General features: G+C 51.2%; 5 protein-coding genes and 1 long non-coding RNA gene across 9 annotated transcripts; 4 read left to right on the top strand and 2 right to left on the bottom strand.

The window, feature by feature from the left end:
* Positions 1-6,582: 6,582 nt before the first annotated feature.
* On the top strand, positions 6,583-12,310 carry LOC132536484 (apoptosis regulator BAX-like). The gene is made up of 5 exons (XM_060184410.1): positions 6,583-6,634; positions 7,555-7,606; positions 8,107-8,245; positions 11,124-11,219; positions 12,085-12,310. The coding sequence occupies exons 1-5, from the start codon at positions 6,598-6,600 to the stop codon at positions 12,187-12,189; spliced, it is 429 nt and encodes a 142-aa protein (XP_060040393.1). The 5' UTR covers positions 6,583-6,597; the 3' UTR covers positions 12,190-12,310.
* A 2,902-nt stretch (positions 12,311-15,212) lies between these two features.
* LOC103125212 (apoptosis regulator BAX-like) lies at positions 15,213-22,006 on the top strand. Of its 2 annotated transcripts, none has more exons than XM_060184409.1 (6): positions 15,213-15,277; positions 16,103-16,154; positions 16,246-16,392; positions 18,255-18,393; positions 20,611-20,715; positions 21,868-22,006. In XM_060184409.1, the coding sequence occupies exons 1-6, from the start codon at positions 15,247-15,249 to the stop codon at positions 21,973-21,975; spliced, it is 582 nt and encodes a 193-aa protein (XP_060040392.1). In that variant the 5' UTR covers positions 15,213-15,246; the 3' UTR covers positions 21,976-22,006. The 2 variants fall into 2 exon arrangements, with proteins under 2 accessions (XP_060040392.1, XP_060040390.1); XM_060184407.1 differs by having other exon boundaries at positions 15,216-15,358.
* A 17,269-nt stretch (positions 22,007-39,275) lies between these two features.
* Positions 39,276-46,862, top strand: LOC103125199 (apoptosis regulator BAX). 2 transcript variants are annotated; one of them, XM_060184405.1, is made up of 6 exons: positions 39,277-39,408; positions 40,065-40,116; positions 40,234-40,380; positions 41,945-42,080; positions 44,507-44,611; positions 46,607-46,862. In XM_060184405.1, the coding sequence occupies exons 1-6, from the start codon at positions 39,375-39,377 to the stop codon at positions 46,709-46,711; spliced, it is 579 nt and encodes a 192-aa protein (XP_060040388.1). In that variant the 5' UTR covers positions 39,277-39,374; the 3' UTR covers positions 46,712-46,862. The 2 variants fall into 2 exon arrangements, with proteins under 2 accessions (XP_060040389.1, XP_060040388.1); XM_060184406.1 differs by lacking the exon at positions 44,507-44,611 and having other exon boundaries at positions 39,276-39,408.
* Positions 42,080-55,661, bottom strand: LOC107523321 (uncharacterized). Of its 2 annotated transcripts, XR_001601789.2 has the most exons (4): positions 55,578-55,661; positions 54,230-54,326; positions 52,458-52,673; positions 42,080-42,992 (listed from the first exon to the last, which is right to left on the bottom strand). It is a non-coding gene; the product is annotated as an uncharacterized LOC107523321 (long non-coding RNA). The 2 variants fall into 2 exon arrangements; XR_009548041.1 differs by lacking the exon at positions 55,578-55,661 and having other exon boundaries at positions 54,230-55,257.
* A 2,827-nt stretch (positions 55,662-58,488) lies between these two features.
* Positions 58,489-60,024, top strand: FTL (ferritin light chain). Its single transcript, XM_016193825.2, has 4 exons — positions 58,489-58,804; positions 58,967-59,113; positions 59,466-59,591; positions 59,738-60,024. The coding sequence occupies exons 1-4, from the start codon at positions 58,703-58,705 to the stop codon at positions 59,888-59,890; spliced, it is 528 nt and encodes a 175-aa protein (XP_016049311.1). The 5' UTR covers positions 58,489-58,702; the 3' UTR covers positions 59,891-60,024.
* Positions 60,025-61,179: 1,155 nt separating this feature from the next.
* Positions 61,180-67,478, bottom strand: LOC132536483 (glycogen [starch] synthase, muscle-like; the record flags this gene model as incomplete). Its single annotated transcript, XM_060184404.1, has 5 exons — positions 61,180-63,228; positions 63,428-63,508; positions 64,644-64,807; positions 65,042-65,137; positions 67,288-67,478. Coding segments are annotated over 5 exons (853 nt in total), but the record flags the coding sequence as incomplete, so codon positions are not given.
* Positions 67,479-67,856: the final 378 nt, after the last annotated feature.

Raw genomic sequence — 67,856 nt, 5'->3', positions numbered from 1 at the left:
TCCCTCTCTTTCCCCCTCTGCTCTAAATTTCTCTCTATATTTAATAAATAAATAAAATATCTTATGGGCGCCCTCTTTGTAGTCACCCAGGTGTTGTCTCTTTGGCCCAGAATTGCTCTTCACACACACCACACACAGCAGACATCCATCCATCCATCCATCCATCCATCCATCTTTCCTTCCTTCCTTCCTTTTTTTTTTTGCCCCCAGTCTCTGGGTCTTGATGCCAGCACAAAGCTGCTGCTTCTGATGACCTTTCTTTCCCTTTTTTTTTTTCTATTATTAGATAAGACTGAGATAAATTCAGAGGGGATGGGGAGACAGAGAGAGGGAGAGAAAGATAGACAGCTGCAGCCTCGTGAAGCCTTCCCCTTACAAACAGGGAACAGGAGCTTGAGCTCTGCTCCATGACTTTATCTTAAGTTGGACTATGTGCATTTAACCCGGTGCTCCTGCCTGCCTCTCTCTCTCTCTCTCTCTCTTTCTTTCTCTCTCCCTTCCTTCCTTTCTTTCTTTTTATTTCTTTATTGAGAAGGGATAAAAAGAGGAGAGAGACACCTGCAGCCCTGCTCCACTGCTTAGGAAACTTTCTACCCCTGCCCCCGCAGGTGGAGATGGGCTTTGAACCCGGGTCCTTGTGCGTGGTGACCTGGAGAGCAGCTGGGCAGCACCACCAGCTCTATGTGTCAGGGATCCTGCTCTCAGGTCATTTCACTGTGACTCAGCATCACCTCCTCCCCTGACACGTCTTGCCCACCTGGCGGGTTCCTCCTCCTCTCAGCTGTCACCCTCTGAGGGGACTTGCTGGGGGGCAGGGAGCAAACTCCCACCTTGAAGACCAGCTTGGTGATGAAGCAGAACAGGGCGATGATCCGGCCCCAGCTGAGCCCGTGATGACCCTGCGGGGAGAGGGGGGCAGGCGCTGGGGGCGGGGGGGGGGGGGGGGGGGGGGGGGCGGGGGCCGCCACTGGGCCAGCCCAGGCTGAGCAAAGACAAGGACACAACCTGGAGGCGGAGGAGAGCAATGGGGCTAGAAAGGAGGCTCTGAGGGGCCGGCTGGGGGCGCACCGCCTAGAGCACACACGTTGCGGTGCGCAAGGACCAGGGTTCAAGCCCCTGCTCCCCACCTGCAGGGGCGAAGCTTCCTGAGCAGTGAGGCAGGGCTGCAGTCTCTCTCTCTCTCTCTCTCATAAATGAAATATTTAAAAATAAAGGCTCTGGATCATGCTCTTTTATACTTTTTTCACTAAATCTTTTTTTTTTCACTAAATCTTTTTTAAAAGTACTTTTATTTAATATTGGATCTAGACCAAAAAATTGAGAGGAGAGGAGGAGATAGGGAGAGAGAGAGAGAGAGAGACACCTGTGAGACAATAGGGCAGGCGGGAGTTGGGCGGTGGCGCAGCGGGTTAAGCGCAGATGGCGCAAAGCGCAAGGACCGGACAAAGGATCCCGGTTCGAGCCCCCAGCTCCCCACCTGCAGGGGAGTCGCTTCCCAGGCGGTGAAGCAGGTTTTCAAGTGTCTGTCTTTCTCTCCCCCTCTCTGTCTTCCCCTCCTCTCTCCATTTCTCTCTGTCCTGTCCAACAACAAGGATGTCAATAATAACTACAACAATAAAACAACAAGGCCCACTAAAGGGAATAAATAAATAAATAAATATAAAAATTTTATTAAAAAAAAAGAAAATAGGGCAGGGGTAGATAGCATAATGGTTATGCAAACTGACTCATGCCTGAGGCTCCAAAGTTCCAGGTTCAGTCCCCTGCACCACCTTATAAGTCAGAGCTGAGTAGTGCTCTGGTAAAATAAAAAAATAAATAAAAAGAAAATAGAATCATGTCCTTTGCTTTAAGAAATTATTTATGGGTGAGTCGGCCGATAATGCAGCAGGTTAAGCGCACGTGGCACAAAGCACAAGGACTGGCATAAAGATCCGGGTTCGAGCCCCCTGCTCTCTACCTGCAGGGGAGTCCCTTCACAGGTGGTGAAGCAGGTCTGCAGGTGACTCTCTTTCTCTTCCCCTCCTCTCTCCATTTCTCTCTGTCCAATTCAACAACAATGGCATCAATAACAACAATAATAATAACTACAACAATAAAACAGCAAGGGCAACAACAGGGAATAAATTTTTAAAAATTAATTATTTATAGACGTCGAGTGGTAGTGTAGCGGGTTAAGTGCAAGTGGTTCGAAGCGCAAGGACCAGCATAAGGATCCCTGTTCGAGCCCCCAGCTCCTCACATGCAGGGGAGTCGCTTCACAAGCAGTGAAGCAGGTCTACAGGTATCTTTCTCTCCCCCTCTCTGTCTTCCCCTCCTCTCTCCATTTCTCTCTGTCCTATCCAACAAGGACGACATCAACAACAACTACAACAATAAAACAACTTGGGCAACAAAAGTAAATAAATATTTTAAAAAAGAAATCATTTATGGGAGGATGGGGGTGGATAGCGTGATGGGTATGCATAGAGACTCTCATGCCTGAGACTCCAAAGTCCTAGATTCAATCCCCCGCACCACCATAAGCTGGAGTTGAGCAGTGCTCTGGTTAGAAAAAAAAATTTAAAAGAAATTATTCATGGGTTGGGAAGACAGCATAATGGTTCTGCAAAAGACTTTCATGCCTGAGTCTCTGATGTCTAAGGTTCAATCCCCAACACCATCATAAGCAGTGCTCTGGTCTACCTATCATCTTTCATTAAGATTTCATTAAAATGTGCACAAATTTACTAAAAAAATATTTGTTTATGGGAGTCCGGTGGTAGCATACATACACTCCCAGGAGAATCCGTGAAGATATGAGTTCAAGCAGGCGGAAGCTTCATGAGCAGTGGAGCAGAGCTGCAGGTGTCTGTCTCTCCTTTCTTTTTTCTCCCCCTCTCTATCTCTGTCTCTCATCCTGTATAAAAAGTAAAAATAGCATTCATTTTCATGAGTGTGGTGGGAAGGAAGGCTAGCAAACAATTCAGCTCTGGTATGTGCAGAAACAGCCAGGAGATCAAACCTGGGGCCTCAGGTTACCACGTCCTGTGCTTTCCTGCCCAGCTCCATCTGGGGCTACTCTTTGCCCTTTAAGGGCATAACTGAGATGCTGCCCTCATGCTTTGCCCAGAACCTTAGGCACACAGCAAAGTTTAGTTGCAGGGGAGCCTGGGAAATGTAGTCTCTATTGTGCAGCCATGTACTCAGTGAAAACCTCCCCATTCATGGGCAAGTGGCCATTCCTGTGACATCTAACTATCTGTGCACACTATTTGGAGCTTGAAATCAAGCCAGCAGAGGACTGGAATCGGTCTCATGATACTTGACAGACAGTTTGTCTCTCCTTATCCTGAAATCTCTACCACATTGTTTATTTGCTAAAAGTTTTTTTGTTGTTTTTAATATTGTCTTTATTCATTGGGTAGAGACAGAGAGAAATCAAGAGGGAAGGAGAAATAAAAAGGGAGGGAGGGAGGGAGAGAGAGAGAGAGAGAGGAGTCCTGCAGCACTGATCCACTGCTCGTGAAGCTTCTCCTGTGCAGGGAGGGACCAGGGGCTTGAACCTGGATCCTTGAGCACTGTAACATATGTGGTCTACAGGACACACCACTGTCTAACCCTAAGTGAGCATTCTCAGTATCATGAAGAGCCATCTCCACTGTCTGCAGCCTGGCAGAACTCAACTTCCTGCCCCTCTGTGGGCCATTGAGGCTGTGTGAGTAGCTCTGGCCAATGAAGTGTGAGAGGCTGTATGTGTCATTTCTGAGTAAACTGTGGTCCGTATACACAGTGGAATACTACTCAGCTATTAAAAATGGTGGTGTTGCCTTCTTCGCCTCATCTTGGATGCAGCTTGAAGGAATTATGTTAAGTAAGATAAGCCAGAAAGAGCAGGATGAGTATGGGATGATCCCACTCATAGACAGAAGTTGAAAAATGGGGGTCGGGCGGTAGCGCAGCGGGTTAAGCGCAGGCGGCGCAAAGCACAAGGACCGGCATAAGGATCCCCTCTCTGTCTTCCTCTCCTCTCTCAATTTCTCTGTCCTATCCAACAACAATGACATCAATAACAACAATAATAATAACCTCAACAAGGCTAAAACAACCAGGGCAACAAAACGGAAGAAAATAGCCTCAGGAGAAGTGGTTTCATGGTGCAGGCACTGAGCCCCAGTGAAGACAATAAATAAATAAATAAGTATTTAAAAATTAAAATAAATAAAATATACGAAAAAAGTCAAGAGGGAGACGGGCGGTAGTGCAGCGGGTTAAGCGCATGTGCCACAAAGCACAAGGACTGGCAGAAGGATCCCGGTTCGAGCCCCCGGCTCCCCACCTGCAGGGGAGTCGCTTCCCAGGCGGTGAAGCAGGTCTGCAGGTGTCTGTCTTTCTCTCCCCCTCTCTGTCTTCCCCTCCTATCTCCATTTCTCTCTGTCCTGTTCAACAATGACGACATCAATAACAACAACAATTACTACAACAATAAAAAAGGGCAACAAAAGGGAATAAATATTTTTTTTTAAGTTGAAAAATAAGAACAACAACAGATGAGTGGCTGACCAGGTTGTGGTCTATATACACAATGGAATACTACTCAGCTGTAAAAAATGGTGACTTCACCGTTTTCAGCCGATCTTGGATGGACCTTGAAAAAATCATGTGGAGTGAAATAAGTCAGAAACAGAAGGATGAATACGGGATGATCTCACTCTCAGGCCGAAGTTGAAAAACAAGATTAGAAAAGAAAACACAAGTCGAACCTGAAATGGAATTGGAGTATTACACCAAAGTAAAAGACTCTGGGGTGGGTGGGTGTGTGGGGAGAATACAGGTCCATGAAAAATGATGAATGAAATAGTGGGGGTTGTATTGTTAAATGGGAATCTGGGGAATGTTACGCATGTAAAAAAAAAAAAAGAAGAAGAAGTAGAAACGCAAAGCAGAAATTGACTGAGTTTGGAGTATGGCACCAAAGTAAGAAAGCAGAAGTACACTAGAGTTTGCAGTGAGTACCTCCCTAATACTTCCTCTCCACTTTTCCAAGCTTTGGGTCCATGATTGCTCAACAATTTGTTTGGCTTTGTATGTTAACTCTCTTTTCAGTCACCAGGTTCCAGGTGTCATCAGGATGCCGGCCAGACTTCCCTGGATTGAAGACCCCACCAATATGTCCTGGAGCTCAGCTTCCCCAGAGACCCACCCTACTAGGGAAAGAGAGAGGCAGACTGGGAGTATGGACCGACCAGTCAACGCCCATGTTCAGCGGGGAAGCAATTACAGAAGCCAGACCTTCCACCTTCTGCAACCCACAATGACCCTGTGTCCATGCTCCCAGAGGGATAGAGAATGGGAAAGCTATCGGGGGGGAGGGGGTGGGTTATGGAGATTGGGCGGTGGGAATTGTGTGGAGTTGTACCCCTCCTACCCTATGGTTTTGTTAATTAATCCTTTCTTAAATAAAAAAAAAAAAAAGAAAAAAAAAAAGAAAAAGAAGAGAAAACACAAAGCAGAACTTGGACTGAAGTTGGCAAATTGCACCAAAGTAAAAGACTCCGGGGTGTGGGGGGAGGGTTCAGGTCCTGGAACAGGATGGCAGAGGAGGACCCAGTGAGGGCTGAATTGTTACGTGAAAACTGAGAAATGTTACACAGGTACAAACTACTGTATCTTACTGTTGACTGTAAACATTAATCCTTCAGATAAAGAAAAAAAAATAGGGGGTCCCATATCTATTCATATTTCGCACAGGAGCCTGTGGGACCTCTTCATCCCTGTCAGTCAGAGCTCACAGTCCCGTGGTCACAGCTGGGAACATTCCAGGCTGCTCTCACTTCAGGTCCAGTCTTCCCCGAGTGGCAGAGCAGGCTGCCCAGCCTCCCTTTGGAGAGTGGAGCCGTCCCTGCCATTGCAGCTCTGCTGGAGGGCAAGGTCCTGGAGAGGCCCACAGGAGGGCTTATGATGATATGGTCCTGATGGAAGTGACCAGTGATGCTCATATAAACACACATCAATTTGGGGAGTAGCGCAGCGGGTTAAACGCATGTGGCGCAAAGCGCAAGGACCGGTGTGAGGATCCCGGTTCGAGCCCCCGGCTCCCCACCTGCAGGGGAGTCGCTTCCCAGGCGGTGAAGCAGGTCTGCAGGTGTCTGTCTTTCTCTCCCCCTCTCTGTCTTCCCCTCCTCTCTCCATTTCTCTCTGTCCTATCCAACAACGACGACAGCCATAACAATAATAACTACAACAATAACACAACAAGGGCAACAGAAGGGAATAAATAAATAAAATTTAAAAAAAAAAAACAACCCACATCCATTCGTCTTTCTATGTCCTTCTGCCTCGTGGTCACTGATCTTTCCTTTTCGCTGCGCACTGTCTGTCCTGCCTGTCTGCCCTGAGGTGGCGCTGGGATCCCAAGGGCAACTTCTGGAAACCTTTGTGGAAAAGAGCGGGAGAGTAGGAAAAGGAGGAGAAGGCGAAAGAGAAAAAGGAGCAGGAGAAGGCGGGGCCAGGCGGAGCTTCTGCAGGGCGCGCTGATTGGCTGCGGGTCACGTGGCGGGGAGGTTTTGAAGGGCCCGGGCTGCAGTTTCGGTTTCCGAGTTGGGAGAAGCCGCAGCTATGGACGGATCAGCCCCGCGTCGGCTCCCGGAGACAGGTGAGGCTGCGGGCACAGGTGTCTGGGCAGAATCTGCGGGATGGCGGGCACTGCTGTCCCGCTCCCTCCCCAGATCCCTTCCTGCCCGGCTGGCTCTGCACCCGGGGAATCTGGAGACCCCGAAATTTAGGTCTGTACCTCCTCTCCCACCAGTACAACTTCCTCCCTCCATCTTCATTGATTGATTGATAAGAGAGAGAGAGAGACCTGCAGTCCTGCTTCACCTCTTGTAAAGCGTACCTGCAGGAGGGGAGCCAGGGTTCAAATCTGGGTACTTGCGCTTAGTACCATGTGTGCTTCACTGGGTGTACCACCTTCCCCCCCCCCCCATTTTTTTTAATACAGTGCCAGAAAGAACCCAGGGCCTTGCTTATGCCCCAGCACTACTGAGTCCCGTCTCTGGCCCATCTCCACATATGATTTATGTCCTTAATTTTGAGGGCCAGCCAGAGCATCCCTCCTGCACATGCAGTACTGAGAGTAGAACTCGGGACCTTATGCTTGAGAGCCCAGCCCTTTATCTGCTGCACCATTTCCTGGGAAAATCATATACTTTTTTTTTTAATGAGGTTCCAGAGATCAAACCCAGGGTTCACAGATGCTAAGCGGGCACCCTACCACTTAGCCACCCCGCCCTGTTTCCGGCAGTGACTGGTTCTGTCCAGTGCTGACTGGAAGGGCAGACCTCCCTGTTCACCCCTCAAACCACAACCTGAACACTTGCAGTTCCTCTTCGGCTTGGCTCCTCTTGAAGCCAAAAAGATGAAGCCATCTTCTCCATCCTGGGACTCACTTCCTCTCCCGGCCTCCCAGAAGACCAGGAACCTCCCTTGAGGCTCCTGAGCCTCCCCAGACCCCTCCCTCCCCCAGTCACTTAGGACCCCGAGCTCAGCCCTCAACCTCCCTCCTCTCTCCTCCAGAACCCATCAGCTCTGAGCAGATCGTGAGGATGGCGGCCCATCTGCTCCGGTGGTGAGTCCAAGACTGTGTTTGCAGGGCACATGGAAGAGTCAGCCCGCCTTGGAGGTCTGAGGTCTGCACCCTGACCGCCTCCACACCCTCTTGGTTTCATCCATGGCTGAACACAAAGGTGTGAGGGCAGATGATGTCCCCAGTCCTGGAGCAGGAGTTTCAGGATGTCACCATTAAGATCGGATGCTATGGAGATGCTTTGGCGAATGACAGAGAGATCCAGACGTGGGACCCCGGGGCTCAGGGACCTTAGCACAGGCCCCCTTCGCCCTCAACCTACAAGTCCCAGCTTCGGGAAGCTTATGGTCCAGTCCCCCCCACCCCCAATTTCCCTCAGACCCAGAGGTCCGGGGCCTCACCCGTCAGCTCAGCACTCTGGATGCCTTTCTCTACCCCCACGCTGGCCCCTTACCCGTCATTTCGTCCCGGGGTGGGGGGAGTGGATCCAGGGTTTTCTGCTCCTCCCTCGCCAACACCAAATTCTGTCTGTTTTCCTGCAGGACCATCAGCATGGCCATGGACAGAGAGTGCCCTTGGGGATCCATCTTCCGAGTGGCGGCAGAGATGTTTTCTGACGGCAATATCGGCTGGGGTCAAATCGCGGCCCTTTGCGGCTCTGCCAGCAACCTGGTCTTGCAGGTGGGCCCATTGAGGGTCCTGAGCCCAAGGAAGAACCCCACACACCTCCAAGGACCTAGGAGTCTTATCAACCCAGTGTCCACTGAGGGCACTGAGAGCCAGCCGTGGGCCTTTTCACAGTCCTCTCTCCATTCAGTCCTTCGCTCTTTGATTCAGCAAACACTGATCTGTGCCTGTTATTGCCTGATTCCCCTTCCCAGCACTGGACCTCCCTTCCTGCAAGAGAAAGCGCATCTCAGAGACCCTGGGAGTCAGCGAGCGGGCTGAACCCCTTTGGCAGCTCAGTGTCAACGCAGGGAACTAAGAGACAGCTGTGGGTCGTGGTCTGCTTCATCTCTCGCTTCATTCATTCACTTACTCATCAAGGGCTGATCGCGCCTGCTTGGTGCCCAGCCTGCTCTTGGCCTGAGTGGTGTGGACAGTGTGGGCTAGGTCCTGGCGTCCCCAGAGATGACATGGAATGAGGAGTGCTGAGAGGAGGAGACTAGGGAGAGGTGATGGCACTGAAGGTCAGGGAAGACTTCTCAGAGGAGGTGACCTTGAGCCAAAGGCGGAATGGCAGAGCGATGCAGTGACGTAGAAGGACCGGGAAGAGGCTTCTGGTAGAGAACCCAGCAAGTGCAAAGGCCCTGGGACAGGTCCAGACCTGTCTGTGAGGGCTCAGAGGAGGAGGCCTTGTGGTTAGAACTGAGGTATGTGGGGGAAAGGGTGGGCGTCGAGGGCGGCTCAGAAGGGAGACAGGAGTGGCCCGCTGGTTCTCAGCAGGAGTGAGGTAAGTGGGTGATGGGCTGCCCAGTGCTTTTCTCCCCAAGGCCCCGTAGAGCTCACGCTTTGCCGTGAATGGGGCCCAGGCTTTGGTGGCGAGGATTTTCCATCTCTTTCTCTCTATCTCTCAAAATGCAAAAGAGAAATTGGTTCTGGTGACACCTTTGTGATCCTGTGCACACGCAGAAGTCTGAACTTACCCCTGGTGCCACATTAAGAGAAAAAAAAGGGAGGGGGGAGTCGGGCTGTAGCGCAGCGGGTTAAGCACAGGTGGCGCAAAGCACAAGGACCGGCATAAGGATCCTGGTTCGAACCCCGGCTCCCCACCTGCAGGGGAGTCGCTTCACAGGCGGTGAAGCAGGTCTGCAGGTGTCTGTCTTTCTCTCCCCCTTTCTATCTTCCCCTCCTCTCTCCATTTCTCTCTGTCCTATCCAACAACAACAACAATAATAACTACAACAATAAAACAACAAGGGCAACAAAAGGGAATAAATAAATAAATAAAATAATAAATTAAATAATAAATAATAAAATTTATAAAATAATAAAATTAATTTATAAAATTAAAATAATAAATTAAATTTAAAAATGTTTAAAAAAGGGGAGGGTGGCAGGGGCAGACAGTGGTGCACCTGGTTAAGTGAACACATTACAGTGCACAAGGACCTGGGTTCAAGCCCCTGCTCCCCACCTGCAGGGGGAAAGCTGATTCACGAGTGGTGAAGCAGGGCTGCAGGTGTCTCTCTGTCTCTCTCCCTCTCCATTCCCTTTTCCTCTCAATTTCTCTCTGTCCTATCATATAAAATAAATAAAGTTATATATTTTTAAAAAGGGAGAAAAAGAAAAGATTATTCTAATAAGTATAGCAAAATTGTAGACTTTGCGTGGTGTGATCAGAGCTAGATCACCCAATAGAACTATGGTTATCTCTCCCTTACTCTCTGTCTCCTCTTTTTATCTAAAGCAAACAGAGAAACAAAAAGAGTGAAAAGTCAGCCTGGCCAAGGTGAAATTGTACAAGCATTAGGCTACAGTGCTCCAAAAGAGAGAGAGGGAGAGAAATAAAGAAAGGAAATAAGAAAAGAAAAAGAAAGAAAAAAAAGAATCAGGTTCAGGAGAAAAAAAAAATTAGGTTCAGGAGACAGCATAGTGCTTTGCAAAAACAACTCTGACGCCCGAGGCTCCGAGGTCCCAGCACCCCCATCAGCCGAGCTGAATAGTGCGGTGGAGAAAGGGGGCTTCCACAGATGACTCTGGCCACAAGCTGGGAAGCTGGGGAGGCTTTGCAGTCATGGTCCCTGTGAACAGTGAGTCAGCTGGACTCTGGTGGGCAGAGGAAGGGAGTTGCTGTCCTGATGCATTTGTAGTTTGGGGTCTGAGGGGTTGTGGGGGGCTGTATGTAGAACCAGGAGAAGCAGCCAGATATAAAGGGGGATGCAAAAGTGACATTAGATCTGAGTTGAGGAGGGAGTCGGGCGGTAGCGCAGCAGGTTAAGCGCAGGTGGCGCAAAGCGCAAGGACCAGCAGAAGGATCCCGGTTTGAGCCCCCGGCTCCCCACCTGCAGGGGAGTCGCTTCACAGGCGGTGAAGCAGGTCTGCAGGTGTCTGTCTTTCTCTCCCCCTCTCTGTCTTCCCCTCCTCTCTCCATTTCTCTCTGTCTTATCCAACGACAACAACAAAAAACAACAAGGGCAACAAGGGAATAAATATTTTTTAAAAACAATAATAATAATAATAAAAAGATCTGAGATGAGGGGGAACTCCTCGGCTGAAACAGAGGAATCAGCATGTGCAAAGGTCCTGAGGCGGGAGCAGGGTTTGGTGGGAATGAAGTTTTGGAAGAAGTTCAGTGTTCAAACCAGAGTCCTCCCACAGGGTCCTGTGGGCTGAGCTGTGCCTTTTGGCCTTTTCCCTGGGGGTGCTGGGGAGCTGGGGAAGGCTGCCGAATTGGCAGTAGAGGGTGATGATTAATTTTGCAATCTGTGAAGTTCAGTGTGAGCACGTGAGACTTGAGTGTCAGGAGGTTAAAACGGCTGACACGGGAGGCTCGGGGTTGCTGTCTGTTTGCCGTAGACTCAAGCCTCTGTGTGTAAAGCAGCTCCGCTCCCCACAGACCCTGTGCACCAGGCTGACCAGGACCATTGTGGGCTGGGTGCTGGACTTCATTCAAGAGCGTCTGCTGGGCTGGATCCAGGAGCAGAGTGGCTGGGTGAGGCCCCTCTCCACACCCCCCACACACACACATAATGCTCTGTATCTTTCTGGAATAGACCCCCCCAACTTCCCAACCACACACACATACACTGAAATATTCTCTGTTTTCAGATCATCAGGTATGGTCTGGATCGTGTATCTTTTTATTTTTTCATTTGGTAGGACAGGGAGAATTCTTTTCTTAATTTTATTTTATTTTATTTAAGTATTTATTTATTCCCTTTTGTTGCCCTTGTTTTTTTGTTGTAGTTGTTGATGTCGTCGTTGATGGATAGGACAGAGAGAAATGGAGAGAGGAGGGGAAGACAGAGAGGGGGAGAGAAAGACAGACACCTGCAGACCTGCTTCACCGCCTGTGAGGCGACCCCCTGTAGGTGGGGAGCCGGGGGCTCGAACCAGGATCCTTATGCTGGTCCTTTGTGCCACCTGCGCTTAACCCGCTGCGCTCCCGCCCGACTCCCTTTTTTTTTTTTTTTTTTTTTTTTTTTAACCAGAGCACTGCTCAGCTCTGGTTTATGGTGGTGCAGGGGATTGAATCTGGGACTTCAGAGCCTCAGGCATTAGAGTCCGTTCGCATAGCCATTATGCTATCTCCCCCGCCCACTTTTTTGTTCTATACCTGAGCAACCACTGGCTCATCTGGCACAGATATCTCTCTGTGACCCCTGATGACCTCTGACCAGAGGCTGATCTCTGACCGCTGCCCTCCCAGGGATGTCTACATCCTCTGGACCCCTCCAAGTCTCCAGTACCCTTTCATCTGTGGCCCCCTCGGACCCCTCCCTGCCTCCCGTCCTCCCCACTCCCTCGAGCCTTGTCCCCGGCCAGGCTGCTGGACTGACCTCTGTCCCCGTCCCCAGGATGGCCTCCTCTCCTACTTCTCGACCGCGTGGCAGGTGGTGGCCATCCTCTCCGCCACTGTGCTCATGGCATCATTCATCGTCCAGAGGAGGATGGCTGAATGAGACTTCAATGAGTCCTTTGGACTTTCTTTTCTACATAACTTATTGTTTTCATATCTTTTATAATTATTTTCTAATTATTTGGGGAGTTGGGGGGAGGCAATAAATCTCTTCTGGCCCCACATTTGGAGCAGGTGTCATGGGGTACACTCCCTGACTGTGGCAGGAGGGAGGCCTGGCTTTTTCTGGGGGCCAGGTGATCTCTTTGGGGGGGCGGCTGCCAGGAGGGACCCTGGCCGGGCTGCCCACGGAGGAGAGAGTCGCTGGGACCTGCAAGTTCTCGTAAACAACAGAAGGATCGCTGAGAGCATGTGACCTGAGCCCGGGAGGACTGTGCACTTGACTATGCTGGAGCCCGGGGACTGAGCACACGACCAGAGCAGCACCAGCCCCCGCAGGATGGGAGGACCCAAGCATGCGGTGCAGCCAAACCTGCACGGCAGACTGGGCTGGAGAATGAGCAATGCTCAGAGATCTTTCTGGAGTCTGGCTGTTCCCTACTCTAAGTGTCCTTTCTGTCTTGGATTTGGAACTTTCCCTCTGCCCCTTGGTACTTTCCCTTTAAGAAAGCTTTCTTGGTAGTGTAGCAGGTTAAGCGCATGTCACAAGGACCTGATTTGAGCCACCACCCCAACTCCCCACCTGCAGGGGAGTCGCTTCACAGGCAGTGAAGCAGGTCTGCAGGTGTCTATCTTTCTCTCCCCGTCTCTGTCTTCCCCTCCTCTCTCCATTTCTCTGTCCTATCCAACAACGACAACATCAATAATAACTACAAGAACAATAAAAAACAAAGGCAATAAAAAAAGGAAAATAAATCAATTTTTTTAAAAAAGCTTTCTTGGCCCAACCTCCCTTCTGAGAATTGCCAACGCCCATGTTCAGCAGAGAAGCAATTACAGAAGCCAGACCTTCCACCTTCTGCACCCCATAATGACCTTGGGTCCATGTTCCCAGAGGGATAGAGACTATGGAAGCTTCCAGTGGAGGGATGGGATGTGTGGAGTTTTACCCTTTGTATTCTATAGTTCTGTTGATATTTTCTATTTTATAAATAAATTTAAAAATGTCAAATTAAAAAAAAGTTTCCTTAACTTTCTTGGTTCACTTTTTTTTTAAATATTTATTTATTTATCCCCTTTTGTTGCCCTTGTTGTTTTATTGTTGTAGTTATTATTGTTGTTGATGTTGTCAATGTTGGATAGGACAGAGAGAAATGGAGAGAGGAGGGGAAGACAGAGGGGGAGAGAAAGACAGACACCTGCAGATCTGTTTCACCACCTGTGAAGTGACTCCCCTGCAGGTGGGGAGCCGGGGCTCAAACCAGGATCCTTAAGCCTGTCCTGGATGCGCTTTGCGCCACGTGCGCTTAACCCGCTGCACTACCGCCCAGCTCCCAGTTCACTTTCTTTCTAATAAGCTGTTCCTGGGCATGGTGGTCTGGGGTTCATTCTTGGGAGACTCACGAACTCAACTTTCCACTTCCCCCCAGGACACCCCAGCCAAGAGCAGGGCTGTGACCTCAGGAGCCTTCTGTCTAAAGGACAGTTTTTCCTATTTTGTTTTGTTTGTTTTTGCACTCCTGAGACCTACAGATAGATCAAGATAGAAGGGCCCTGAGGCCAGGGGAAATCCTCAGCCGCTGAAGCGCAGGCCTTGCATGCCTGAGGCTCCTGGTTTGATCTCTGGCACTGCATGTAGCACAGTGATGCTCTAGCTTCCCGAGTTCGTGAAATTACATATGTGAAATTCTCTCATATGTAATAAATCTTTTCCAAATATGTCAAAGAGGAGGCCTGATGTTTGCTCTGACAGAAAGAGCTGATCTGGAGCTGGGCGGTGGCCCAGGTGGTAAAGGCCATGTTAGTTACCATGTGCAATATCGCAGGTGCAAGCCCTGTGCAGGGGGAAGCTTCACAAGCAGGGCTGCACGTGTCTCCGGTCTAGCTCTGTCTCTCACCCTCTATAAAAGTCGGTATCCGGAGTCGGGCGGTAGCGCAGCGGGTTGAGTACACGTGGCACAAAGCACAAGGACCGGCGCAAGGATCCCGGTCCGAGCCCCCGGCTCCCCACATGCAGGGGAGTCGCTTCACAGGCGGTGAAGCAGGTCTGCAGGTGTCTTTCTCTCCCCCTCTCTGCCTCTCCTCTATTCATCTCTCTCTGTCCTATCCAACAATGATGACATCAAATAACAATAACTACAATAATAAAACAACAAGGGCAACAAAAAGGGAATACATTTTTTTTTTTTTTAAAGTCAGTATCACTGGCAGGGATGAAGTCGTGCAGACACTGAGTTTCAACAACGCAGGTGGGAAAATAAATAAGAAGGGAAGATGTACATAGCATAATGATTATGCAAAGGGACTCTCAAGCCTGAGCCTCCAAGGTTCAATCCCCACACCACCGTAAGCTGGAGCTAAGCCTTGCTCTGAAAAAATAATATAAGGCAAAATATTTTTAAATACTTATTTATTCCCTTTTGTTGCCCTTGTAGTTATTTTTTAAAGTTTTTAAAATATTTATTTATTTTCCCTTTTGTTGCCCTTGTTGTTTTATTGTTGTAGTTATTATTGTTGTTCTTGATGTCATCGTTGTTGGTTGGATAGGACAGAGAGAAATGGAGAGAGGAGGGGAAGACAGAGAGGGGGAGAGAAAGACAGACACCTGCAGACCTGCTTGTGAAGCGACTCCCCTGCAGGTGGGGAGCCGGGGGCTCGAACCGCGATCCTGACGCCGGTCCTTGTGCTTTGCGCGCCCGCCTGCGCTTAACCCGCTGCGCTACCTACCGCTTGACTCCCAAGGCACAATCTTTTTAAAGCAAATGAAAAGGGATGGTGCCACTAAGCGTTCTTAAAGGGAAGTGTTGATGAGTCCTTGGGGTGAGATAGGCCACGCCCCCGCGGTGCAGGTGCGGCAGGTGCGGGTGCGGCGGGTGCACACACCTGAGTGGGCGGGGCCGGATGGGCGGGGCGCTCCCCCGAGCTGAGCCGGGCTGTGCGGCGCCACTCACCCAGTCCAGCCCAAGGCGGCCAGGCCAGCGCGGCGGAGGCGGTGGTGGCGATGGGGGGCTTCCGGATGCAGCACGAAGAGGGTGAGGGGTTGGGGGGACCCTATTCCCTCCTGCGAAGCGGTGGGAGGGGGCACCGCCACTGTCCTGGGCAGAATCTTCCAGGTCAGTAGCTGCTAGGGAAGTAAGTTGAGGAGGGTTCCCCTCTTCTCTGGCCTCCACACCCCATCCTTCCCTGCCTGGGCCCTCAGGAGCCTGGGGAAGCTGGACACCCCAAATTCAGGTGCCTGGGCTTGTGACCTCCAGCGTGTCCTCCATCTGGCCCTGGTGGGAGGGGCGGGTCAGAGTGTGGGTGCTTTCAGTTTTCACTCCCCTTTGCCATCAGACCCTCAGGAAAGGTTTCTTTTTTTTTCTTTTCTTTTCTTTTTTTTTTTTTTAATATTTATTTATTTCCTTTTGTTACCCTTGTTGTTTTATTGTTGATGTCCTTGTTGGATAGGACAGAGAGAAATGGAGAGAGGAGGGGAAGACAGAGAGGGGGAGAGAAAGACAGACACCTGCAGACCTGCTTCACCGCCTGGGAAGCGACTCCCCTGCGGGTGGGGAGCCGGGGCTTGAACCGGATTTTTAAACTGGTCCTTGCACTTTGCACCGCGCGCGCTTAAGCCAGTAGGCCACCGCCTGACTCCCTCCCTTCCTCTTTCTTTCTCTCTCTCTTTCTTCCTTTCTTTGTTTTTCATACTTATTTTATTTATAACCTCTGAGATAGTCACACGAGACAGAGGAGCAGAAGAGAGGAGCCCGGGCACCGCGCTGTTACATGCAGCCTCAGGCCTGACAGTCCTGCACTCCACCAGCTGAGCTGTGCCCCCTCCCCGCTGCATCTCTCCCCCCTCCTCTCTCCTCCAGGGCCCACCAGCTCTGAACAGATCATGAGGACGGGGTCCCTGCTGCTCCAGGGGTGAGTCTGAGGCTGTGTGATTGCGGGCTGCAGTTGAGCAGGGAACCCCCTGCTCCATCTCTGCCTCCCGACTCCCTCTGTGTCCTCTCAGTTTCATCCAGGACCGAATCCAGAGCATGGGGTGGCAGACGTCCCAGCTGGCCCTGGATTGGGAGCCCCAGGATCCCGCCATCAAGAGGATGAGCGAAGTCCTCAGACGCATCGGAGACGAGCTTGACAATGACGTCAACATGAAGCGGTGAGCCTGCTGGCCCAGGACCCTGCAGATACTCAGCACTCTGGACGCCGGGCCTGCTGGCTTCCAAGATCTAGAACCAGGAGTCTGCGGTAGCGCAGCAGGTTAAGCGCATGTAACACAAAGCGCAAGGACCAGAATAAGGATCCTGGTTTGGGCCCCTGGCTCCCCACCCGCAGGGGAGTCACTTCACAAGCGGTGAAGCAGGTCTGCAGGTGTCTGTCTTTCTCTCCCCCTCTCTGTCTTTCCCTTCTCTCTCCATGTCTCTCTGTCCTATCCAACAACGATGACATCAACAACAATAATAAGTACAACAACAATGACAACAAAAGGAGAAATAAATAAATATAAAAATTAAAATTAAAAATTAAAAAAAAAAACAATCTAGAACCTTCCTGAGGCCAGGAATAGGTGTCAAGACCTCAGTCTCAAGCCTTGGGGAGTACAAGGGGCGTCTCTGGGGGAAGCTTAGTGGGTGGTGAAGCCGTGCTGTGGTGTCTCTCCTCTCTCTCTTGTTCAGTTTTTCTTGTCTTTATTCATTTATTGGATAGAATTAGCCAGAAATTTAGAGGAAAGGGGAGATAGAGAGGGAGAGAAGCAGAGACTCCTGTCGCTCTGATTCACCACTTAGGAAGCTTGCAGGTGGGGGCTGGAGGTTTGGGGGTTTGAACTGGGGTCTGTGTGCATTGTAACATGTGCACTCAACCAGGTGCATTAGCATCTGGCCCCTCTCCTCTCTCTCTCTCTCTCTCCCACCTCTTGCTCTCTTTTTAGCTGTTTTTGTTTTTTTCCCCAGAACACTGTTCAGCTCTAGCTTGTGGTATGGGTGGCAGATTGAACCTAGGACTTTGAAGCCTCAGGCATGAGAGTCTCTTTACAGAACCATTATGCTATCTGATCCTGCCCTCTTTTAAGATATTAATTGTTTTTTCTTTTTAAAGTATTTTATTCACAAGTGCAAGGACTGGAGTAAGGATCCCAGTTCAAGCCCTTGGCTCCCCACCGGCAGGGGAGTCGCTTCACAGGCAGTGAAGTAGGTCTGCAGGTGTCTATCTTTCTCTCCCCCCTCTCTGTCTTCCCCATCTCTCTCCATTTCTCTCTGTCCTATCCAACAACAACAGCAGCAATGGCAACAATAACAGCAACCAGGTTAACAGCATAAAAAATAATGGTGGTGTAAGGGATGGAACCTGGGACCTCAGAGCCTCAGTTATGAGAATCTTTTTGCATAACCATTATGCTGTCTCCCCTGCCCCTTTATTTTATTTTATTTTAAGTTTTTTTTATTGTTGTTGTTATTGATGTCATCGTTGCTGGACAGGACAGAGAGAAATGGAGAGAGGAGGGGAAGACAGAGAGGGGGAGAGAAAGACAGACACCTGCAGACCTGCTTCACCACCTGTGAAGTGACTCTCCTGCAGGTGGGGAGCGGGGGGCTCGAACTGGGATCCTTCCACTGGTCCTTGCGCTCAGCACCACGTGCATTTAACCCACTGTGTTACCGCCCGACTCCCTCCCCTTTATTTTTTTAAATATTTAATTTATATATTATTTACTGGATAGGAACAGAGAGAAATCTAGAGGAAAGGGGAAGACAGAGAGAGAGAGAGAGACTGCAGCCCTGCCTCACTGCTCATGAAGCTTCGCCCCTGCAGGTGGGGAGCAGGGGCTTGAACCCTGGTCCTTGCTCACCGCAACGTGTGCGCTCTAGGCGGTGCGCCCCCAGCCGGCCCCTCAGAGCCTCCTTTCTAGCCCCACTGCTCTCCTCCGCCTCCAGGTTGTGTCCTTGTCTTTGCTCAGCCTGGGCTGGCCCAGTGGCGGCCCCCGCCCCCCCGCCCCCAGCACCTGCCCCCCTCTCCCCGCAGGGTCATCACGGTGGCCGTGGAGACAGAAACCACCTGGCAGCTCTTCTCCAAAGTGGCCGCGGGCGTGTTTGCCGATGGCAGGCTCAGCTGGGGCCGGATCGTCGCCCTGTTCTGCTTCACCACCAAGCTGGTCTTCAAGGTGGGAGTTTGCAGGGCTCTGCACCTGGGGGCACCCCACACACACCCTGGAGGGCCCGGGAGAGACACAGAGGGAATCCCTGGGCCGGCCCAGGCAGCCACTGAGGGGCAGCGGTGCCCTGACCTGACCGGCTGCCTCTCCCCTCACTGACTCACAGGGCCAAGGGGCACCGGGCCCACTGGCTGCGGCAGGCTCGCTCCCTGCCCCCCAGCAAGTCCCCTCAGAGGGTGACAGCTGAGAGGAGGAGGAACCCGCCAGGCGGGCAAGACGTGTCAGGGGAGGAGGTGATGCTGAGTCACAGTGAAATGGCCTAAGAGCAGGATCCCTGACACATAGAGCTGATGGTGCTGCCCAGCTGCTCTCCCAGGTCACCACGCACAAGGACCCGGGTTCAAACCCCAGTCTCCACCTGGGGGGGCAGGGGTAGAAAGCTTCCTAAACAGAGTGAAGCAGGGCTGCAGGTGTTTCTCTTTTTCTCTTCCCCTAACTCCCCCTTTCTCTATAAGGCGGGGGCGGGGGGGTTGCGGTGCACCTGTTTGAGCGCACATGTTACAATACACAAGGACCCGGGTTCAAGCAACCAGTCCCCACTTGTAGTGGGGAAAGCTCTGCAAGTGAAGCAGGGTTGTCGGTGTCTCTCTGTCTCCCCCTTCCTTCTCAATTTCCGACAAGTTCCTATCCAACAAATAGAGAAAGATCATTTAAGGGAGAAGGAGCTAGGACTTGGAGCAGTGGATCAGCCTACAGGCGCTGAGCCCGGCGATTACTCTGGGGACAATTTAAAAAGGGAAGAATGAGGCTGGGCAGTGGCGCACCCAGTTGAGCACACACAGAATCCCCAGGTTTAAGCCCCTGGGAAGCTTCACGAGTGCTGAAGCAGGGCTGCAGGTGTCTCTCTCTCTCTCCTCTCGCTTCCTATTCCCTCTCCATTTCTCTCTGTCTTTACCGAATAATAAATAAATAAAGAATTTAAAGTTGGGGTACGGCTGGGGAAATAGCGTAACGTTTCTGCAAAAGACTCTCATGCCTGAGACTCTGAGAGACCCCAGGTTTAATCCCCTGAACCACCATAAGCCAGAACTGAACAGTGCTCTGGTCTTGGAATCTCTCTCTCTCTCTCTCTCTCTCTCTCTCTCTCTCACACACACACACACATATTCATTAATTTAAAATAAATAAAAATATTTGAAAAAGAAAGGTGGGAGTCGGGCGGTAGCACAGCGGGTTAAGCACAGGTGCCGCAAAGCCCAAGGACCAGTGTAAGGATCCCAGTTCGAACCCCGGCTCCCCACCTGCAGGGGAGTCGCTTCACAGGCGGTGAAGCAGGTCTGCAGGTGTCTATCTTTCTCTCCCCCTCTCTGTCTTCCCCTCTTCTTTCCATTTCTCTCTGTCCTATCCAATCACAACAACAATAATAACTACAACAATAAAACAACAAAGGCAACAAAAGGGAATAAATAAATATTTTAAAATTTTAAAAAAGAAAAAGAAAGGTGGGGGAAGCCTCTGATGTCACTGAGGCCACATGGGTGAAGAGTGAGTCTAGACCAAAGAGGCAACTCCTTGGGAGACTACCAAGAGGACACCCACAGTTAACCCCATGATACAAGGACCAGTCTCAGTGGGAGGGGCAGGAAATCTGGGGTTGAGGGACCAGGGAGTGGGGGGCTGTATTTGGAGAAGCCATCAGACACAGAGGGAGAGGAATCGAGAGTTGACCCTGCATATAGGGTGCAGGGGTGGGGTCAGGTCTTAACCTGGACTGCAGTCAGGGACGCCCTCTCTGGGGAGGTGACGGGAGACCCCAGTGGAGGGAAGGGGGAGAGGACTCTGGCAGAGGCAGAAGAATCAGCCAGTGCAAAGGGTCCGAGGCAGCGGCAGGGTTTGGTGGAAATGAGGATTTGGAAGGAGCCGGATCAGGGATCCCAAAATGGAGAGGAAAACTGGACTGTGGGCAAGGCAGTCTTCCCACAAGGCCTCCAGGGTGGAGCTGTGCCTTTTGGCACAGAGGGGAGAGTACTGGGGAGCCACGGCAGGCCGGGGAGCAGGGCCATAGACGGGATTTCACGTGTACAGTTGGCGAAGCTGACTCTGTGCAGCGAGGGAGACCGCAGGGGCCAGGAGCTGAGAAAGGAGGCCTGGGGAGCCCGCATCCCCACCAGTGGGTGGGCCGGGGACCAGACTTGATCCCTGCGCTCCCCCCTGCTCCCCCCGCAGGCCCTGTGCTCCAACTTACCCGAGATGATCAGGACCATCATGGACTGGATGATGAAATTCCTTAAAGAACGGCTACTGAACTGGATCCAGCAGCAGGGCGGCTGGGTGAGACTTCCCCGGCTACCCCCACCCACGGGGACCCCTTCCTGAACCCCCCTTCCCTGCCTTGGGATCCTCAGAGATGGTTTAGAATCTATCTCCTCACTTGTGGAATCAAGTACTGTTTCATCTGGCACTCCCCCCACCGCGCCCTCTCCGTGACCCCCCTGACCCCTGACCTCTGTGTGACCCCTGACCTAATTAGTGTCTTCTGTCCTCCTTGGAGCCTCCACTTCCTCCAGGATCCCTTAAGTTCTTTAAAATTCTACTTATTTGCTTCATTAATTGTTTTAAATATTTTTCTGTAGTTATGATGGATAGAGACAGAGAGAAATTGAGAGGGGAGGTGGAGGCAGAGAGGGAGAGAGACAGAGGGACACCTGCAGCCCTGCTTCATCACTCACGAAGCTTTCCCCCTGCAGGTGGGGACCAGGGGCTTGAACCTGGGTCCTTACGCATTGTAATGTGTGCACTTAACCAGGTGTGCCACTGCCTGGCCCCCTTAATTAATTAATTATGAGTGGAGAAAGAGAGAGAGAGAGAGAGGAAGAACCAGACCATCACTCAAACTTGTGTGATGGTGAGGATCAAACTGAGAACCTCATACTTAAGAGCCCAACACTTTATCCACTGCACCACCTCCTAGGCCATGTAAAAAGTTATTTTGTTAATTTTTAATTTTTATTTAGTATTATTATTTTCTTTATTATTGGATAGAGGCAGAGAGAAACCAAGAGGGAGGGAGGGGGAGATAGAGAGGGAGAGAGACAGAGAGACACCTGCAGCCCTGCTTCACCACTTGTGAAGCTTTCCCACCCACCCCCACCCCCAGGTGGGGACCCAGGTGCTTGAACCCGGATCCTTGCACACTGTAATGGGTGTGTTCAGCCAGGTGTGCCACCGCCTGACCCCAATAAAATATATTTTAAAATAACAATAAAGGGAGGACGGAGAGACTCCACTGGTTAGTGTGGGCGGTGCAGACTCCGTAATTCTGCCAGAACATGGGGGCCTGAAGGTGACTCAGTACCCCTTTATCTGAGTCCCGCCCCCCACACCCTCTGATCTCTCCCCAGCACCCCAGCACCCCAGCCCCCCAGCCCCTCACCCCCTGCCCCCGACCAGGCTGCCCGGAGTGACAGCTGTCCCTGTCCCCAGGACGGCCTCCTCTCCTACTACCAGCCTCCCCTGTGGCAGACGGTGACCTTCCTCGTGGCCGGAGCACTCATCCTGTCCTCTGCCTTCTGGAAGAAGAAGCTGGGCTGAGGGGACTCTGGTCTCTCTGCATAAGTCGGATGTAAGGGAGGCGTTTCTCTTGTGCTTGTGATTATTGGGGGGGGGGGGATGGGAAGCGGACAGTAAGCCTCGTGCACTGGCTGTAGTCAAAGGCTGGGTTTTCAAGGGGATGCTGGGTGCTTTCTGTGGGGAGGTGGGTTGGGGTCCTAATGTGTTTATTTTGTGATCACTGAGGTTTCACTGCTATGGGTGGACTCTTTCAGAGAGACAGACAGACAGACAATAGTACTGAGGTTTCTTCCTGTGAGGTGACAGCCAGACTCAAACCTGAACCACATGCAGAGCAAAGCAGGCGCACTATCTCAGTGAGTTATTTTGCTAGCCCACATTTTTTTCTGTTTTTTTCCCCTTTTTATTTTTCATTGTTGTTGTAGTTATTATTGTTATTGATATCGTCGTTGTTAGGACAGAGAGACATGGAGAGAGGAGGGGAAGACAGAGAGGAGGAGAGAAAGACAGACACCTGCAGACCTGCTTCACCGCCTGTGAAGCGACTCCCCTGCAGGTGGGGAGCCAGGGGCTCGAACTGGGATCCTTATCTGGCCCTTGTGTTTCTCGCCACGTGTGTTTAACCTGCTGCGCTACCGCCCGACTCCCTGTGTTTCTGTTTTGCCCCAGTCACTGGGGCTCAGTGCCAGCACGATCCACTGCTCTTCTGGTGACCACCCCTTTTTTTTTCTCTCTTTTCATTCCATAGGATAGAAATTGAGAGGGAGGGGGAGATAGAGAGAGGGAGAGAAAGACACCTGCAGACCTGCTTCACTGGATGAAGCAGAATCCATGCAGGTAGGGAACGGGGGCTCGAACCCAGATCCTTGTGCATAGTCCTATGTGCACTTAACCGGTGCGGCATCACTGCCAGGTCCCTGCCCACATTTTTCCCCCCAGAACACTGCTCAGCTCTTGCTTATGATGGTGCCGGGGACTGAACCTAGGAACTCAGAGTCTCAGACATGAAAATCTTTTGTAGAACCACTGTGCTGTCACCCAACACCGGGGGAAGCATCATTGCTGTGTTGTCTCCCCCTCTCTCCCTCTGTTTCACTCTCTCTCTCTCTCTCTCTCTCTCTTTCTTTCCAGAGCCCTACCCAGCTCTGGCTTCTGGTACTGCTGGGGATTAAATTTAGGACCTCGGAGCCTTTTGCATAATCATGCTGTCTCCCCCACCCCCTGCCACTCTATCTTTCTGAAAAAGTTGGCTCTAAACAAGGAAGCCCCAAGGATGGGGAGAGAAATTAACTGTCTAATGGGAAACCTGACCAAATGGGAACCTGACAGAAGCAGGAAGCAGCTTCTCCAGGCTTTGTCTCCTGCTATGTGTATGGGGGTGGGGTGGGGGTGGGGGACGGTTCACACACGGAACAGTGGGTGCTGGGTGCTGGGTGCTGGGTGCTCACCCACCCTGCAGTCACACCTGCTCCTCTGTCCTAATCGTCCACACATCTTGGCGGGTGCAGAGAACCAGCCCCAGAGCTCAAAGTCCGCTGGCCTTTCACATCCTTTCCCGGAAAAGTTTCTCGCCTGCTGGTCAGCTGGCTAAACTCTTATCTGTGTTGTGTCTTTCAAATGCAAGCAGGGCTGGGCTGGGCTGGGCTCAATCCTCAGCAGAACTAGCAAAATGCTAGAGGGATGCCCTGGCTTCAGTCCCTCCTCTCTGTCTCATGGGAAACTCTCTCATATGGAATGAACACAGACACACGCGCGCACACACACACACACACACACACACACATCAGGGGCCAAGATTGTAGCTCTGTGAAGGAGTATGCTTGTCAGAAGCCAAGGGTTCAAGTACAGCCCCCCCCCCATTACACACGGAGACATATACTAAAAAAAGAAAAGAACAGTGGCCAGGAGGTGGCGCAGTGGATAAAGCACTGGATTCTCAAGCAGGAGGTCCTGAGTTCAATCCCCGGCAGCACATGTACCAGAGTGATGTCTGGTTCTTTCTCGCCTCCTATCATTTCTCATGAATAAATAAATAAAAACTTTCTTAAAAATAAAATAAAATAAAGAAAGAAAAAAGAGTAAAGAGCCGATAGTCACGCCTTCATTTATTTATTTATACATACTGTCAGGTCAAGCAAACATAGTATTAGCACAAAGACCCAGTTCAAGCCCCTCCTGCCCCCCCAGCTGCGGGGGGGTTGCTTCATAGGCGGTGAAGCGGGTCTGTAGGTGTCTCTCTCTCTTCCTCTCTATCTCCCCCTCCTCTCTCAATTTTTCTCTGTCTTATCCAATACAATGAGGGGAAATGGCCTCCAGGAGCTGTGGATTCTTAGTGTTGGCGCCAAGCCCCAGAAATAACCCTGGAGGAAAAAAAAAAACAAGCATCACTCAGGCACAGTAGACACCTGACCTCAAGTCCAGTGTTCCAGCCACTTCATTGCCTCCCAAGTCGCCTCTCTCTGCATCCTTCTGTGTCTCACCCCTTCCCACCATGCCTCATCTCTGTGTCTCCCCCAGACTCCTCTTTCCATCCATCCTTCCATCCATCCTCCTTGGGATCCTCTCTAGCCTCCCTCCCCCTCGGGCAGCCTGAGAGTCACCTCTCCACAGGTGTGTCCTGCCCGAGGCTAAAGGTCTGTGACCAAGACATAAAATGTGGTGAATGAGTAACTCAGGCCCCGCTGTGACCCTGCCACTGGGGACAGCCGCCCCTCCCCGAAGGCTTGCCCCCGACACACTAAGTCTGGAGAGAAGTCAGAGATTAGAGAGGTGGGAAGGTAGGGTCTCACCAGACCCTGGGTGAGAGTTCCCAGCACGGCGGAACTTCAGAGCGTGGCAGCGCTGTGCTCTCTCTCCCTCCTTGTCTCTATCTGAAATACAAAGAACAGAAGAGTGTGGAAGGCCCCAGTGTCACAACGAGAGAGAGAGAGAGAGAGAGAGAGAGAGACAGAGACCGAGAGAGTTATGAGGAGAGACTGTCTCCCTAAAAAGGGACAAAATGGGGAGTCGGGCAGTAACACAGCGGATTAAGCGCACGTGGCGCAAAGCGCAAGGACAGAGTAAGGATCCCGGTTCGAGCCCCCGGCTCCCCACCTGCAGGGGAGTCGCTTCACAAGCCGTGAAGCAGGTCTGCGGGTGTCTTTCTCCCCCTCTCTGTCTTCCCCTCCTCTCTCCATTTCTCTGTCCTATCCATCAATAACAACAGTAACTACAACAACAACAAAACAACCAGGGCAACAAAAGGGAAAATGAAAAAAAAAAAAAAAAAAGGACAAAATGGCCACAGACAGGAGCCCGGGTGAAAAGTCAAGAGAACTAGACCTGAGCGAGTTATGGGGCAGATAGCAAAAGAGACTCTTGTGCCTGAGGCTTCGAAGTTCCAGGTTCAATCCCCTGCACCACCATCAGCCAGAGCTGCTCTGTGCTCTGATTAAAAAAAAAAAAGAAGAACTTCCGGAGGCGGAGCTACAAGCAGCAGATCGCTTTCTCTCCTCTCCTCTCCTCTCCTCTCCTCTCCTCTCCCGGATCAACTAGGAATACCAAAGGAGACCACCCGGACTGAAACAAGACAGGACTAGAATGACCACAGAAACCCAGTAAATCACCCGTGAGTATAACACGCGTGGCTGGTGACAGAGAGGAGAGAGGGGCCTAAGGAGAGATTAAGTGACTGCTAACAGTTTGTCAGTTTGACAGTTTGTCAGTGGAGACACCACCTCCAGTCTGCTCCGCCAACAAGGGGACAGCTGAAGGGAGGAAAGGACTCCCCAGAGACTCACCAAGTGCAACTCTGAGTCTCCATTGCTACTACCCTCAGAATCTGGAGCAGCAACAGGGAGGGACACCAGGGCACAGAGATCTAACCGGAAAACTCAGGAGAAGACCTATACCGCGGTGACATAGCTGAAGGGCTGTGAAAGTCTCTTTGCATAACCACTGGATTATCTCTGCCACACCCTGCTTTATATCTTGGTCAGGAGTCATTGATTAAGCCAAGAAGCCTATTGATAGTTTAAAACCCCTCAGGCTACCATAGCCTACAGGGGGAAAAAAAAAAGGCTTTTACACCACTGAACTCCAACTCAGGGATTGAAAAAAATGTTAACTTATATAAAATGGTTAAAACAACAAGAAAAAATAATGGAGACTCGAACCAGGACAAGAGTCCAGCTAAAAGTCCTCCAGAGGGCGAAGCACAAAACAACGAGTTCAACATCCAAACATTAGCTAAGGAAATAATAACAGGAGTGAGTAAAGAATTTGAAAAAATTGTAATCAGAACTGCAGGAACAACAAATGAGAATATGGAAGAAAATTCTAATAATCTCATGGTTATTAGAGAGCTGAAAGCTGAAATTGCTGAGCTAAGAAGGCAACTAGCTGAACAAGCTAAAACAGTATCAGAGCAGGGCAACAAAATAGATGAACTCCAGAAAGCAGTAGAGGGCAGAGAGAATAGAATCAATGAGGCTGAAGACAGAATTAGCAAGATTGAGGATGAATTAGAGACAACTAAAAAAGAAGTAAGAGATCTCAAAAAGAGATTAAGAGATGCTGAAAACAACAACAGAGTCCTATGGGATGACTTCAAAAGAAACAATATACGCATTATTGGCTTACCAGAGGAAGAAAGAGAAGGGGAGGAAGAAAGCATTTTCCAGGCCATAATAGCTGAAAATTTCTCTAGTCTAGACAACACCAAAGACATAAAGATTCAAGAAGCCCAGAGGGTCCCAAACAGAATTAACGCAGACCTAAAGACACCAAGACATGTCATACTTAGATTGGAAAGGAATAAGGATAAAGAAAGGATCCTCAAGGCTGCAAGAGAAAAACAAAGAGTCACCTACAAAGGAAAACCCATAAGATTAGCAGCAGACTTCTCCATACAAACACTACAGGCCAGAAGAGAATGGCAAGATATCTATCGAGTGCTCAATGAGAAAGGCTTTCAGCCAAGAATACTATATCCTGCTAGATTGTCATTCAGACTAGATGGAAGCATCAAAACCTTCTCAGACAAGCAACAGTTGAAGGAAGCAACCATCACCAAGCCTGCCTTGAAAGAAGTTCTGAAAGGTTTCCTATAAACAACCAGACCACCACAAATAGAACATATATCAAAACACTCTAAAACTCTACAAGAATGGCGTTAAAATATCTTCAATCTTTGATATCAATAAATGTGAATGGCCTGAATTCACCTATTAAAAGACACAGAGTAGGAAGATGGATCAGAAAACACAACCCAACAATATGTTGTCTACAGGAAACTCACCTAACGCAACAAGACAAACACAGACTTAAAGTGAAAGGATGGAAAACTATCATTCAAGCCAATGGCCCACAAAAAAAGGGCAGGAACAGCTATTCTCATATCTGACATGATAGACTTTAAAATACATAAGATTAAAAAAGATAGGAATGGACACTACTTAATGCTCAGAGGATCAGTCAATCAAGAGGACTTAACAATTATTAATATCTATGCACCCAATGAGAAGCCATCTAAATACATCAAACTTCTACTGAAAGAGCTACAGCAATATATTAACAGTAACACAATCATGGTAGGGGACTTCAACACCCCACTCTCTCAACTTGACAGATCATCCAGGAAGAAAATCAGTAAAGACATAAGGGAGCTAAATGAAGAGATAGATAAACTAGAACTATTGGACATTTTCAGAGTCATTCATCCCAAGAAACTGGAATACACATTTTACTCAAATCCACATGGATCATTCTCAAGGATAGACCATATGTTAGGACACAAAGACAGCATCAGCCTATTCAAGAGCACTGAAATCATCCCAAGCATCTTCTCAGACCACAGTGGAATTAAACTAACACTTAACAATCAACAAAAGATTAGTAACAGTCCAAAAATGTGGAAGCTCAACAGTACACTTCTTAACAACTTCTGGGTCAAAGAGGAAATCAAGGAAGAAATCGAAATGTTTCGAGAGTTCAATGAAAATGAAGACACAAGCTATCAAAATATTTGGGACACAGCTAAAGCAGTCCTAAGAGGGAAGTTCATAGCTATACAAGCACACATTAGGAAACAAGAAAAGGCACAAATAAACAGCCTGATTGCACATCTTAAAGACCTAGAAGAAGAACAACAAAGGAACCCTAAAGCAAACAGAAGGACAGAAATTACTAAAGTTAGGGCAGAAATAAATAACATTGAGAATAGGAAAACCATACAAAAGATCAATGAAAGTAAATGTTGGTTCTTCGAAAGAGTAAACAAAATCGACAAACCTTTAGCCAGACTCACAAAACAAAAAAGGGAGAAGACCCAAATAAATCGGATAGTAAATGAAAGAGGAGATATCACAACAGACACTGCAGAAATTCAACATATCATGCGAGGCTTCTATGAACAACTATATGCCACCAAGTTAGAGAACCTGGAAGAAATGAATGATTTCCTAGATACCTACCAACTTCCAAAACTAAGTAAAGAGGAAGTGGATAACATGAACAGGCCCATCACAGCTAATGAAATTGAAACAGTTATCAAAAATCTTCCCAAAAATAAAAGTCCTGGACCAGATGGTTTTACAAATGAATTCTACAAAACTTTCAAAGAAGAACTAATACCTCTACTTTTAAAAGTCTTCCAGAAGATTGAAGACACTGGAATACTCCCTGCCAGCTTCTATGAAGCCAACATCACCCTGATACCAAAAGCAGACAGGGACACAACCAAAAAAGAAAACTACAGACCAATATCTCTGATGAACATATATGCAAAAATATTAAACAAAATTCTAGCCAACCGGATACAGCAGTATATCAAAAAGATTGTTCATCATGACCAAGTGGGGTTTATCCCAGGCATGCAAGGTTGGTTTAATATACGTAAATCAATCAGTGTGATCCACCACATCAACAAAAGCAAGACCAAAAACCACATGGTCATATCAATAGATGCAGAGAAAGCCTTTGACAAAATACAACATCCCTTTATGATCAAAACACTACAAAAAATAGGAATAGATGGAAAATTCCTGAAGATAGTGGAATCTATATATAGCAAACCTACAGCCAACATCATACTCAATGGTGAAAAACTGGAAGCATTTCCCCTCAGATCAGGTACTAGACAGGGCTGCCCACTATCACCATTACTATTCAACATAGTGTTGGAAGTTCTTGCCATAGCAATCAGGCAGGAGCAAGGAATTAAAGGCATACAGATTGGAAGAGAAGAAGTCAAACTCTCCTTATTTGCAGATGACATGATAGTATACATGGAAAAACCTAAGGAATCTAGCAAGAAGCTTTTGGAAATCATCAGGCAATACAGTAATGTGTCAGGCTATAAAATTAACATTCAAAAGTCAGTGGCATTCCTCTATGCAAACACTAAGTTAGAAGAAATTGAAATCCAGAAATCAGTTCCTTTTTCTATAGCAACAAAAACAATAAAATATCTAGGAATAAACCTAACCAAAGAAGTGAAAGACTTGTATACTGAAAATTATGAGTCACTACTCAAAGAAATTGAAAAAGACACAAAGAAGTGGAAAGATATTCCATGCTCATGGGTTGGAAGAATTAACATCATCAAAATGAATATATTACCCAGAGCCATCTACAAATTTAATGCTATCCCCATCAAGATCCCAAGCACATTTTTTAGGAGAATAGAACAAATGCTACAAATGTTTATCTGGAACCAGAAAAGACCTAGAATTGCCAAAACAATCTTGAGAAAAAAGAACAGAACCGGAGGCATCACAGTGCCAGATCTCAAACTATATTATAGGGCCATTGTCATCAAAACTGCTTGGTACTGGAACATGAACAGACACACTGACCAGTGGAATAGAATTGAGAGCCCAGAAATGAGGCCCCACACGTATGGACATCTAATCTTTGACAAAGGGGCCCAGACTATTACATGGGGAAAGCAGAGTCTCTTCAACAAATGGTGTTGGAAACAATGGGTTGAAACATGCAGAAGAATGAAGCTGAATCACTGTATTTCACCAAATACAAAAGTAAATTCCAAGTGGATCAAGGACTTGGATGTTAGACCAGAAACTATCAGATACTTAGAGGAAAATATTGGAAGAACTTTTTTCCGCATAAATTTTAAAGACATTTTCAATGAAACGAATCCAATTACAAGGAAGACTAAGGCAAGTATAAACCTATGGGACTACATCAAATTAAAAAGCTTCTTCACAGCAAAAGAAACCACTACCCAAACCAAGAGACCCCTCACAGAATGGGAGAAGATCTTTACATGCCATACATCAGATAAGAGTTTAATAACCAACATACATAAAGAGCTTACCAGACTCAACAAGACAACAAATAACCCCATCCAAAAATGGGGGGAGGAATTGGACAGAATATTCACCACAGAAGAGATCCAAAAGGCTGAGAAACACATGAAAAAATGCTCCAAGTCTCTGATTGTCAGAGAAATGCAAATCAAGACAACAATGAGATATCACTTCACTCCTGTGAGAATGTCACACATTAGAAAAGGTAACAGCAGCAAATGCTGGAGAGGGTGTGGGGTCAAAGGAACCCTCCTGCACTGCTGGTGGGAATGTCAATGGGTCCAACCTCTGTGGAGAACAGTCTGGAGAACTCTCAGAAGGCTAGAAATGGACCTACCCTATGACCCTGCAATTCCCCTCCTGGGGATATATCCTAAGGAACCCAACACATCCATCCAAAAAGATCTGTGTACACATATACATCAGAAAAGGTAGCAGCAACAGATGCTGGAGAGTGTGTGGGGACAAAGGAACCCTTCTACACTGCTGGTAAGAATGTCCATTAGTCCAACCTCTGTGGAGAGCAGTCTGGAGAACTCTCAGAAGGCTAGAAATGGACCTACCCTATGACCCTGCAATTCCTCTCCTGGGGATATAGCCTAAGGAACCCAACACATCCATCCAGAAAGATTTCTGTACACTGATGTTCATAGCAACACACGGATGGTGGTGCACCTGGTTGAGTGCACATGTTAAAATGCACAAGAACTTGGGTTCGAGCCCCCGGTCCCCACCTGCTGGGGGAAAGCTTCACGAGTGGTGAAGCTGCGTCGCAGGTGTCTCTGTCTCTCTCTCCCTCTCTATCACCCCCTTCCCTTTCAATTTCTGGCTGTCTCTATCCAATACATAAATAACGATATATTGTTTTAATTTATATTAAAAAAAAGAAGAAGAAAGAAAGCTTAGTATATTGACCCAAGCTCACACAACGAAAAAGAAAGGAAGGAGAGTCGGGCGGTAGCGCAGCGGGTTAAGCGCAAGTGGCGCAAAGCGTGAGGACCGGTGTAAGGATCCCGGTTCGAGCCCCCGGCTCCCCACCTGCAGGGGAGTCGCTTCCCAGGCAGTGAAGCAGGTCTGCAGGTGTCTGTCTTTCTCTCCCCCTCTCTGTGTCTTCCCCTCCTCTCTCCATTTCTCTCTGTCCTATCTAACAATGACGACATCAATAACAACAATAATAATTACAACAACAATAAAAAAAAAGGGCAGCAAAAGGGAAAATAAATAAACAAATATAAAAAAAATCAGGGGAGTCGGGCAGTAGCGCAGCGGGTTAAGCGCACGTGGCGCGAAATGCAAGAACCAGCGTAAGGATCCCGGTTCGAGCCCCCGGCTCCCCACCTGCAGGGGAGTCGCTTCCCAGGCGGTGAAGCAGGTCTGCAGGTGTCTGTCTTTCTCTCCTCCTCTCTGTCTTCCCCTCCTCTCTCCATTCTCTCTGTCCTATCCAACAACAACGACATCAACAATAAAAACAACAAGGGCAACAAAAGGGAAAATAAATAAATAAAATTCAAAAAAAAAATCCAAGTTCACGTTCCCCAGCCCCACCTCATAAGTTCTTTCTTTTTTTTTTGTCTTTTAAAAAAATTTTAATTGATGTAAGAGAGAGAAATTGAAAGGAGAGGGAAAGATTGCAAGATAGAGAGAAAGAGAGACACCTGCAGACCTGCTTCACCACTTGTGAAGCTTCCTCTCTGTGAGGACCAGAGACTTGAACCTGGGTCCTAGAGCATGGTAACATGTGCCAACAGGGTGTGCCACCGCCCAGTCCAGAACCTTTGGTTACTTATAATCTCCCCCAGAATTCCAAGCCCATTCACAATTCCCCCATTTCATCTTCTACACTCAGTTGCTATCACTAATCATGTTTAGTTTTCCTTCCAGCCCCTCAGCTTTCGGAATCACATTTTCTTTCTTTGCCTCAAAGGGGATAATTACATGAACCCACAAACCTCAAGGATAGTCCGAATCTCCTTCAGTGTTTTCCCAATTTCTTTGAAGTTTATTTGTTTACCAATAATGGATAGAGACAGAGAGAAATTGAGAGGGGAATGAGAGATAGAGAAGAAGACAGAGACGCCTGCAGTCCTGCTTCACCACTCAAGAAGCTTTCCCCCTGCGGGTGGGGACCAGGGACTTGCACGTGTGTCCTTGTGCACTGTAATATGTCCACTTAACTAGGTGTACCACTGCCTGGCTCCTACATTTTTATTATTAAATTTTATTTATTTATTTATTTATTTTACCAGAGCACTCACTGCTCAGATCTGGCTTATGGTGGTGTAGGGATTGAACCTGGGAATTTAGAGCCTCAGGCATGAAAGTCTCTTTACATAACCACTATGCTATACCCCCACCCTCCTATTTCTTTTTTATAATATTCTTATTTTTTAAATATTTTTATATTTATTTATTTCCTTTTGTTGCCCTTGTTGTTTTATTGTTGTAGTTATTATTGTTGTTATTGATTCGTTGTTGTTGTTGGATAGGACAGAGAGAAATGGAGAGAGGAAGGGGAAGACAGAGAGGGGGAGAGAAAGACAGACACCTGCAGACCTGCTTCACCACTTGTGAAGTGACTCCCCTGCAGGTGGGGAGCCGGGGCTGGAACCAGGATCCTTACGCAGGTCCTTGTGCTTTGTGCCACGTGCGCTTAGGTCGCTGCGCTACCACCCGACTCCCTAATATTCTTATTTTTATTTTACTTTTTTTTTAATTTTTTTTTTATTAAAGAAAGGATTAATTAACAAAACCATAGGGTAGGAGGGGTACAACTCCACATAATTCCCACCGCCCAATCTCCATATCCCACCCCCTCCCCCGATAGCTTTCCCATTCTCTATCCCTCTGGGAGCATGGACCCAGGGTCATTGTGGGTTGCAGAAGGTAGAAGGTCTGGCTTCTGTAATTGCTTCCCCGCTGAACATGGGCGTTGACTGGTCGGTCCATACTCCCAGTCTGTCTCTCTCTTTCCCTAGTAGGGTGGGTCTCTGGGGAAGCTGAGCTCCAGGACATATTGGTGGTGTCTTCAATCCAGGGAAGTCTGGCCGGCATCCTGATGACACCTGGAACCTGGTGACTGAAAAGAGAGTTAACATACAAAGCCAAACAAATTGTTGAGCAATCATGGACCCAAAGCTTGGAAAAGTGGAGAGGAAGTATTAGGGAGGTACTCACTGCAAACTCTAGTGTACTTCTGCTTTCTTACATTGGTGCCATACTCCAAACTCAGTCAATTTCTGCTTTGCGTTTCTACTTCTTTTTTTTTTTTACAAGCATAACATTCCCCAGATTCCCATTTAGCAATTTTATTTTACTTTTACCAGGGATCTGCTCAGCTCTGGCTTAAGTGGTGCAAAAGATTGAACCTGGGACTTCAGAGCCTCAGGCATGAAAGCCTTTTTTTCATAACCATTATGCTGTCTCTTCCACTCTATAATATTATTTATTTATGTAGTATAAATGCAGAGAGAAGTTGAGAGGGATGGGTAGATAGAGAGGAAGACACTTGCAGCCTTGCTTCAACTCTTGCGAAGCTTCCCTCCTGAAGGTGGGGTCTAGGGACTAGAACCCAGGTCTTTATGCGCAGGAACACGTGTGTTTAACCGAAGGTGGGGTCTAGGGACTTGAACCCAGATCCTTATGCGCTGGAACACGTGTGTTTAACCTGGTGCGCCAACGCCCAGCCCACTTTGCTCCTTCTCAAATTCTTAAATAAACGTGGATTCTGTAGTCTGGAGCTGTGCTCACCTTGTACTTCATAATCTCTTCTGGCAGGGGGCGCGCATAGACTGCCTTGGCCTTAGTTTACAGCGGGTGGAGGAGCTCTTAATGCCTTAGAAGGAGGCTGTTCCTTGCAACCAGAGCTGTCCCAGACCATTCCAGAATACCTTGCGTTCAGCAGTCTGTATCGGAGAGCACAGGACCTGCAAGCATGGCGTTTTGAGTTTGATCCCAGCATCACATTTACCAGCGTGGATCCAAGCTCAAACCTGAGTCAGGTTTCATTCATTCATTCATTCATTCATTCATTCATTCATTATCTTAAGAGCACTGCTCAGCTCTGGTTTGTGGTGGTGTGGAGGATCGAACCTGGGACGTTAGAGCCTCAGTCATGAATGTCCCTTTGCATAACCATTGTGCTATCTACCCCCACCTAATTTAAAAATTTTTTATTTATTTATTGGACAGAGACAGAGAGAAACCAAGAGAGGGTGAAGACAGAGAGGAACAGAGACAGAGAGATACCTCCAGCTCTACTTCACCACTCGTGATGCTTTTCCCCTGCAGGTTGGGATTGGATTTGAACCTGGGTCCTTATGCAATGTGAGATGTGAGCTTAATCGGGTCCCCAATTATTTTTTAATTTTTAAAAATTTATTTCCCCTTTTGTTGCCCTTGTTGTTTTATTGTTGTAGTTATTTTTGTTGTTGTTATTGATGTTGTTCGTTGTTGGCTAGGACAGAGAGAAATGGAGAGAGGAGGGGAAGACAGAGAGGAGGAGAGAAAGACAGACACCTGCAGACCTGCTTCACCACCTGTGAAGCAACTCCCCTGCAGGTGGGGAGCCGGGGTCTCGAACCGGGATCCTTACTCCAGTCCGTGCGCTCTGCACCATGTGCGGTTAACCTGCTGCGCTACCACCCGACCCAATTTTTTTTTAATATTTATTTTATTTATTCCCTTTTGTTGCCCTTGTTGTTTTATTGTTGTAGTTATTATTGTTGTTGTCGTTGTTGGATAGGACAGAGAGAAATGGAGAGAGGAGGGGAAGACAGAGAGGGGGAGAGAAAGACAGACACCTGCAGACCTGCTTCACCGCCTGTGAAGCGACTCCCCTGCAGGTGGGGAGCCAGGGTTCGAACCGGAATCCTTATGCCAGTCCTTGTGCTTTGCACCACCTGTGCTTAACCCGCTGTGCTACAGCCCGACTCCCCCAATTTTTTTTTAAAGTATGCTTAGTTACCAATTTTGCAGACCTAGCCAGTACCACACAGGGTCACTGCTTTGTCGCACTTGACTATTGGAGCAGGAGGCAGCAGCGCAGCTGTTCCTGGCTCCCTGACAAGGCTGAGCTTCCCTCGGCCAGAACCAGACCACAGGCCTCGCCAATGAGCGCTCACAGATGCTCAGGGAAACCCGGGAAGCAGATGGGAGTGTGAAGCGTGTAGGACATGTGGACAGATGCTGCCTTCAATGTCCGGGCCTGGATAATGCAGATTCTATTAGTGAGCAAAAATCAAACCACCATCCACTGCAAGGAAGCAAAAGATGTTTATTTATGAATTCGAATCCAGGCCGAGAGGTGACTGTCAGCAGCCTACCAGTTCGACCCTGAACAAGGCTCAAACCACACAATTTATAGGATTTCTGAATACACTCAGGGAGGGGGAATATGCAAAACTAGAATTTTTTTTTTTTAATTTAAGAAAGGATTAATTAACAAAACCATAGGGTAGGAGGGGTACAACTCCACACAATTCCCACCGCCCAATCCCAATCCGCCCACCCCCTCCCCTGATAGCTTTCCCATTCTCTATCCCTCTGGGAGCATGGACCCAGGGTCATTGAGGGTTGCAGAAGGTAGAAGGTCTGGCTTCTGTAATTGCTTCCCCGGTGAACATGGGCGTTGACTGGTCGGTCCATACTCCCAGTCTGCCTCTCTCTTTCCCTAGTAGGGTGGGGCTCTGGGGAAGCTGAGCTCCAGGACACATTGGTGGGGTCTTCAGTCTAGGGAAGCCTGGCCGGCATCCTGATGACACCTGGAACCTGGTGACTGAAAAGAGAGTTAACATACAAAGCCAAACAAATTGTTGAGCAATCATGGACCCAAAGCTTGGAATAGTGGAGAGGAAGTGTTAGGGAGGGTACTCACTGCAAACTCTAGTGTACTTCTGCTTTCTTACTTTGGTGCCATACTCCAAACTCAGTCAATTTCTGCTTTGCGTTTCTACTTCTTTTTTTTTTTTTTACATGCATAACATTCCCCAGATTCCCATTTAACAATACAACCCCCACTATTTCATTCATCATTTTTCATGGACCTGTATTCTCCCCACTTTCCCACCCACCCCAGAGTCTTTTATTTTGGTGTAATACTCCAATTCCATTTCAGGTTCGTCTTGTGGTAAAACTAGAATTCTAATACACACTCAATAGCATTTTGCAGAAGACACAGGATCCAATCATTTCAGACATTGCAATACCCTAAGCAGCCTATAAGAATTGTCTAATTTCAAGCCTTTATGAAAAATAGGGTTACCACACTTTCTCGTTGTCAGCTAAGACCACCGGCTATCAGCTCCCTCGACCTTGAGCAAGTGGTTGGGTTTCAAGGACTTGGTTAGGCGAGCTGTTCTCTTTAAGACAAATAACAGGTGGCTTATATCTTGGTGTGTGGGTTTTGTCTAGCCCCCTTTTTTTACAGGCATTTTCCACTGCAGGCAGAAAAGCAACTATACTTACAACTCATGCTTAAAATTTTACTTAAAGCAATTCTAGAGTTACTGCTTCTAACAGATTCCAGACCCGCACTGCATATGAGTCACACTTTTCTTTCCTTTTCTTTTTAGTTTCTTTATTGGGGGATTAATGTCTACAGTTTCTCAGTTTTCTACATAACAATTCAACCCCTACTAGGTCCTCTGTCATCCTTTTTGGACCTGTACTCCCCCCCCCAACCCACCCCAGACTCTTTTAATTTGGTGCGATACACCAACACACTTTCTTTCTGTTCTTTTCCTTAAACACATTTCCATTTGGGGGGCTGGGGAGACAGCATAGTGGTTCTGCAAAAGACTACCATGCCTGAGACTCTGAGGTCCTGGGAGATGGTGCAGTGAGGAAGGCCCTGAACTTGAATGCATGAGGTCCTGGGTTCAATCCCTGGCATCCCATATGCCAAAGTGATGCTCTGGTGTTCTGTCTATCTATCTATCTCTGCCTCTGTCTGTCTCTAGCTTATGTTAATAAGTGCATCTTGGGCTGGCAACACAGCTGGCGTGGATAGTGTGCTGCTTGGCCACGTGTGTGACTGGGGTTCAAGCCTGACCACCAGCACATTGGAAGAAGCTTCGATGTTATGGTCTCTTTCCCTCTCTGCCTTTCTGTCACTATCTAAAAGAAATAATGATAATGTTTTGATCTGGTGAAAACTTGAAAAATGAAATATTGGAGAAAGAAAAGAAAGGTATCTGGAGAGGGAAAGAAGAGAAAGAGAAGGGGGAAAGGGGTGGGGGTGGGGGGCGGCACACTGGACTGAGTGCATGTGTCACAGTAACAAAGGGTGCATCAGGGTGACAAGTCTAGCAGATGGAGACTTGTCTCAAGTGGCCTCCCCCAGGGCTCTGTTCTGGCTCCTACGCTATTTAATATTTACATCAATGACCTCCCAGAAACTTCTTCAAGGAAGTTCATCTACGCCGATGACATCTGCTGTGCAACTCAGGCATCCAAGTTCGACATCCTCGAGGAAACACTCACGAAAGACATGTCTCTGATATCTGATTACTGTAAAAAATGGCGACTAATCCCCAGCACTGCAAAAACGGTATCATCTGTTTTCCATCTTCACCATGCCTCGGCCTCGCGTGAGCTTAATGTGCAGCTTGGCGATACGAGAATCCGGCATGAAGCCCAGCCAGTCTATCTTGGCGTTACTCTCGATCGCACTCTGTCATTTCACAAACATCTCATAAAAACTGCAGCAAAGGTGGGCGCGAGGAATAACATCACTGCAAGACTGGCCAGCTCCTCATGGGGCGCAAGCGCTTCCACACTACGATCATCATCTCTGGCATTATGCTATTCCACTACAGAATACTGTGCCCCAGGATGGTTCCGTAGCCCCCATGTCCACCTGGTGGATTCCAAATTATATTCCTCCATGAGGATCATTTCTGGAACCATCCGTTCCACCCCGGTTCCATGGCTGCCAGTTCTTAGCAACATCGCCCCGCCAGATATTCGTCGGGATGCGGCATCATCTAAGTTCATTTCCCACGTGGACCTGCCAATATACGCGGAGATCTTCGCCCACCCTGTCCAACGCTTAACGTCTCGTCACCCAATCTGGTCCCCTACGCCTACACTGAACTTCTCTGTTCCAGACTCTTGGAAACAGAGCTGGCAGTCAGCTGAGGTAAAGAACAAAAACCTCATCACAGACCCCTGCAAGCGTCAACCCAGCTTTGACCTAGCACGTTATGATTGGGCCCTCCTCAATCGCTATGGAACAGGCCATGGCCGGTGCGCCGCTATGTTCCATCGCTGGGGAGCCAGAGACGACCCGAACTGCCCCTGCGGCTACAGACAGACTATGACCCACATAGTCAACGACTGCCGCCTCTCCAGATTCAAAGGAGGTCTCGAAACTTGACATCAGGCTCAACCTGACGCTGCTGACTGGCTACGGAAGAAGGGCAAACGCTAGAAGAAGAAGCCTTTCGTTCATGATTAGTCAACAAAAGGGAAAATGAAAGAAATAAGGAAAGAAAAAGAAAAGAGAAGCGCACAATGACCCAGGTTCAAGCATCTGATCCCCACCTGCAAGGGGAAAGTTTCACGAATGGTGAAGCAGGGCTGCAGGTGTCTCCCTCCCTTCCTTCTCAGTTTCCCTCTCTGCCTCTATCCAACAATAAATAAATTCAAATATTTAAAAAAAAAAAAAGAAAGAAAAAGAAAAGAGAAAAAGAGGTGGTCGGGGAGTTGGTGCGGTGATAAGGCATTGGACTGTCAAGCATGAGGTCCCGAGTTCCAGCCCCGCAGCACCTGCACCAGAGTGATGGCTGGTCCCCTCCCTCCCCCTCTCTCTCTCCTCCCAGCTTTCTCATAAACAAACAAACAAACAATATGGGGGGGAGAAGGCGAGAGCCACGAGAAACGAAACAGCGCCACCAGGCGTTCCCAGCGGGAACTGCGTCTCTGGCGGTCACGTCACGTCGCGTCGCGTCACGTGACGCGGCCAGCCCTGCGGGGCAGCGGCTGGCGGGCGCCATTTTGCGGGGCGGTCACGTGAGCGCGCGCGCGCTGGCCGGGATGCTCACGTGACGCGGGGCGTGCTGCGGCCGCCCAGGCGGACCGACCGGGCGAGCGGCGGCGGCGGGAGCGGCGGTGATGGACGGGTCCGGGGAGCAGCCCCGAGGCGGGGGTGAGGCGGGCGGCGGGCTGGCGGGAGGAGGGCGAGTCCCGACGCCGCCCGGGGCCCCGGAGCCCTCCCGCCGGCCGGGGGGCCCCGCGATCTCCCTGCTCTGCGGGTCAGGAGCCGCCGGCCCCGCCGGGGTCCCGGTCTCCGCGGCCTCCGCACCCGGGTCCCGGTCCCGGTCCCGGTCCCGGTCCCGGTCCCGGCGCCGGCGGGGCCCCGGCCTCCCGCAGACCCCGGAGTCCAGGCCCCCGGGCAGGCCCGGGCTTGCCGCCGCCGCTGCCACTTCCTGCCTCGGGCCGGCTGGGAGGGGGCGCGGCAGCCGTGCGGGACCCAGGCCCCCGCCGTCCCTGTCCGTCCTTGTCAGCGCCACTTTCCGCGCAGACACAGTCGGCCGTCGGGAGGGGACGGAGGAGACAGAGAGCCGGAGCCGGAGGGAGACGCCTGCAGCCCTGCTGCGCTGCCGAAGCTTTTTCTCCCCCTTGCAGGGGGGGGGCCGGGGGGCAGGGGCTCGAACCCGGGGCCCCGCGCGCAGTCTGGCAACCTGTGCGCTCTACCTGGCGCGCTCCGCCACGCCCTGGGTCACTTTCTCTGCCGGAGTCCCGGCAGCCCCCCACCGCAGCCCAGAGCTCAGGCCCGGCTTCCCTCGCCCCTCTCCCCGGCAGGGCCCACCAGCTCGGAGCAGATCATGAGGACGGGGTCTCTGTTGCTTCAGGGGTGAGTGTGCGCACTGATGATGGCGGGTGGGGGGGGGGAGGCCCTGACACGCCCCCCCACCCCCCACCCCCAGCCGCCGCCCTTAACTCGGCCCCTCCCGCTCCATTTCCTTCTCAGTTTCATCCAGGACCGAGCGGGGCGCCTCAGCGGGGACACGCCATTGCTGGGTCTGGAGCAGGCGCCCCAGGACGCTTCCACCAAGAAGCTGAGCGAGTGTCTCAAACGCATCGGGGACGAGCTGGACAGCAACGTGGAGCTGCAGAGGTGTGAGCCTGGGGCCCTTCGGTGCTGCGGCCCCCAGCCTCTTCCTCCTCCGCTCCTGCATCTCTCTCTGCATCTCTCTCCGCACACACATCAGCCACTTTGCTAAAGGCCCATCTTGTCTCGCTTGCCAACCTACATGGATCTCTTGTTTTTCTTTTTTTAATTTATTTTCTTTAAAGATTTTTTTTTTTACTATGTATTGATTCCCTTTTGTTGCCCTTGTTGTTTTATTGTTGTAGTTATTATTGTTGTCATCGTCGTTGGATAGGACAGAGAGACATGGAGAGAGGAGGGGAAGACAGAGAGGGGGAGAGAAAGACAGACACCTGCAGACCTGCTTCACCGCCTGGGAAGCGACTCCCCTGCAGGTGGGGAGCCGGGGGCTCGAACTGGGATCCTTAGGCCGGTCCTTGTGCTTTGCGCCACCTGCGCTACCGCCCGACTCCAGCACCTACACTCTTGACCAGTCAGCTCCGTCAGACACCTGTAGCACAGCGACACTGCTTTCTTCCTGCAGGTGGGGACTGGGGGTTTGAACCTGGGTCCTTCCACACTGTAATGTGTGTGCTTAACCAGGTGCACTATCACTCAACACCCTCCCCTATTTTTTAAAAAATATTTATTCCCTTTTGTTGCGCTTGTTTTATTGTAGTTATTATTGTTATCGATGTCGTCATTGTTGGATAGGACAGAGAGAAAAGGAGAGAGGAGGGGAAGACAGAGAAGGGGAGAGTAAGACACCTGCAGACCTGCTTCACCACCTGGGAAGCGACCCCCCTGCAGGTGGGGAGCTGGGGGCTCAAACTGGGATCCTTATGTCGGTCCTTGAGCTTTGCCAGGTGCACTTAACCCACACTACCGTCCAATCCCCACCTTTTTTTTTTAATATTATTTTTATTTTTTATTTATTTATTCCCTTTTGTTGCCCTTGTTGTTTTATTGTTGTAGTTATTATTGTTGTTGTTGTTGGATAGGACAGAGAGAAATGGAGAGAGGAGGGGAAGACAGAGAGGAGGAGAGAAAGACAGACACCTGCAGACCTGCTTCACCACCTGTGAAGCGACTCCCCTGCAGGTGGGGAGCCGGGGTTCGAACCGGGATCCTTATGCCGGTCCTTGTGCTTTGCGCCACCTGCGCTTAACCCGCTGCGCTACAGCCCGACTCCCGACCTTTTTTTTTTTAAAGAAAGTATTTATCAATTCTCTTTTGTTGCCCTTGTTGTAGTTATTGTTGTTGTTACTGTTGTCGTTAGATAGGACAGAGAGAAATGGAGAGAGGAGGGGAAGACAGAGAGGGGGAGAGAAAGACAGACACCTGCAGACCTGCTTCACCGCCTGTGAAGCGACTCCCCTGCAGGTGGGGAGCCGGGGGCTCGAACCGGGATCCTTACTGCGGTTCTTGCGCTTTGCACCACAGCCGGACTCCCCATCTGTTGCTTTTCATTTCAGCCTGGCTCAGGCTTCGGTTCCCTTCACTTTGGTGGGGGATGAGGGGGGGCACTGTCAGGGCTCGCACACTCCTCCTGTCGCCCCCTCTCCAGCACCTCCTCCCCTCTTCCCTGCAGGATGATCGCGGCCGTGGACACAGACTCCCCCCGTGAAGTCTTTTTCCGAGTCGCAGCGGAGATGTTCGCGGATGGCAACTTCAGCTGGGGCCGGGTGGTCGCCCTTTTCTACTTTGCCAGCAAACTGGTGCTAAAGGTGGGCACCTGCGGGGCTCTGGGCCTGGGGAGGTGTTCCCCCCCCAGCACACACGCCCTGAGGTCTGGGGAGTCCTGGGCCAGTCACACGGAGAGAACTGAGAGCCGGCTGTGGGCACTGCTGCTTCATTTGCTGACGGGGCCAGCAGAGCTGATCAGGACGCAGTGGTGAGGGGCCGAGCCCCGGTGCCCGGGGGCCATGGTGGTGGGGAATGGCGAGGACCGAGCTGACTGACTGAGCACTGAGGTGATGGGAGTTATGAGTTAAAGATGATCCGTGCAAGGACCAGGACTCCCCTGCGCTCTGAAAAATAGGGATTTCTATCTAGTGAGTTCTAGTTTTTTGTTTTTTTTTTTTCTTTTAAAGATTTTACTTATCTTATTAAAAGAAAGATAGGAGGAGAGAGAGAAAGAGCCAGACATCACTGTGGTACATGTGTTGCCGGGGATTGAACTCAGAACCTCACGCTTGAGAGTCTAGTTCCTTAGCCACTGTGCCACCTCCCGGACCACGTGAGTTACAGTTTTGTATCTGGGAATGCTCAAAAAGAGTTTTACTGTGGGAGTCGGGGCTGTGGTGCACCTGGTTGAATACACACATTACCATTACATGAGGCCCTGGGTTCAAGCCCCATATCCCCAACCTGCGGGGGTGGGGGGAGCTTCACGTGGTGAAGCCATGCTACCCGTGTCTTCTTCCTTTCCCCTTCCCTGCCTCTCTCTCCCTCTCCCCTCCTCTCCCTACCTCCCCACTTAGAAAAAGATGTTCATACCTGAAGCCCCTGAGGTTCCAGATCCGATCCTCAGCACTACCATAAGCAAGAGTTGAGCAGAGCAGTCCTCTGGCGACAAGTCAGTAATCAGACCCCTGCCAGGGCCTAGGTGGTGGCGGCGGGGTGGAGCAGACATGTGACTGTAAACGTGACAAGCCGGGATCGAGCCCCTGGGCTCTGCCTTCAGGAGGAAAAGCTTCACACGCTGAGCGCTGCTGGGCCGGGCGGTGACACACGCGGTCTCTGTGCACAGGGACCCGGGAACAGGGGGGAAGCTTCACGAGTGGCGGTGAAGCAGGGGTGCAGGTATCTGTCTCTCTCCCTCTCTGGTTCACTCCCCCCCCCCCATTAAAATAAGTGAAATGACGACGATAAAACATGGCAGAGAGGAAAAGTCTTGGGAGGAATGGTGGCCTCTGACAGACACCGAGCTCCAGCAGTAACCCTTCTGGCAAAGCAGACAGACAGCCTTTCAGATCTCACTAAATAGGAAGGGTTTTATTTTTTTTTCTTTTTAAATCTTTTATCTTTATTTGATACAGCCAGAAATCGAGAGGAAGGAGGAGACAGAGAGGGAGAGACAGAGAGACACCTGCAGCACTGCTCCACCACTCACAAAGCTTTCCCCCTGCAGGTGGGGACTGGGGGCTTGAACCTGGGTCCTTGCGTGTTGTAAACGTGCGCTCAGCCAGGTGCACTCCTGCCTACCCAGCCCGTTTTTGTTTTGTTTTGTTTTGTTTTTAATAGTTCAGAGAGCAAGAGAAACCAGAGTGGCAAAAACTTGTAGAATCTAGGTGGTGAGTGCTTGGCCCTTCACTGTAAATCCTTTTACCTTTTATTTATTGGATACGAGTAGTAAGAAATGGAGAGAAAAGGGGAAGAGAAAAACACACCTGCAGCCCTGCTCCACCTCTTGTGAAGCTTCTCCCCCTGCGAGTGGGGACCAGGGGGCTTAAATCTGGGTCCTTGCACATTATAACGTTTGCTTTGCCATGTGCGCCACCACCTGGTCCCTTGTCACTTCTCCTTAGGAAGAGACTCAGTGTGTGTGGGGGAGACGGACACGGTTGAGCCCTGGCCTTACAAGCAAGCAAACATAAAACATCCTAGTGGCAGAGTGGCGCTTTAAGTCTCTCTCAATAAAAATTAAAAAAAAAATTGAGATGGGCACAAGAGGAAGTGGATTTCCTGGTGCATTTGTGGGGCTGAGCCCACAGGGCCTGACGGCTGACTGCTGACAGCAGGGAGTGCCAGGCCTTCTTGGTCTGAAGGTCAGGGAAGCCTTCTCTCTCTCGGGAAGTGACCTTTGACTGGAATTGAAGGATGAGGGAGAGCTACTTAGTTGAGGCAGAAGAATCCGGCTGTGCAAAGGTCCTGAGGCAGCAGCATTTGGTGCCAGTGAAGATTGGAAAAGAAGTTCCATGAGCCACCAAGAGAGAAGTGAGCAACGGAAGCGTGGAGTCCCAGCCTGCCCACCGGGTCCCTTGGGCTGAGCTGTGCCTTTTGGCCTTTCCCCTGGGGGTGCTGGGGAGCAGGGCAGCTGACAGTGTGATTCCAATTCGGAAGAGACTGACTGCAGGGGGTCCAGAGGGGAAGCATTGAGCTAAGAGAACAGACCGGAGGCTCAGTCGCTAAGGCCACCCCGCTCCCGCAGGCCCTGTGCACCAAGGTGCCCGAGCTCATCAGGACCATCATGGGCTGGACCCTGGACTTCCTTCGAGAGCGTCTGCTGGGCTGGATCCAGGAGCAGGGTGGCTGGGTGAGGCCCCCTGACCCCAAATGTGCACATACTCCTCTGGGCCTCCCGAGCCCTCCACAGTTCACACGTCTGTCTGTCTCTGTTGTGTAAGATTTATCTATTTACGAGGGAGAGAACCAAAGCATCACTCTGGCACACGCGGCGCTGGGGATCCAACTTTGGGCGTGTTTTGCTCCATGCTCCGTGCCATCTCCCGGGCTGTGTGTCTGTCGTTCTTAACTGGCCGCCAAGCTCTGACTCACTTGGTAACCCTGCCCCTGGGTGACCTCTGACTTCTCATGACCCGCTGACTTAACTGGTATCACCTGCCCGCCCAGGGCCACCTCCTGGAGTGTTGTGTGCTGGCAGGATGTGTTTCTGCCAAGGCCTCACACTTGTATATACAAGTTCAACACTCCAGATAGGTTTTTTTTTTTCTGCCTCCAGGGTTATTGCTGGGACTCAGTGCCCACACCATGACTCCACTGCTCCTGGAGGCCTTTTTCCATTCCCCTTTTGTTGCCCTTGTTGTAGCCTTGTGGTCATTATTGTTGATGTTGTTCGCTGTTGGATAGGACAGAGAGAAATGGAGGTGGGGGGGAAGACAGAGAAAGACACCTGCCTGTGAAGCGACCCCTCTGCAGGTGGGGAGCCGGGGGCCCGAACCGGATCCTTAGGCCGGTCCTTGCGCTTTGTGCCACGTGTGCTTAACCCACTGCGCTACTACCCGACCCCCCCCCCCGATGGGTTTTTTTTTTTAAATATTTATTTCCTTTTTGTTGCCCTTGTTTTTATTGTTGTTGATGTCATCGTTGTTGGATTGAACAGAGAAATGGAGAGAGGAGGGAAAGACGGGGAGAGAAAGACAGACACCTGCAGACCTGTTTCACTGCCTGTGAAGCGACTCCCCTGCAGGTGGAAAGCCGGGGCTCAAACCAGGATCCTTACGCTGGTCCTTGCGCTTCGTGCCAAGTGCACTTAACACACTGCGCTACCGCCCGACTCCCCAAATAGTTTTTTTTTTTTTTATTCATACAGAAAGATTGGGAGGTGGCCTGGGAAATGGCTTGGTGACAGGAGCTTTGAACCTAAAAGCATGAGGTCCCGAGTTTAATCCCCAATAGCACGTCTGCCAAAGTAATGGTGTGGCCCTCCCCATACTAATAAGAGAGAGACTGAGGAGACAGCACAGTGTTGCTGTGCTTCACAGTGGTTTGGTTTCCCAGAGGCGGGGGGGTGAGACCAAAACCTATGTGAAGCATACAACAGCACAGTGGTTCTGCAAAAGAGTTTCATGCCAGGGCTTCTGAGGTCCCAGGTTCAATCCTCAGCACTGGCATCAGTGAGAGCTGAGCAGGGCTCCAGGGGAGAGAGACAGACGCACCCCACGGCACCAGAGCTCCCCCAGGGCCATCCTGCACCCGGCGAGCTAAAGCCTCCCCCCTTTGCTGTTGGTTTGTTTTGTTGTTAAGATGTACTTTATTTATTAGAGATAGGAGGGACCCAGCCAGAGCATCACTCTGACACAGGTGATGTCGGGCCAAGGTCCACACCTCACACTTGTAAGTCCAGCATTGTATCCGCCACACCAGCTTCCGAACCATATGCCTTTAATTGTTTTTATTGTCTGCCCTGAGGGCTCTGGTCCGGAGATTGAACCTGGAACCTTTGGAGCCTGAGACAAGCAAGCTGGTGCTCTAACAGGCTGAACTATCTCCCTTACCCCCCTTATTTTATGGAAAAAAAACAGAGAGAGAGAGACACACCACCAGAGCACTGCTGTGGTGGTGCCGTGGATCGATCCTGCGTCGTCTGGGACCTCAGGTGTGCTGGTCCTGTGCTCTGACAGGCTGAGCCAGCACCCCAACCCGGAGTTCCTTGCCACCCCCTGACCACCACTCCTCACTCCACCAGAGCCCCCTCCCTCCCTCCACCTCTCCCGGGTCCCCTGTCCTGGAGTCCTGCCCTCCGCCCCGCCCGCCAGGCTGCTGGAGTGACCGCTGTCCCTGTCCCCAGGATGGCCTCCTCTCTTACTTCGGGACCCCCACGTGGCAGACGGTGACCATCTTCGTGGCCGGTGTGCTCACTGCCTCACTCACCATCTGGAAGAAGATGGGCTGAGGCCTGGAGGCCTGGGACTTTGGTTTTTCTGCATAAGTTATGGCATTTTCCTGGGGGCGGAGGGGCGGGGTGGGCATTTTTCTTACTTTTTGTAATTATTGTGGGGGGAGGTGAGGGAGTGGGGGTGGCAATAAACCTCTTCCGGGCCACACGAGTTCGTCACTGGGTCTGCCTCTGGCCGTGTGGGGAGGCTGGGCTTTTTCTGGGGTGCCAGGTGCTGTCTGGGGAGCCCTGGGTTGGGGCATCAGGAGGCCGCTGTCCTCAGCGTATCTGGGGCGGCAGAGGGTCTGAGCTAGCTGGGGGCTGTGGGACAGGACAGCACCTGGAAGCTTCCAGCACTTGGGTCCAAAGGGAGCTGTATGTTTCCTCAGAGAGGAGGGTCTGAGTAGTGGGGAGGCTGAGGGGTCCCTGGGCTGGGGCTGGGGTCTGATCCTGCCAGGGGGCAGGAGCTGGGGAGGAAGAGCCCGGCCTGGGAAGGTGCTGGTGTACAAGGAAGGGGATTCAGACAGGAGCTGATCACACGCACGGAGAATTACAAGTCTCAGGCCTTCTCTCTCTCAGGGCCTCTGTCCTCTCTCCAGCTCTATGGCCGTCTCTTCCCTCACCCCAGGGGTCTCTGTCCCCCTCTCTCTGGGTCTCTGTCCCCCTCTCTCTGGGTCTCTGTCCCCCTCTCTCTCTGGGTCTCTGTCCCCCTCTCTCTCTGGGTCTCTGTCCCCCTCTCTCTCTGGGTCTCTGTCCCCCTCTCTCTCTGGGTCTCTGTCCCCCTCTCTCTCTGGGTCTCTGTCCCCCTCTCTCTCTGGGTCTCTGTCCCCCTCTCTCTGGGTCTCTGTCCACTTCTCTTTCTGGGACTCTGTCCCCCCCTCGTCTCTGTCCCCCTCTCTCTCTGGGTCTCTGTCCCCCTCTCTCTCTGGGACTCTGTCCCCCTCTCTCTCTGGGTCTCTGTCCCCCCCTCTCTCTCTGGGTCTCTGTCCCCCTCTCTCTCTGGGACTCTGTCCCCCTCTCTCTCTGGGACTCTGTCCCCCACTGTTGCTGGGTCTCTTTCCCCCTCTCTTTCTGGGTCTGTGTCCCCCTGTCTCTGGGTCTCTGTCCCACTCCCTGGGTCTCTGTCCCTCTCTCTGGGTCTCTGTCCCCCTCTGTCGTTGGGTCTCTGTCTCCCTCTCTGGGTCTCTGTCCCCCTCTCTCTCTGGGTCTCTGTCCCCCTCTCTCTCTGGGTCTCTGTCCCCCTCTCTCTCTGGGTCTCTGTCCCCCTCTCTCTCTGGGTCTCTGTCCCCCTCTCTCTCTGGGACTCTGTCCCCCTCTCTCTCTGGGTCTCTGTCCCTCTCTCTCTCTGGGTCTCTGTCCCCCTCTCTCTGGGTCTCTGTCCCCCTCTCTCTCTGGGTCTCTGTCCCCCTCTCTCTCTGGGTCTCTGTCCCCCTCTCTCTCTGGGTCTCTGTCCCCCTCTCTCTCTGGGTCTCTGTCCCCCTCTCTCTCTGGGTCTCTGTCCCCCCTCTCTCTGGTTCTCTGTCCCCCTCTCTCTCTGGGACTCTGTCCCCCTCTCTCTCTGGGTCTCTGTCCCCCTCTCTCTCTGGGACTCTGTCCCCCTCTCTCTCTGGGTCTCTGTCCCCCCCTCCCTCTGGGTCTCTGTCCCCCTCTCTCTCTGGGTCTCTGTCCCCCTCTCTCTCTGGGTCTCTGTCCCCCCTCTCTCTGGTTCTCTGTCCCCCTCTCTCTCTGGGTCTCTGTCCCCCTCTCTCTCTGGGACTCTGTCCCCCCCTCTCTCTGGGTCTCTGTCCCCCTCTCTCTCTGGGTCTCTGTCCCCCCCTCTCTCTGGGTCTCTGTCCCCCTCTCTCTCTGGGTCTCTGTCCCCCCAACTGGTTCTCTTGTCCTCCCCTTGTCTGTCTCTCCCTTTTCTGTGGTTCTCTGCCCCCCCTTCTCTAGGCCTTTGCCCCCCTTTCTCTCAGACTCTGTTCCCCTCTGGGTCTCTGCCTCCTCCCTCTTTGGGTCTCTGTCTTCTCTGGGACCTTTGGGCTGGCAGTTCACTAGAGAATGCCAAGCCGAGCCAAGCCCAAGCTGGGCCATCTCAGCCCTTGTCTCAGAGAGCTGACTGGGCGAAGGCCAGCGAAGGCTTGATGATAGTCAGGATGACCACAGCAAAGGTGGTGCCCATGGGCCTTGGGCCGGTTGGCACAGTGTCAGCTAAGCCGTGGCCAGCAGAGGCCGGTAGGGGGAAGAGTCAGGGAGAGAGAGAGAGGAATTCCAGGGCAGTGAGGGGAGCAGGAACTCCATAGAGGGGGGAATAGCGTGCACAAACTAGTTCTATAAGGAGCTTAAAGTGCGGGCCAGGCCATGGCGCACCGGGCAGAGTGCACACGCCACTGTGCTCTACAGCCTGGGGCGGGGGGGCAGTGCCACCAGAGCCTCTCCACTCCGCTCTGCCTGTAGGAGGGAGTGGGGTGAGGCTGTCGTGAGCTGGGGAATCCCCATGCAGGCTCTGAGCCCCACCCGCGAATCACCAAATAAATAAGAAAAACAACAACAACAAAGGACCTTAAAGGGACCATAACTGAAGCTGCCGTGACCTAACTAGCTCAGGGTTTGCCGACACAAGTCAGAACTGACCCCGACGTGACTTTAGCAAGCTTTCCATGACTCTTTAAACAACCCTGTTCATGTTTATAAGTCCGTGTATATAAGTGTTACTCTTTTATTTATTTGTTTTTAAAAAGGGGGTTTTATGCCTTCAGGGTTATTGCCGGGGCTTGGTGCCTGCATTAGAATATACTTTTCCTCTGGCCATTATTCTTTTTTTTTCATAGGACACAGAAATTGAGAGGGGAGGAGAACATGAGGAGAGAGACATCCACAGCCCTGCTTCGCCATTTGTGAGGCTACCCCCTGCAGGTGGGGAGCCAGGGGCTCGAACCAGAATCCTTGGTGGGTCCTTGCGCTTCATACTGTGTGTGGTTAACCCATTGTGCCACCACCCAGCCCCCTATTTTTTTTTATATATTTTTTCCCTTTTGTTGCCCTTGTAGTTCTTCATTATTGTTGTAGTTGTTGGTGATGATGTCGCTGTTGGACAGGACAGAGAAATGGAGAGAGGAGGGGAAGACAGAGGGGGAGAGAAAGACAGACACCTGCAGACCTGCTTCACCGCCTGTGAAGCGACTCCCCTGCAGGTGGGAAGCCGGGGGCTCGAACTGGGAGCCTTGTGCCATGTGCGCTTAACCCGCTGCACTACCGCCCAACTCCCCAGCCCCCTATTTTTAAACGTATATATTCATTCATGAAGAAGATAAGCAGAGAAAGAACCAGATGTCACTCTGGTACATGTACTGCCAGTAATTGAACTTGGGACCTCCTGCTTTAAAGAGTCCAACGCTTTATCCCTGTGCCACCTTAAAGACTTACTTATTGGGGGTCAGGTGGTGGCGCACCTGGTTAAGTGCACATATTACAGTGCGCAAGGCCATGGGATCAAACACCAGGCCCCACCTGCAGGGGAAAAGGTTCCCGAGGGGTGAAGCAGGGCTGCAGGTGTCTCTCTGCTTCTCTTCCTCTCTTACCTCCCTCTCCCCTGTCTCCCCTTCCCTTCTGAGTTTCTCTGTCTCTAGTGAATAAATAATTTTTTTTAATGGGGCTAGGTGCTAGCACCTAGTTGAGCGCACATGTTACAGTGCACAAGAACCCAGGTTCGAGTCCCCAGTCCCTACCTGCAAGGGGAAAGCTTTGCCAGTGGTGAAGCAGGGCTGCAGGTGTCTCTCTGTCTCTGTTCCTCTCTTATCTATCACTTCTCTCTTGAATTCTGACTATCTTTATCCAGCAAACAATTTTTTTTCCTTTTGTTGCCCTTGTTTATTTTCTTGTTATTGCTATCGTTGTTGTTGGATAGGACAGAGAGAAATGGAGAGAGGAGGGGAAGACAGAGAGGGAGAGAAAGACAGACACCTGCAGACCTGCTTCACTGCCTGTGAAGTGACCCCGTGCAGGTGGGGAGCCGGGGGCTCGAACCGGGATCCTTCTGCCGGTCCTTGCACTTTGCGCCTTGTGTGCTTAACCACTGCGCCACCGCTTGGCTCCCTAAAAAAAAATTAGGATTTTTTCAAAAAGAGAAAGAGTGGGGAGTCGGGCAGTACCACAGAGGGTTAAGCACACGTGATGCGAAGTGCAAGGACTAGTGTAAGGATCCCGGTTCGAGCCCCCTCCCCCCCCCCACCTTCAGAGGAGTTGCTTCACAGGCTGTGAGGCAGGTCTGCAGGTATCTGTCTCCCTCTCTCTTCCCCTCTCTCCGTTTCTTTCTGTCCTGTCCAACAATGGCAACAACTGTAATAATAATAACCACAGCAATGATAAAACAACAAGGGCAACAAAAGGGGAAAAAACGGTCTCCAGGAGCAGTGGATTCATGGTGCAGGCACCGAGCCCCACAATAACCCTGGAGGCAAAAAAATAATAAGAGAGAGAAAGAGTGGTCTGGAAGGTGGCGCAGTAGATAAAGCATTGGATTCTCAACCATGAGGTCCTGAGTTCGACCCCCGGCAGCACATGGACCAGAGCGATGTCTGGTTCTTTCTCTCCTATCTTTCTCATGAATAAATAAATAAATTCTTTTAAAAAAGAGAAAGGAAAAAAAAAGAGAGAGACCTGCAGGGGAGTCACTTCAGATGTGGTGAAGTAGGTCTCAAGTAGGTTATTGTTATGTCATCGTTGTTGGATAGGACAGAGAGAAATGGAGAGAGGAGGGGAAGACGGGGGGGGGGGGGGGGGGGAGAGAAAGACAGACACCTGCAGACCTGCTTCACCGCCTGGGAAGCGACTCCCCTGCAGGTGGGGAGCCGGGGGCTCGAACCGGGATCCTTCCACCAGTCCTTGCATTTTTGTGCCACCTGTGCTTAACCCGCTGCGCTACTGCCGGACTCCCTCCCTCTTTCTTTAAATAGAACCAGAGCATCACTCTGGGACATGTGATGTCAGGAATTGAACTCAGAACCTCATGCTTGAGAGTCCAATGCCCTGCCCACTGTGTCATCCCCCACGCAGCTGAAGTGTTTCTTGTTGCTTCCAGTTTTTCCTTAGCCTCAGATAAATACTTAAAAAAAATTTTTTTATGTTTATTTATTTTCCCGTTTGTTGCCCTTGTTGTTTTATTGTTGTAGTTATTATTTTGTTACTGATGTCATCATTGTTGGATAGGACAGAGAGGAATGGAGAGAGGTGGGGACACAGAGAGGGGGAGAGAAAGACAGACACCTGCAGACCTGCTTCACCGCCTCGAACCGGGATCTTTATACCGGTCCTTAAGCTTTGTGCCATGTGCACTTAACCCGCTGCACTACTGCTGAACCCCTGACCCTCTGAGTTTCTAAACAAGTCCCATTTATAGTCTGTAGGTCCTGAGGCAGTTATTCACCATATTCCCATCAGGAGAACAATGTGCAAAGGCTCCCACTATACAGCCCCACCGCTAGGCCACTGGGGTGTAGATCTTCTCCTGAGTCCCCTGGTCAGTTCTCTGCCCCCCCATGTCAGCCCAGGGCCTCCCCCTGCTGCTCCAGCCTCTGAGGGGAGTATCACTGGAGACTCACAGTTGCATTTGGTGAGTCTTAGGGGAGTCCTCTCTTCCCTCCAACAGTCTTTTGTTGTTAAAATCAATTGGAGGTGGCGAACTGCCAGACTGTCACCAGCCACTTGGGAGCAGATGTGGGCTTTAGCCCCAGGTGTCTCTCCTCAGCCTCCTCCCTGTCCACGAGCCACACGTGTTTGCACTCACCGGTGACTTGGTGAGCTCCCAAACTAGTCCCGGTCTCGTCTTGTTGCAGTCTCAGGTGATCTTTGATATTCCTTGTTCTTTAGAGAAGTTTCTCAACTGGGTAGAGCTGGAGGTCTGGGCAGAGTTGTGGTGTCTGGAGGTCTGGTGATTTGGTGGGTTCCCAAAGTCATTCTAGTCCTGTCTTGTTGCTGTCCCAGGTGGTCTCCCTACATATTCCTAGTTGACCCGGGAGAGGAGACCCCCACCTTACGGGGAAGCCTCACAAATGGTGAAGCAATACTGCAGGTGTCTGTCTCTCCTCTACAGCCCCCCCACACTTCCCTCTCAATTTCTGTGAAAGGAAGGATGGATAGGGACCAGGTGGTGGTGCACCTGGCTGAGTGCATGTGTTATAATGTGCAAGGACCTGGGTTCGAACCCTCAGTTCCCCACCTGCAGGGGAAAGCTTAGTGAGTGGTGAAGCAATGCTACAGGTGTCTGTCTGTCTCCCTCTCTGTCTCCCCATTGCTCTCAACTTCTGGCTGTCTCTATCCAATAAATAAAGATAATTTTAAAAGTTCTTTAAAAATAAAAGGAATTGCGTCCAATAAGGAATATGGAACAGGGCCAGGTGGCGATGCACCAGGTTGAGCTCACGTTACAGGGCGCTAGGACCCAGGTTCCGGCCGCTGGTCCCCACCTGAATGGCGAGCGAAGCAGGGCTGCGGGTGTATGTGTGTCTCTTTCTCGCTATCTCCCCCTTCCCTCTCTGGTTATCTCTATTCTGTAAATAAGATAATTAAACAAACAAATAAGTAAATATATATTAAAAAAAATAATGTGAAGCCCAAGAAAAAGGGGAACAGTGACCACGGCCATGGCGCCACGGACAGACCACGAGAAGCTCGTCAGGGAGAGCTCAGAATCCAGTGTCCTGGACGCTTATGTGCTGCTGCTTCTGAAAGATTTTTTATTTATGAGACAGACAGGAGGAGAGAGAAAGAACCAGACATCACGCTGGCACATGTGCTGCTGGGATCGAACTCGGGACCTCCTGCTTCAGAGTCCAAAGCTTTACCACTGTGCCACCTCCCGGACCACATGTGCTGCTAAACTGGATGTGACATCACATGACCCTTCACAGCAAGGTGGTCCAGAGTCCCCGAGAAGCCAGGAAGGGCCGCACCCCTCACCACTCCTAGGCCTTCAGCCGCTGCCCCACCCTCCACCAAAGCCCATGTGAGAGCCGAGGCCTGCAGAAAAGCTGTATTCTTGGGGAAAAACTAAAATGGAAATTACACTTAAAAAATAAAGGGGGGGAGGAGTCAGGCGGTAGCACAGCGGGTTAAGCACATGTGGCGTGAAGCACAAGGATCCCGGTTTGAACCCCCAGCTCCCCACCTTCAGGGGAGTTGTTTTACAGGCGGTGAAGCAGGTCTGCAGGTGTCTATCTTTCTCTCCCCCTCTCTGTCTTCCCCTCCTCTCTCCCATTTCTCTCTGTCCTATCCAACAACAACATCAGTAACAATAATAATAACTACAACAATAAGACAACAAGGGCAACAAAAGGGAATAAATAAATATAAAAAAGGTAAAATATTTTTAAAAGGAAGAAGACATTTACTATCATTTCAGTCAGGACTGCAGGCATATTAGTTGTTGGAAGACCCGATGTAGTCCCACCTCCTTCCAGCTGGCCTTTGAGTTTTATTCCCACTGGTTTGCTGCGGCCAGTTTCGCCTCTAGTTTCAGATGCCACTGCCGCTGCTGAGCCCACCTCTCCTGCTGCTCACCCGGAGTTGCCGCGTCACAAGGTGCAGTTTTCTGGCAACCACTTGAGGTGAATGTAGGGACCTGGCAGTGTGGACAGTCAACGTTTATTTCATCCTCCTGGAGTCCAAAGGACACGGGGTTACTGTCCCTAGTATCTTCAGAGGTTGCCTGTATTATTGTCTTCTGACTAAGTTCTTTCTTCTTTTTTTTTTTAAATTATTTTTTTATTATCTTTCTTTATTGGATAGAGACAGCCAGAAGTCAAGTGGCAAGGGAGTGATAGGGAGGGAGAGAGACGGAGAGACCACTCGCAAAGCTTTCCCCCGCAGGTGGGGACTGGGGGCTAGAGCCAGGGTCCTTGTGCATTGTAACATGCATTCAACCAGATGTGCGACCACCCAGCCAGCCCTTCTTTTTTTTCCTTCTAGACCAGAGCACTGCTCAGCTCTGGTTTATGATGGTGCTGGAAATTCAACCTGGGACCTCAGAGCCCCAAGCATGAAAAAGTTTTGCAGAGGGGGGCCAGGCAGTAGCGCAGCAGGCTACGCGCACGTGGCATGAAGCACAAGGACAGGCATAAGGATCCCGGTTCAAGCCCCCAGCTCCCCACCTGCAGGTGAAGCAGGTCTGCAGGTGTCTGTCTTTCTCTCCCCTTCTCTGTCTTCCCCTCCTCTCTCCATTTCTCTCTGTCCTGTCCAACAATAACAACAAGGGCAACAAAATGGGGAAAATGGCCACCAGGAGCAGTCGATTTGTAGTGCAGGCACTAAGCCGCAGTGGTAACCCTGGAGGCAAAAAAGAAAGAAAGTCTCTTGCAGAACCATTATGCTGTCTCCCTGGCCCTTGTGACTAAGCTTCTGGCTCAGCTATGCTCTCTGCAATATGTACATTGTCCAGTCAAACACACACACACACACACACACACACACACACACGTAATTCTATTTCTGCTGAAGCAGGTCTTGTACCCCTACTACCTTTGGGCCTCTGTTGCTTCTCTGTCTCTAGGTCTCTGTCCCCCCACCCCACTCCGGGTCTCTGTCTCCCTGTATCTCTCTAGGTCTCTGTCCCCCCATCCCCACCTCACAGGGTCGTCTGTCTCTCCCTACTCTCTCTGGTTCTTTGCCCCACCCCAGTCTCTGTCCCTTTTTTCTCTCTGAGTCTCTGCCCCACCCCCACTCACCCCGTTTTCTTTCCTTCCTTTCTTTTTTTTTCTGTCTGTCGCCTTCTCTGTCTGGATCTGAGTTTCTGTTCTGCTCTCTCTGGGTCACTCCGCCTAATTTGTCCCTGTCTCCCTGTGTCCCAGTTCCTCTGTCTGTTGCCAGCTCCCTCTCTTTCTCCCTTCTCTCGGCATCTGTCTCCCTCTACCTGCCATGGGCCTACAGGTCCTCTTTCACTCGCCCTTTCTCTCCCTGCCCGCAGGCTTTCTCAATCCCTCCTGCCCTGCCTGAGGCTAAAGGTCTCCAGCTGAGTGAATGAGTAACTCGGACCCCATTGTGACTGCACCGTGACCACTGCCCCTCCCCCAGGGGCCCGCCCCCCCCCCACAGCTCGTCTGGCCAGAGATCTCAGAATAGTGAGGAGACACTGCTTCGACGTCCAGACAGAGGGGACAACATGGCCTCAGAAGGGAACCCCGTGAAAAGCTCAAGGGATCTAAAAAAGCAGTAAGACCGGGAGACAAAGAGGCACTGAGACAGCTCCTTGGGGGGAGGGGGCCCCGCCGGGTGGGGGCCTGGCTAGCTGCCAGAGTCCGGGGCGGGCTGCAGACAGGAGGTGAGGCCAGTGCTGAGCCAGCGTGACTCAGCAGAACTGCTCTGCTGACCACCAAAGACCCGGCAGCTTACCCACCTGCCCCAACTCCCTCTCCACTAAGGGGAAGCTCGCTGGGCGGTGTGGCCCCTCTACAAAGCAAACCCTGACTTCTCTGTCCACCCGGACCCACTCACCCACCCACCCACCCCTAGCCCACTGGCCGCCTTCATAGGATCAAGTTGTCTATATGTACCCCCCAAAAACATGGGGTGCTTCTCCAGAGCAGAGTCCTCCCCCCCATGCCAGCCTGGACCTGGGAGCTTGAAAACTGTACACATCTGTAGACCCCAGACCCTGCTTTCTTTTCCACAGAAACCCCAGCTTCACGTTGTGCCCCTGAAGAAGTATGTGGTTAGCTAGACAGGGCCAACCCCAGAGAGACTGCTCAGAGACGAAGGGAATTCCTCTGAGTGCAGCTGCCTGAGAGAGTCCCGGGAACAGGGGAAAGGCACTCTAGGACCCCAGAGTTCCACCATCACTTCACCTCTTCTCATCTCAGACCCTCCTCCCCCTGAAAAAAAAAAAAAGCCTCTGAAAATACTCCTCCCAAGTTTCCCAAATGGCCCAGACAATCTTTTAAGGGTTCTCCAAGCTCGCCCTCTTTTTTTTTCTTTCATTATTTATTTATTGGATAGAGACAGCCAGAAATTGAAAGAAAAGGGGAGACGGGGTGGGTGGGGGGACACATGCAGCCCTGCTTCACCACTGGCAAAGCTTTCCCCCAGCAAGGGGAGACCAGGAGCTTGAACCTGGGGCCTTGAGCATCGAAAGGTGTGTGTGTTCAACTAGGTGCACAACCACTCAGCCCACCAAGCTCTTCCTCTTTATAAGCCCAGTTGAAGGACTTCTAGATTCTTCATCCTCCTCCACTCTGTGAGCCCCAAGAGTCTAGAACACCTGCTCTTTTGATCTCGAAGAGCCTGTCAGGGTCATAGAGATGACCCCTGGGAAACATTCCAGAAAAAAAAAAATTTCCACAGTGAACTTTTTAATTTTTAAAATTATTTATTTATTCCCTTTTGTTACCCTTGTTTTTTTCTTGTTGTAGTTATTGTTGTTGTTGTCGTTGGACAGGACAGAGAGAAATGGAGTGAGGAGGGGAAGACAGAGATGAGGAGAGAAAGATAGACACCTGCAGACCTGCTTCACCGCCTGTGAAGCGACTCTGCTACAGGTGGGGAGCCGGGGGCTCGAACCCTGGATCCTTAGGCTGGTCCTTGCGATTCGCGCCACTTGAGCTTAGCCCGCTGTGTAACCGCCCAACTTGTGAACATTTTTATTTTTAACCAGAGCACTGCTCAGCTCTGGCTTATGGTGGGGGGTGGGATGATTGAATCTGGGACCTTGTAGCCTCAAACATGAAAAGTCTCGGGCTGTAGCGCAGCGGGCTAAGCGCAGGTGGCGCAAAGCACAAGAACCGGCGTAAGGATCCCGGTTCGAACCCCGGCTCCCCACCTGCAGGGGAGTCGCTTCACAGGCGGTGAAGCAGGTCTGCAGGTGTCTTTCTCTCCTCCTCTCTGTCTGCCCCTCCCTCTCTCCATTTCTCTCTGTCCTATCCAACAACGACAACAACAATAATAACTACAACAATAAAACAACAAGGGCAACAAAAGGGAATAAATAAATAAAATAAATTTTAAAAAAAGAGAAAAAAAACCCCAAAAAAATAAATAAAAAAAAGAAAAGTCTCTGCATAACCATTATGCTATCCATCCCTGGCCTCCACAGTGAATTTAAGGAAACAGAAATACAAAGCCCCCTTTGTGTGAACTCCAGGAGTCCAGGTCCCTCTACCCCACGCCATTCTATTCAGAGCAGTGACGAGGTCTTAGAAATATTTCCTAATTAGGGGGAACTCACTTCTCTTCCAGGGAGTCTCTGCACCTCTGAAGAACCCCAGGATTCCAGAAAGCAAAACAACCCTAAAACTCCAACTGAATTTTCTTTCATATATATAATATCAATATTATTATTATTATTATTTTAGCCTCAGCTCCAGCTTGTGGTGGTGGTGAGGACTGAACCTGGGAGTTGAGGGCCTCAGGCATGAAGAACCATGATGCTATATTCCCCACCCCCCAACCGATTTTCTAGCTCAAACCTCTAGGACCCAGAATCACCACTTTCCAGGGCGTACAGTTCCCATTAATCTTCCACCTGCCAGCGACCCCCCCTCAAATGCCCTGACTTCTCAGAATCAGGCCCTTGACCCTTGCCCCCCACCCACCCCGTCCCCCAATTTTCCATTTCCCAACAGCCGGGCAGACTGGCGCGTGACTTCCCCACCCGGGGTTGGGGTGTGTGTATGGTGGGGGATGGGGGATGGTCTGGAATTCTTAGCAGTTCCGGATTGGCCCCGCACAGCCTCCAGGTCCCGCCTTCGTCGCCGCCGATTGGCTGGCCGCTCTCCCCTCTGAACGCCCCGCCCCTAGGGTCCAGGCGCTATAAAAGAGGCCTCGGCCCCCTTCCCCTCCTAGTGCGATCGGCGGTCCCGCGGATCTGTTTCTTGCTTCAACAGTGTTTGGACGGAACAGACCCGGGGACGCCCCTACTACCAGCCTCCTACCACCCTCCAACCTTTTTTCCAGTCGCAATCTGCGGAGCCATCTGTTGTACCATCTTCTTCTGGGACCAACCAAAACCAATTTTTGAGCCTAGCTCCTTACTGCCGACCAGCCATGAGCTCCCAGATCCGTCAGAACTACTCCTCGGAGGTGGAGGCCGCCGTCAACCGCCTGGTCAACTTGCACATGCGGGCCTCCTACACCTACCTCTCTCTGGTGAGGGTCCCCAGGACGCCCCAGGCCCGCATCCCCCCCCACCCCCCCGCCCCAGCTGCGCAGGCGCTGGCCTCCTTTGTCCTGTTGGGTGGCTGCAGGGCGGGGGTTGGCGCGACCAAGCCTCTCCCGCTGATCGCGGTTCCCGCCATCTCCTCCCCGCAGGGCTTCTATTTCGACCGTGACGATGTGGCTCTGGAGGGCGTGAGCCACTTCTTCCGCGAATTGGCCCACGAGAAACGTGAGAGGGCGGAACGTCTCTTGAAGATGCAAAACCAGCGCGGCGGGCGCGCCCTCTTCCAGGATATTCAGGTAAAGCGCTCGGGCGGCCGGACTACACTTCCCAGCAGCCCCCGCGCGGGACAGCACCTTGGCCCCGGCGGCTCGGGCGCCGCGTGGCCTTCTGGGAGGTTGAGTGCGGCCTTCGCGGGCTGTTGACGGGGCTCGAAGTGGAGGCGCGCGAAGCTCGCGGGTCTCGGCGGTGCAGACCGCAGCCGCGCGGTGTCCGAGGGCTCGTTGCAGGAGACCGGGCGGACGGGCGGGCGGGCACGGAAGTCGCAGACGTGACTTGGCTAGGGCTCGCCCTCCTCCCAGACCGCTGAGAAGTGCGGTCAGCGTGGAGTTTGTGGCCAGCTGGATCCAAACCTCTTTATCTTCTGTACAGAAGCCGTCGCAAGATGAGTGGGGTAAAACGCAGGACGCCATGGAAGCCGCCTTAGTCTTGGAGAAAAACCTGAACCAGGCCCTTCTGGATCTGCATGCCCTGGGTTCTGCCCGCACAGATCCGCATGTAAGTACCCTGAACCCCCCTGCCCTGCCCTGCCCCGCCCCCACGAATTCCTGCCCGGGGAACTCTCCCGGGAATCAAGCGGGCATTCTGGCACACGGATCCTCCCTGATTGGTGGTCGCTGCGCCTTTCTTTTCTCCCCCCTCAGATCTGTGATTTCCTGGAGAACCATTTCTTAGAAGAAGAGGTGAAAATCATCAAGAAAATGGGCGACCACCTCACGAACCTCCGCAGACTGGAGGGCCCCCAGGGCGGGGTGGGCGAGTATCTGTTTGAGAGACTTACCCTCAAGCATGACTAGGAGACTCGGGAGCCCCCACCCCCCCCCCAGCCTCGTGTGCGAGGCTTCATGCGGAGCCCCTCCCTGCAGCCACCCTGGAACCCTCTCTCCAAGCCTTGGACCAGATGGGAAAAAAAATAAAGCTTTTTGCAGCAGCTGGTGGTTTTGTGTTGTTCATGGGGAAACTGTTCTATTTGACCTCCCTCCCCTGTTGAGCGTGATATTATAGTAGCAGGTTGCTTCCATTGGGGGTGTTGACTGTCTAGGCCAGAATTCCTGGAGTAAGTAGCTGGAAGCACTTTTTTTTTTTTTTTTGACCAGAGTACTGGCTGGCTTATCATGGTTCGGGGATTGAACCTAGGACTTGAAAGCCTCAGGCACGAGTCTGTTTGCATTACTTTAACCAAAGTCTCTTTGCATAACCATTATGCTATACCCCCACTTTTTTTTTTTTAATAGCAATGTTAAGAGATCTAATTAGGTCCTGTTTTATGAGCCTGTTGGTTTAGTAACTTTGAAAGGAGTCTGCAAGGCTAGCAAAATACTTCAGACTGTACTTGTGTACCACGTTCAAGCCAAGCCCCCCCCCCCCCCAAAACTGAAGGATGCTTCCAGTGCTGTGCTTCCTCCCTGCCTCTTATCTGAAATAGTCTGCAGGCTCAATCCTGGGAGCTGACTAGAATAAATCCCTCGATATGAGCAATTGTATTACCCCGGGGTACACTGACCCAACCTACTTCAACTGGCTACTGTAGGTGCTAGAGAACAGGATTCACTTGACCCCGTGCCAGGAACTGCAGCTGGTGCTAGGTACTGGGCTAAGCCCCCACAGCAATTGGATGTGATTGGGGCAAGATTCTCCCAATGGGGACTGAAGAGGCTTGGAGGTGGCTCTGCAGGGAGGTGCTGTGGCTAAATTCCCAAGACTAGGTCAACTCTGACCCACTGCCCTGTCACCAGGTTTTGGTCAAGAGGCTTTTAAGAGGAAGTTTCTGTTGGACACCTGTGCTTTTGGCTACTTAGCACCATGTCCCACCTGTTGTCACTGCACTTTGCTGGCCATTCTTGATGGCAGAGGGCAGAAGAGCCTGTGTTGTTCGAGTCACAAGCTCAGTGACTGAACAGAAAGGGTGACAGAGCTCTCTTGCCCTCCTAGAAAAGCCATCGACCCATGCGAATACTGCCAGGTTGGCTCGGGTGTAAATACAGACAGAGCAGTACTAGAAGGTAAACAGTTCTTCAAAATTGAGCCATGCAGGGACCAGGGCCAAAGTCCAGAGACCACAGAAATAACAGGCACTAAGCTTCCCTACGTCCAACAGGATTTTTTGCAATGACAGAAATTTGCAATATCTCTGCACCTCCCAGGGGGGTAGTGTGAGGAATTTATACTTCAAGAGACACTTGCTGTTTGTGGCTACCCTCTGGATCCTTTTTCTAGTGATAGTTTGTGTCAGGTTTTTGCTACTTATAAGTTCAATTCCAAGTAAACAAGACAAAATGGGAGATAGCTCACATACCGGGAACTACACACCTTATCAAGTAAGCAAGACAGAGTCACCTTACTTGGAAAGAACACTGGAAGGCCAGAGAGAAAGCATACGGGTTGTGCAAAAAGACTTTCTTGTTTTGAGGCCTGGAGGTCCCAGACTCAATCCCTAGCATCACCATAAGTCAGAACTGAGCAGTGCTCTGTCTAGTAGAAAGAAAAAACAAACCTGGAGTCTAGAATAGAGATTCAAGTTTCTCCAAGACAGCCAAATGAAATAAGGGATCAGGGACCCACATCTCTGTGTGTGTGTGTGTGTGTGTGTGTGTGTGTTAGGCACAAAGGTAAAGTGGAAAAGGAGGAGGCCACCAGGAGGAAGGGGCTCAGAGCCAGGCTCAACCAAGGTCAAAAAAGACCTAGCAGTCTTAAATATAGATGTATTTTTCCATCTCTGGACACACTTCACTCATACCCCTCCTGCCCTCCCCCTCCCAACTGCAAACCAAGTGCATCAGACACCACAAAGCACACACGTGATGAGCCCTCTCCCTGTCACCAAAGCTGGGGCGGAGAAGAGGGCACAGCTTGGGGGGGGGAGCAGAAGAGACTCGAGGTAAATATGGAGGTTCTAGAACCCAGTGGGCTCAGTTCTAGGCCAAGGGAAAGGGATCAGTTTGTGGCACAGTGGTAAGGTTCTAGATTCAACAGTCGGGACCTAGAACCCAGTGGTTTCATGATAGGCCTAGCGGTTGGAGGGATGGATGTGTGCGGGGCTGTCAGCCAGAGGAGTCCCTGGAGTGCGCAGGAATCTGGAAAAACTGGCAGAGCTCAGACTCGATTCAAAGGAGTTGGGTCTGGAAAAATCCAGAAAGGCTTCTAGGCCAAGACCGCAAGCTCTTCAGTAGGAAAGGGAAGCCAAGTGGTTCGGCCACCCCTCACTTGGCCAAAGTGTGGAGGCAGAGGGGATGTGGGGGAGCGGACACCCCAGGAGGGTTAGGCCAGAGTAAACACTGAGGGCCTTGTCCCTGGGCGGGAGTCACGAAGGTGAAATGGAGGACCTTCTGCAATAAATTCCTGAACGTGCCCAGGGTCCAGACTTGACCCAAAAGCAGAGACCCCAGGTGGTTCTGCCAACACTTGGTGGTCTCCAGGTCAGACCTGAGCACCCCATGCTCTGTGCGTTGAAAAACTGACAAGCCACCAAGGGTCCTAGGAGCCCCCAACCTGGAAGGCAACAGGTCTGGGTTCCTAAAACCACCGGGCACGGGAGCAGGATAAAAGGCAGATTTCCCCGCCTGGTGTGTGCGTGAGTTTGGGGGGACTCCTGGGCACAATGATGCATTCTGGAACCCAAGAAAGGCACGGCGTTGAGATTCTGGAGTGTAGGGGACTTAGGGAGAGAGGGGGAGAGAGAGAGAGAGAGAGAGAGAGAGAGAGAGCTCGGAGTTGGCAGGGCTGGAGTGTAGGGCGGAGAGGGCGGGCAGTGCTCCCCCCAGAGGGTTCATGGTGGGGGGCACGACAGCACCGTCTGCACAGGAGCCCACCGAGCTTAGTTGCGCTCGTCACCCAGGGAGCTGGCGGGGCTGAGTGGCTCGCTGGGGGTGCTGAGGGTGCTGGAGGGCGCCGTGTCCACCGAGCCGCGCTTGCTCCCGCCGGTGGAGGAGGCGCAGGAGGCGCGGCGCGGCCACTCGGGGGCGCGGATGTTGCGCCGGTCCTTGGCGGCCTCGGCCTCCTCGTCGTAGCGCTCGCCATCCGCGTCGGGCACGTCGCGGGGCTCCTCCTCGTCCTCGCTCTGGTGCGGGCTCGAGTGCCGGGACAGCGAGGGCGACGGCGGCACCGATGCGGGCCGCGGGTAGCGGTAGCCCTGGGCCTGCGTGCAGCCGGGGTGCGGGCTCGACCTCGGTCGGGGTGGGGGGCGAGGCCCCGCAGACCAGTCCCGGCACCCAGCCGCCCACCCCGCGCACCCAGGGGGCTTCGAACCACAGGAGAGACCCCCCGACTCCAGGAAGGGCACCCCAAAGTCTCGGTCTCCCCTGACCCACCCTGGATGGAGACCTCAGGCTACTCACCGCATCAGCCTCATGAGGCTCGTAGGTGAAGTGCTCTGGAAAGGCCTTGGCCAGCGCCATGTGCCGTGCGGACATGTAATACTTTGGAGAAAGAAGAGCTGGGGGTTAACCCACATCTGCAACCTTAGGATAACTGCTGTAGCTTACAATAGAGGGTTGGGGATTCACAACTCTGGGGGTGGGAACGGTGTGGAATTATACCCCTGTTGACTTGTAATTTTGTAAATCAATCTTAAATCACTAATAAAAATTTTTAAAAATAATTTAAAACAGGAGAGGTTGGGGAGCCCGCCGTAGCACACTGGGTTAGGCGCACATAGTATTAAGTGCAAGGACCCCGGTTCGAGCCTCCCCCCCCCGCTCCCCCACCTACAGGGGGGTTGCTTTACAAGCGGTGAAGCAGGTCTGCAGGTGTCCATCTTTCTCTCCCCCTCTCTGTCTTCCCCTCCTCTCTCAATTTTTCTCTGTCCTATCCAACAACAATAACATCAACAACAACACAAGTGGAAAATAAGTGTCCAGTGAATTCAACGGGGGGAAAATGGTCATAGGCAGGGGTAAATAGCATAATGGTTATGCAGAGACTCTCATGCCTGAGGCTTCAAAGTCCCAGGTTCAATCTCCTGCATACCGTAATCCAGAGCTGAATAGTGGTGCTCTGGTAAACAAAAAAAAAAAAATGGCCACAGGAGCAGTGGATTTGTAGCGCAGGCACCGAGCCCCAGCGACAACACTGCAGGCACAAAAGAAAGACAAAAAAGAAAGAAAAAAAAAGAGGGGGGGGGTGTCAGAAGTCAGCCCTGTCTCCCCCCCCCCATAAACAGGGCTATCCTGAACCTCGCCCTCTATGCAAATGAGCACGCTCAGCCGCACCTGCCAGTGCACAGCCTGCAAACCAGCACCATTCCGTCTCCAACCCTTATGCAAACAACAACAGCCGAGACTGGACAGTCTCTGAACCACACTCCTTGGCAAGAGTGAGTCTAGAGCCTGGTGCCGCTTTGGCCACACCCCTATGCAAATAGGAGAACTTTCGACCAATCAGGTGAGCCCGTGAAACACCGACTGGCACGCAGCCGCTGCTCAGGAGGATACCACGCCCCTTGAAGCAGCCCCGGGAACTGCAGAACTAGGGCCCGCAGCCAGAAGCGGGGTGCGGGGTGCGGGGTGCGGGGGTGGGGGAGGGTGCTGCCCGGCAGAGGCGAGGGGGTTCTACCCGGCCCAGGTATTTCCAGTCTAGAAGGTCTGAGAGGCGCTCGGTCCGGTTCCGCTGGATGATGCGCTGCCGTCGGCTCTGCTGGCAGAAACTGTAGAGGAAGGAGGTGAGCTGCGAGCAGGAGTCATCCAGGCTGCGGAACCTCCGGTCCAGAATGTAGATGCCTGTGTGGGAGCAGGACGAGCGATCAGATAAGATAGCCTATGGGGGAGCCCCTCGGTTCTCCCTGGGACGGGGGTTGGGGGGAGAAGAGCGAGCCTGCTCCGACCCGGGGATCCCAGGTGTCCACCCCGCCCTCTCTTAATGGTCCAGAAGTCCATCCCTTCTCTCTTAATGACCCAGGGGTCCATCCCTCCTCCCCAGTATTCGAGAGCCCCGCTCTCGGTTTGGGTGCAGACCATAAGCTGAGGGGTCTGCAATGTGCTCCTCCATGAAGCAGCCGAAGCCGGAGAGGTTGGTGGAGATGCTGGGGATGCCCATCACAGTGCACTCAGCTGCAGGGAGGTGATGCAGGGAGGTGAGAGAAGGGCCGAGAGTTACAACTCCCCTGCTGTCTTCTTAATCCTCCAAAAAGCTCAAACTGCGCCCTCTACCGGCTCCTTTACCAAGTGCGGGCGCGGTGCTCAGACAGACTGAAAGCCCTACTGTGCAATCATCTTTTTTTTTTTTTTTTGGTACGTGTGCGTGTCCGTGAAGAAGCACACACACACACACACACACACACACACACACACACACACACACACACACACACACACACACACTCACACACACACACACTCACACACACACACAACACACACTCACACACACACACCACACACACTCACACACACACACACACCACACACCACACACACACACACCACACACACCACACACACACACACACCCCACACACACACCACACACCACACACACCACACACACACACACACACACCACACACACACACACACACCACACACACACACCACACACCCCACACACCACACACACCACACACACACACACACACCCCACACACACACACACCCCACACACCCCACACACACACACCCCACACACACACACACACCACACACCCCACACACACACCACACACACACACACCACACACACACACACACGTTGGCGGCAGGAGAGCCAGAATAATGATTCTGCAAAACTGTCATGCCTGAGGTTTTCAGGTTCCAGGTTCAATCTCCGGTACCACCGTAAGCCAGAATTAAGCAGTGCTCTAGTCTATCCGTCCCTCCCTCCGTTTGTATCTCCCTCTCATTAAAATGAAATGAATAAACTAAAAAAAAAAAAGAGAGAGAGAGAGAGGGAGTCGGGTGGTAGCACAACGGGTTAAGCGCATGTGGCGCCAAATGAAAGTACCGGCATAAGGATACGGGTTCGAGCCGGGCTCCCCAGGCGGTGAAGCAGGTCTGCGGGTGTCTATCTTTCTCTCCCCCTCTCTGTCTTCCCGTTGATTTCTCTCTGTCCTATCCAACAATGATGACAGCAGTAACAACAACAATAACAACAACAATAAACAAGGGCAACAAAAAGGAAAAAATAGCCTCCAAGAGCAGTGGATTCATAGCGCAGGCACTGAGCCCCAGCAATAACCCTGGAGGCAAACAAAATATTAATTAATTAAAAATTAAATTTAATTAAACAATTAAAAAAATAAAAATACAGGGTTAGGGGAGATAGTATAATGTTTAAAGTTTCACATTCAATCTTCTGTACCACTATAAGCCAGAGCTGAGCAGTGGTCTGGTATATAAGAAATAAATAATAAATGCTTTTTTTTTTTTTTGCCTCCAGGGTTATTTCTGGGGCTTGGTGCCTGCACTTCAAATCCACTGCTCCTGGAGGCCATTTTTCTGATTTTTTTGCCCTTTTTTTAAAAATATTTTATTTTATTTATTTATTCCCTTTTGTTGCCCTTGTTGCTTTATTGTTGTAGTTATTATTGTTGTTGTCGTCATTGTTGGATAGGACAGAGAGAAATGGAGAGAGGAGGGGAAGACAGAGAGGAGGAGAGAAAGATAGACACCCGCAGACCTGCTTCACCGCCTGTGAAGCGACTCCCCTGCAGGTGGGGAGCCGGGGTTTGAACCGGGATCCTTATGCTGGTCCTTGTGCTTTGCGCCACCTGCGCTTAACCCGCTGCGCTACAGCCCGACTCCCTTTTTTGCCCTTTTTGTTGTCATTATTATTGTTGTCAGATAGGACAGAGAGAAATGGAGACAGGAGGGGAGGCAGAGAGGGGGAGAGAAAGACAGACACCTGCAGACCTGTTTCACCGCCTGTGAAGCGACCCCCCTGCAGGTGGGGAGCGGGGGCTCGAACTGGGATCCTTATGCCGGTCCTTGCACTTCGCGCCACGTGCGCTTAACCCGCTGCGCTACCACCCGGCCCCTAATAAATGCTTTTTGAAACATGTAGCTTCTGTTACCGAGGGGCTCCCTCAGGATATTGAGTGTCCCACATGTGACCTGGGCCACCAGCTCTCATCACAAGAGCTACGGTGTCAGGGGCACACACTGGACAAACAAGCTCTGGTCCATGTCCCTGATCAGCAGAGGAGGAGCCTGGGTTGCTGATGGGTCTGACCTGGGCCCTCGACCACGGAGAGGCGCCTACTCACCTGGCGTGTAGCCCCAAGGCTCATAGTAGGAGGGGAAGACCCCCAGGTGGCAGCCGCGCACGAACTCCTCATAGTCCACGGGCAGCAGGGGGCTGGTGGAGGACAGGAACTCGGGGTGGAAAATGACCTGGCAGAGAAGGAAGGGGTCGGTCCCCCAGCTGACGCGGCTGTCCCTGAGGTTCCAGAGTGACCTGGGGGGCTGGAAAAGCTGTCTAACCCTAAACCTAGCCCCTAACGCCAATCCTAACCCCCAGCCCTTAAACCCTAGCCCTGACATCACACACGCCAGGACCTGGGAGGTGCTGCCGTGTGTGCCAGAGTGATGCTCAACTTTATTCTCTCTCTCTCTCTCTCATGCTGAAAAATAAATAAATAAATAAATAAATAAGGGGGCCAGATGGTGGTGCACCTGATTGAGCACACACATTACAGTGTGCAAGGACCCAGGTCAAGTCCCTGGTCCCCAACAGCAGGGGGAAAAGCTTCATGAGTGGTGAAGCAGAGATGCAGGGGTCTCTCCCTGTCTCTTTCTCTATCTCCCCCACCCCTCTCAATTTCTCTCTGTATTT

The sequence above is a fragment of the Erinaceus europaeus genome, unplaced genomic scaffold (genome assembly GCF_950295315.1).
Source record: "Erinaceus europaeus unplaced genomic scaffold, mEriEur2.1 scaffold_518, whole genome shotgun sequence".
Taxonomy (NCBI): Eukaryota; Metazoa; Chordata; class Mammalia; order Eulipotyphla; family Erinaceidae; genus Erinaceus; species Erinaceus europaeus.
Note: the sequence above shows the minus strand (reverse complement) of the source record. Positions and strands in the feature narration are given on the sequence as shown.

What these genes read in the sequence shown, in the direction of transcription:
- LOC132536484 (XM_060184410.1), top strand. Translation starts at nt 6,598, where the DNA reads ATGGACGGATCAGCCCCGCGTCGGCTCCCGGAGACAG. An exon ending in CCAGCAACCTGGTCTTGCAG is followed by an intron (nt 8,246 to 11,123) that starts GTGGGCCCATTG and finishes CGCTCCCCACAG; the next exon opens with ACCCTGTGCACCAGGCTGAC. An exon ending in TCCAGGAGCAGAGTGGCTGG is followed by an intron (nt 11,220 to 12,084) that starts GTGAGGCCCCTC and finishes CCCCGTCCCCAG; the next exon opens with GATGGCCTCCTCTCCTACTT.
- FTL (XM_016193825.2), top strand. Translation starts at nt 58,703, where the DNA reads ATGAGCTCCCAGATCCGTCAGAACTACTCCTCGGAGGTGGAGGCCGCC. An exon ending in CCTACACCTACCTCTCTCTG is followed by an intron (nt 58,805 to 58,966) that starts GTGAGGGTCCCC and finishes TCCTCCCCGCAG; the next exon opens with GGCTTCTATTTCGACCGTGA. An exon ending in CCCTCTTCCAGGATATTCAG is followed by an intron (nt 59,114 to 59,465) that starts GTAAAGCGCTCG and finishes TCTTCTGTACAG; the next exon opens with AAGCCGTCGCAAGATGAGTG.
- LOC103125212 (XM_060184407.1), top strand. Translation starts at nt 15,247, where the DNA reads ATGGGGGGCTTCCGGATGCAGCACGAAGAGGGTGAGGGGTTGGGGGGA. An exon ending in TCCTGGGCAGAATCTTCCAG is followed by an intron (nt 15,359 to 16,102) that starts GTCAGTAGCTGC and finishes TCTCTCCTCCAG; the next exon opens with GGCCCACCAGCTCTGAACAG. An exon ending in GGGTCCCTGCTGCTCCAGGG is followed by an intron (nt 16,155 to 16,245) that starts GTGAGTCTGAGG and finishes GTGTCCTCTCAG; the next exon opens with TTTCATCCAGGACCGAATCC.
- LOC103125199 (XM_060184405.1), top strand. Translation starts at nt 39,375, where the DNA reads ATGGACGGGTCCGGGGAGCAGCCCCGAGGCGGGG. An exon ending in GGGTCTCTGTTGCTTCAGGG is followed by an intron (nt 40,117 to 40,233) that starts GTGAGTGTGCGC and finishes TTTCCTTCTCAG; the next exon opens with TTTCATCCAGGACCGAGCGG. An exon ending in AGCAACGTGGAGCTGCAGAG is followed by an intron (nt 40,381 to 41,944) that starts GTGTGAGCCTGG and finishes TCTTCCCTGCAG; the next exon opens with GATGATCGCGGCCGTGGACA.